General features: G+C 31.3%; 2 protein-coding genes across 2 annotated transcripts; one reads left to right on the plus strand and one right to left on the minus strand.

Moving 5' to 3' along the window:
* The first annotated feature begins 11,110 nt into the window (after positions 1 to 11,110).
* Positions 11,111 to 42,010, plus strand: LOC143067418 (uncharacterized). Its single transcript, XM_076240674.1, has 3 exons — positions 11,111 to 11,403; positions 39,310 to 39,388; positions 40,235 to 42,010. The coding sequence occupies exons 2-3, from the start codon at positions 39,339 to 39,341 to the stop codon at positions 40,932 to 40,934; spliced, it is 750 nt and encodes a 249-aa protein (XP_076096789.1). The 5' UTR covers positions 11,111 to 11,403; positions 39,310 to 39,338; the 3' UTR covers positions 40,935 to 42,010.
* A 7,442-nt stretch (positions 42,011 to 49,452) lies between these two features.
* Positions 49,453 to 57,521, minus strand: LOC143067419 (m-AAA protease-interacting protein 1, mitochondrial-like). Its single transcript, XM_076240675.1, has 5 exons — positions 57,175 to 57,521; positions 55,131 to 55,202; positions 51,285 to 51,411; positions 50,443 to 50,593; positions 49,453 to 49,615 (listed from the first exon to the last, which is right to left on the minus strand). Exons 1-5 carry the CDS (start codon positions 57,469 to 57,471, stop codon positions 49,516 to 49,518), a joined length of 747 nt encoding a protein of 248 aa, XP_076096790.1. The 5' UTR covers positions 57,472 to 57,521; the 3' UTR covers positions 49,453 to 49,515.
* Between the last annotated feature and the right edge of the window lie 2,762 nt (positions 57,522 to 60,283).

Genomic DNA, 60,283 nt, shown 5'->3' on the forward strand with positions numbered 1-60,283 from the left:
TCGGTTGTACACTATCTATTTCCTCTCATTTCTTCGGCAACACCGTCTAGCATTGTGCAACCGCCTCATTCCGACTTATGGGTTCGTGTTACTACTTATTACTTATTAAGTAATGACCAAGGACGACTAACCACACACACACATATACACGCACACATATAAACGCCCTCCCGACTGGTATCTTGATGTATTATTTTTGTATACACTCCCAGTGCATTATACATCCAATTCGTAATTTGTTCTATACATTGTGGATATCTGTAATTTGGTATATCTGTAACTTGTTCTATACTTTGTTGATATCTGTTAGTTGTCCTTTACATAATGGATATTTGTTATTTGTTCTATACATTATGACTATCTGTAAATTGTTCTTCACATTGTGGATATTTTTAATTTGCTCTATACATTGTGGATATATCTAAATTGTTATATACATTATGGACTATGCATTGCAGATATCTGTAAATAGTTCTCTATAAATTGGATACTGTAATTTGTTCTATAAATGATGGATATCTGTAATTTGTTGTATATTTAGTGGACATCTTTTATTTGTTTTATAACTTGTGGATATCTTTGATTTGTGTTGTTCATTGTGGGTATCTGTGAATTGTTCTATACATTATGGATAGGTATGATTTGTTCTATACATTGTGGACATCTGTAATTTGCTCTATACATTGTGAACATCTGTAATTTGTTCTATACATTTTGTATATCTATGATTTGTTCAATACATTTGGGGCATCTGTAATTTGTTCTATACATTGTGGACATCTATAAAATGTTCTATTAATTGGTACAGTCTATAAAGTATTAACTACCTTCTTAGAAATGTCTCTAGATAAATTATCACTACCTTAGATAGCCATGTGAACTTCCATTTAATTTGATTTCAAGTAAGAATTTGTAACAAACAAACTCAGTCATTTGACCTAGATATGCCGTTGTTAGTAATAGTTAGCTGGTTGAAATTTGTCTATCATGCAAGTAACATAGACATAACCTTTAATGGTGCAATCCACAGAAAACAAGACAAAACAACAAGCTAAAACGACTTATGTTTTGTTGATGTGATATGTGTTCCACAGTTGTTGTTTATTTAAAAAAAAATCCTCATTAAATCAATAGCGAAAATATTAGCTATGATCGAATGAAAAACGTTTAAGAAAGGCCAAACACTATTAAACCAACTTACAGTATGTAAAAGAGGGACGACGAAAGATACCAGAGGGAGAGTCAAACTTATAGATAGAAAATAAACTGACAACGCAATAGCTAAATATAAAAAGACAAACGGACAAATAATGGTACAGAAGACACAACATAGAAAACTAAAGACTAAGCAACACGAACCACACCAAAAAACGTGGGGGTGATCTCAGGTGCTCCGGTAGGGTAAGCAGATCCTGCTCCACATGTGGCACCCGTCGTGTTGCTAATGTTATTTGAAATCCGGAAGATAGTCTAATTCGGTAGGTCACATTCGTGAAAAGGGAAAGGTATTGTAGTTTCTACATAAGGAACATATCCGATATCATCTGTGAAACGGTAATTCCATAACGGTCAACCAAACTCGTGATGGCGTCCGTAAAATTTACGAAGGGATGATTGCAACTTCCCCACTTGGAACTCTTGGTTAAATAGCTTTCTTATGAGTAGCAATCCTCTATCAAGGAAATCATGATAGGAAATACCTGCCCAGGAAAATCGTATCAATTTGGAGATATATACTCCGTATGCAAGTCCTGCTAGCGTGTTGCTACATAGAAATTGAAGATTCACATTTGGGATGCTAAGATCATCTCTTACAATATCAATAAATAGAGGTAACACTTACTTACGTGTTTTTTATATTGTTATTTAAATATTACTGTTTTAATTTTTATCTTAATTATACTGTTGATGTGATTTAATTGAACCTGTACGAAAGTGAAAGCTCGATGTACTGAATATTGCTCCATGACATCAATTTTAGTTGGACATGAATGTTAAATAATAATAAAGAAAAAAAACCAACATATGAGTTTTTTTGTTTGTTTGTTTGAGATGAAATAACATATCCCAATTGTACTCCTTTATGACATAATAAATATTAACACGTTTTTGCACTTGAAAGTCTGACATCAAAATTGAACTGACCTTAAATGTGATTTAAGAAAAAGATTTGGAATACGCGAAATCAGTAATTTGACCTAGGTATCTCCTAAGAAATCAATTGTGTCTAAGATAACACTTCACAAATGTTAAAAAGCACTTGTCTTTTTTCTTCTTTCAACAGGGACAATGTCAGCTAATTTGATTGGATTGTATATTTATTTGATATTCTAGTACGCAGAAAACCTGTCGACTCCTGTTCCACAACATAAATAACCTATTACTGCAATGTCTCCATTAAATAAAATGAATTATGCATGATTTTATTTTTGTAAATCAAATTTATGGCTACAAACCTCTTATTTTCACAACACTGTGTGATAATGATTGCTCACCAGTTAAAGTTAAATGCTTTGTCGTGATTTATATAATGATCGGCTCAATTTGAAATCCATTTTTATCATACTTTTTTTATAAAACGTGTAAAATGAGTTGTTTATACATAGTACTACCATTGTCTTTATGATATATTATTTAAAAGTACAACCAACCTATTCAAACACCAGTTTTAGTAAACATTCATTCACTAAAATATATATTTTATATATCATAGGTACATGTAAATTATCTTATCTTAAAACTTGAAAGAATATGAAAGTTTGAAGTAGAAAAAGGACTTTCAGTGGCAAAGGATAAACCAGGCTCGTATAACATGAGAAGCAGGATTTGCTTTCCTCTCCGGAGCACTTGAGTGTTCCCTAGTTGTGTGTGTATGCTGAGTCTTTAATTTGCTATGGTATGTTATGTATAATGTTGTTTTTTTGCTCGCTTTCCATATTTTGCCTTGGCATTGTCAGGTTATTTTCGCCTTATGAGTTTGAATATCCCTTTGGCATCTTTCGTCTCTATTTTACTGATAACGACAATATATACATTGACAAATGCAACGTTGAAAATTACAGCAAAATCAATTTCTCTCAGGCAAAGACAGTTCCTGCTTAACTGGCAACTACCGTATCGTTTTACTCATTGCAAATCTCTATGATAAGTTGCAATTGGTCATATAACAATCGAGAAAAAAGGAAGACTTTGGCTACGGCAAATAAAATATACTAGTGGTTATTTGAGAAAAATACTCCCCAAATGGTCAGGTAAACCATGATGGCTGCCATAAAACCTACATAATTTCTTTAGGTTTAGATTTAGCCTTTTAAACACTTGGTTCAATATCTTCTCCGATTTCTATCAAGAAGTTATTACAGGAAACGCTATCCTTTGATTAATATATCAACTGATTTTATTCTCCATATGCAATTACTGCTGGAATGTTACTACACAAAAATGTTAAGTTAACAATTGGAAAATTGAAACCACCTTTTTTGTCGTCAAGACTACTTTTTTTACCGACCCTCCTTGTAAATTTAAAGATTCAAGTCGAGATGTACGGCAGACTCTTTAATATCGATGGTATCCCTTATGTAAAGTACAATGGGAAAGATGCGATCAACATAGTAATACAACTTTAAATATTCTGTGAGAGGACATCATCTATATTTTTGAACGTTAAGTAAAAGGCTAATTGCAAGCTTCTTTTCATATTTTTATGAGAAGAAACTGTATCAGGTCTACCTCTCAGGAATAAAGGAACAAGCCGACAATTGAGAGGAGTACGGTTGGTTCGCAAAGAAATGCAGATAGTTATCAAAGGTACCAGGATTATAATTTTGTACGCCAGACGCACGTTTCGTCTACATAAGACTCATCAGTGACGCTCATATCCAAATATTTATAAAGCCAAACAAGTACAAAGTTGAAGAGCATTGAGGATCCAAAATTCCAAAAAGTGGTAGAATGACATTTGGAAAATATTACCTCAAAATTTGATAAATATGCTGTCAATCATTATGTGTAGCATTTTGATTTTGTAAGTTTCATGAATAAAATTTGTTAATTTTTACAATTTGGTTTGCTTTTACCTAATACAAGATATATCCATCTACAATGACCATTATTTTGTTATTTAACAAACAAGGACTAATTCTGTCTTTTACGAATACTTGTTAAACGGTAGAAGTGTATAATGTGTATTTGTCTATTGCACGAAGATAGTGATTGTTAAAATTAAGACCGATGTCGAGTTCTTATAAATCCATCAAGAAGACAAATCAGGGTAATAAACAAAAACTGAGGAAATCACGGGATCTCCACCAGTAGCAAGACCGTTAGTGTCGATAGGGTAAGTGTCTCTATACACAATCACTCTGAATGCGACAATCGGTAAAAAGTACTTGTTATGATTCCGTGAATAATGTCATGATTTGAAAGAGGCACACATAATTACAAAAGACATTTACTTCGAACATATATTCTACATGCTAACGCTATTTCAATAGACATCATTACCGTTTTTTATGTTCCCGATGTGTGCACTACTACAAGGATATGACTGGGCTCGATTTGTGTATGCAAGGAAAATATGCTTTGACTGTCCCATTTTTTTAAAACTTATGTAAAATTTTTTGTTTACAAAAATGAAAAAAGGAAAGAGGACAATACTACTCATGTAAAGCAAAAAGATGTGAAATATTTGCCAATAGAGGTGGAGAGAAAAAGCAATATATACTAGAATAAATAAAGGCAACAGTAGTATACCACTGTTCAAAAGTCATTAATCGTGGAGAGAAAACAAACACGGGCTACAAACATAAACCGAAGAAAACACATCAACTGTTAGAGCAAAACAACGAAACAACAGAAACACTGAAGTGCAACAAAAACAAACGGCAATCCAGCTAAACAATATAAAGAATAAATGACGACATCGTATATGTGCTGTCCTAACCACCTCGGTTAAAAATGATTATTAAAAAAAATAGCAACTCAATATAGATTAGCACAAAGCAAAAAGGGATTTAATCCAGAAAATCAAAACAGAGTTACTTGTCTTAGAAAGTGTAATTAAAGAAATCAATATTTAGAAAATGCACTTAAAAAAATGTTGCTCATCACTTGTATGAACATTTTGCTAAATATTAAAAAAAAAGAAGAAGAGAAAAAAATCGAGCATAAGTATTTGTCAAACAATCAAGTTATATAACTAATTATGTCATTGACAATTTTCTGTAATAACTCAATCAGAAAACTGACATAGATAATTGAATGGATGATTGATTTTACGTCTATCATTTTGGTAGGTGTAAGGAAAAATTATCAACTTAACTGTTCTCAAATGAATACACTTTTGAGCCCAATTAAAGACGTTGACTATTGTGCATCTAGAAGTGCAAAAGATGTTGTAATGAAACGTTGAAATGTTTTTTCGTAAGTTCACGTCCACCTACATGTTTCTTAGGAAATTTGTTCAAAAACTGTGACCAAAAGATTAAGATCAAGCATGAATATCAGATTACAATGAAGTGTATAAAAGACACGCAAATTATAGTTGATGGTCATTTAATAAAAGAATGCAACATTTAACTGTTTATTATAAAACATGTCAATAAGAACTCCGTCGAAAAATACCCCAACATTATGCCAAAAAGATGTATTGGTTAGATAATACTGGTGATGATCGTATAATAGTCTGACCAATTAAGAAAATATGAACACTTTCGAGATTCATTCTAAAGAAATATGTATCAGAACCAGTACTTACTCTGAAATTCTATGACATTTTGATTTAAATTTAAGTTGAGTAATATACCTAACATTCTTGGAAAGAATTATGAAAATATCTGGAAATACAAAATTAACAAGCTTCTAAAGATGCTAATAGATAAACTCATCATAGAAACATAACATTAAAATGATGTCATTATGACGTCAAATTGATCCTCTTAGTTCTGACAATTTGTTTTCAAAAGTTTGATAGCATTTGTGTTATACAACATTTGAAACAAGGTCATCGACAAACATCATTTTGTTATGATGTTCGTTTTATTCATATACAACTTCGTATAACAACATTCAGGTACCAGTCTAATAATTTAAGACGAAAAACGATAAAGGATTAACAAGTTTTGAAACACCACATATAATACAAAAAAAATTGTGTGAGTGTATTTTCGCGCAATTAAACTGAATTATAGTTTATTAATACACCCTGTAATATCATAGGAAGGAAAGAAAGGTCGTTTAATATGGGGACGAAGTCCCCAGTAACAGTAGAAATATTAATAATAAAAAAATAAAAAAAAAAATCGGGAAACTTTGTGTAAAATATATATTTATCAGTCTAATATAAAATAGGAAGGAACACAATACCAATTTCATTTTTAATAATTCCTTGATATGAAAAACGTTACCTGATGATAGCGTTTCTTTGTTAACATTCCATATGACGTCATAAATTAAATAACGTAACAACTAAAATCTCTAACAACAGAACCAAATTCGGAAACGTTACGGTATTTCCGTTTCTTTTTTAAAACAAATATTTAAGTTACAAAAAAATAATTCATGCAGACTTCGTCCCATCATGTAACTAATATTACAGAACGAAATTTTGTTTGCACGGTTTAGAAATATGTTAGGATTCACACATCTCCTGAGGTATTTACTGTGTAAAGAAACATAACTCATTTTTACGGAAATGTTGTTAACCGTGACCGGAAATTTAGAAATGATCCTTGTAAACTTATCGCTCCTTTAAGTAAACTTATTCTTAAAGGTTACCAATTCAACACTGTAATAAGATCATTGAATATTGTTTTTATTGGTATAAATCTTGATTTTGTTATCAGTAAATTAAAAGCAAACTAAATATTACTAGTATGTTATATACATATACACATTCATGGATCTACAATCTGTCGATACCTGTAACTTGGCATTGCACAAGGTCGTGTTTTTCTCTGGCTGTTTATGACGTCTTTACACTTCATCCATTGGATGTTGGGTGTGTACGGATTGATAGTTTAGTCTTAGATCCATGATTTTTTTTATTAGTTGTTAGTGGCTTTGAACTTGCTATCAGATAACTGCGAGTACTCTCAGATCTGTTCCTACTGTTTTTTTGTTGGCGGGATGTATAAGTATCCGGCCACGTCTACTTGTATTTTTGTCCATCTGATGAGTTAAGCCTATTTCAACTGATTTTTATAGTTCGTTTTTATGTTGTACTGTTATACCACTGTCCCAGGTGACGGAAGGGTTGGGATCCCGCTAACATGTTTAACCCCGCCACATTATTTATGTATGTGCCTGTTCCGAGTCAGGGACCAGTAATTCAGTGGTTGTCGTTAGTTTATGTGTGACATATTTTTTTTTGTCCATTCTTTTATATAAATAAGTTTTCTCGTTTGAATTGTTTTACATTGTCATATCGGGGCCTTTTATAGCTGACTATGCGGTATGGGCTTTGCTCATTGTTGAAGGCCATGCGGTGACCTATAGTTGTTAATGTCTGTGTCATTTTGGTCTCTTGTGGACAGTTGTCTCATTGGCAATCATACCCCATCTTCTTTTATAAATAAAACATCGGAGGAATAAAATGAATTAGTCAACCTATAACAAACAAGTCTATGAAGTACACTTGCCTGATGGAAACAGAATCGGTTTTATTAAAATTAAAATACCAAAAATATCAGTTCCAACAAAACATTTGAATAAAACAGACAGAAATGTGTGTGACCGTGTTTGTTTGACATCGCAACAAAATTACCCATATCACATAGCAGTTATAGTTCCATCTTGTTATACATGTATCTTTAAGTATCCTTGTTTATACACCAAATAATCTCTTTTGTCTGAAACATCATAAGTATGGCATTTAGTTCAGTTGAAATGCAAATAATGTTCAGCTAACACTAGAATTTACTTAAAATCACAATTGATCAAAATTATTGAAGCTCATACAGCTCATATTTCAAATACGGTTCAAATACTTTAATCTTGTTTATACTAAAAAAGCAGAAAATAAATTCAGATTTTTTTTATCAAGGCTGCATCAATTTTCCTAATGCATATAAAGTCATTACAGATCAAGAGAGTGTTTTTTCTTCTTCTTTACTTTTCTCGGGTCTTAATACATTCATTTGAAGAAAAAATGTTATTCAATTCTTTGAAACTAAAACACACCATATGCATTGCTAATTATGTTTAATTTCTAAAACATTTCATTAAAAAATAGAATCAACAAATTGTTAATATGTGTACGTCGACAGCCATTTCCTTTGATATATGTATAAGTTTGCAGAACAAGAAATCAATTTTCACACGGTTTTCATCTTAAAACATCATGACTACTTTACATAATCATTTATTAATAATTAAGCTATTTTCATTCACATATGTAATATGACACATTGTTTTTAGCGTGATCTGATGAAAAAGTTCAGATTTGAACAGCATAAGTTTAAACATTAATGCAATTGCCTTTATTTAATCATATGACTGAAAACATTAACAACATTTGGAAGCAAGAATTTATTTAGCTTAAGTGGAATGAAAATTGTATTTTTCCCTATCTTAATTAAATTTAGCTATAGAAAAGTTAACATGAAAACAGGTTTTCAGCACAAACTGAACGTTAACTCTCATAATGAAATAACTCTTGTATTCATGTCATTGGTCTTATGTCATGCATGCATTTATTTTGACACTGTCGGCATTCCTGTTAAAGTTCCTGGAATACACTTCATCAGACGTTATGCAGTTGAGATATGCTTGAAATTGGATTAAAAAAGAAATAAAATATGATTTCGACATGAGTCTAAGGAGAATTAAATACTGAACAGCCACTGACGCTCTGTACGTTATATCGTTTGATATCAATGTAATACAAATGCACTATATTATCATGATAACTTTACGCGATCAACAACTGAAATCGTGTTCTCATTTTAAATTGGCATTAGCTACGAGATATGAAACAAAAATAGAATATGATTTTGTTTGGGACAGTAAAAGTGGAATAATGAAGTAGTGATTCGCTTTTTTAGCAGCCACTTAGGTTCAATATTGTGAAAATAAGGAAGGAAACATGTCTGATGAATTATTCACTCTCACCTCATTGACTCCGTAATCATGTTTATGTTTATTTTTATATCGGGTTTTGTGACCATCGGCAGTTTTAGGAAGTGATCTCGATAGTTAATTATTTGGAGTTAAGACTAAAATACACACAAAAATCTGATATGTATTATCGAGTACATGCATTGTAAACTGTCAATTTCAGAATTATTGTAATTTGGATATACGTTTTAGTATGTTATAAATCAAACATGAGAATTTGAATTAAATCGGGGTACAAGATCTTCACAGCTAATGAACTTTTAAAGAGTGAATTAATATTTTTTTTTTTTTTTTTGTTTTTTTTTTTTTGTTTTTTTTTTTTAACTAAATGCAATATACAGTCCAGTTTATAGTAATTTTTGGCGATTTCTTTCCACCATATCAAACTTGTTTTATATAATTGATTATAAACGTAAAACACATCCTATATACTAAATAAGACTCATCAGCGGAGCTCAAATCAAACTGTCTGAATACCAAATCAAAACGAAGTTGAAGAGCACTTTTACCAGAATATCGTGAAATCTTCTGCCAAATACGTCTTAAGCAATCAAGGCGAGGGTGGGGGTTGGGTGAGGGTCATGAACAGTATATTTACAAAAAAAATCAACGATACAATTGTATGTTAAAACAAAGAGCTAACTACTATACTAGTAATAGCCTCTCATGCGAAACGTTTACCAACGGAGGCACCAACCAAGTGGTTCAAACACTTCATCAAAGATACAAGTCTTTCAGTTTGGTACATAAAACGATCGCTTAGTCTACAAGATACTTATCAATGTCGCTCGAATCAAAACTGTTCGAAGGCGGAGGTAATGACGAATTCAAAGAAGCATTGGGAATCGCAAACTCAGAAAATACGGCACCGCAATCTTTACCCGGAGGTAGAAATAAGTGTTTCGAATATTAAAAGGTGATTACCAGTAAATGCATAGCAAAAAAAAAAAAAAAATATATTTCCTGTCCAGTGTTGATTACTGATCTTGTGATACCCTCGGGAACGAAACTTTTATCGGCTATTGTATCAACCCAGTTGTTGTAAAAACTCATCAAAGTTACCAGGCTTACGATTTGGTACACCACTTGCGCATTTCGTCTTCATTTGACTTATCAGGGTGGTGGTTCAATCAAAATAGTTGAAAAGCCTAAATAAAAATGATTACGAACAACATCCAATACCGAAAATTCAAAAAAGTTGTGAGAAATAAGGTTAATGTAATTTATTGAATTATCAGAGATACCACGCGTATGCTTATGCATTTTATCTTCACTAGACTCATCATCGCCGCTCTAAAACATTCTTCTGTAATTAACTAGTTTTTAAGGTTTGTCATCACATTCGGTCAAGTTTCGATTGTTTGATATATGATAACTTGACATGAATCATCAACGTATTTTAGTAGAAGTAGCACGTTGAATGTTACTTATAGCGCAAGAGTTATCAACTTTTACTTTGTGTTATCCCTGACTCATTTTAAACATAGCGTACTTTTTATCAGTGACAATTGACAACTTTTATCATTTGTTGTTAAAACCAAAGTGTTTGTTTGTTTTACACAAAAACGATATACGCCTTCTAACTATTGACTTTGAATACATATTATAGCAATATATATACGGAACAAACCTCACAATATCTAACAAAACTGTAAAAGAATTCATAACACTGTTGCAACCCCAGAAAATAACCCATAAAACACATTTTATCATCATATCAAAGTTTGACGCTAGCCTGTTATAACAAAGTCAATAGCAGACTTTGTATGCTCACCGCACATTACTACTTTTGAGGAAGTGGTTTATGCCAGCATGATCAATTGTACAGATAAATCCACAAGTCAACTGAACAATAAACATGTCGCTCACAACTATAATGAATGAAGAATCAAAAACTATTGGCCATCCTATTGGCAATTAATTATAGCAAAGAAATACAGTACAAATACCGTTGGGTGACGATAGCGTAATCTATTTCATCGTTAAGCATATGATATATATACAACGGAACAACCTAAAGTCGTCAACAGCAAAACATTAAGTTTATTTTATGTCATTAGAGAAGAATTGGTTCTGGAAAATCAGAAACATTTTTCATGTTAGATTAATAGTAAAATTTTTAATGTTCAAATATTAGTAACGGTACTTACTTTATTCACAGTGTTCGCAATAGAACGATTAATTAGCTGTTTATTACGTTACCGCATAATTAAGGATACTATATAAATTATCGCTAGCTGTAGTTACGTTCACTTAAAATCAAGGCAGTAAACAGACGGGAGGTATAAGGTAGGTTTACTTCACATCTTTATATTATTCAGTTTGGAAATATGTTTTGTGAATTATTGAATAATCAAGGATAAAATATAAATTGATATATACCAATAGCCTTAAAACAAATTAAACACAGAAGATCTACAAACTTAAAATTTTCATAAAGAGCTGAAAGGAAGTGGACATTACAATTTAATTTTATCATCAAAATTTCAACAAATGTTGGAAATACAATGTTTTCTATGCTCGTATATTGAAATTGCACATTATTGTATGGCCAATTTGTGAAAACCTACTGTTCTGTTATAAATTGGACATCTCCATGTGTAAGCGCTGAGGGTTTAACTTACCATCAAAAAAGAACTAAAATTAAATCGGCCGTTTTTGCGAAATATTTCTCTCATCATATCGTAATTTTTAAATGAAAGGCACATTTCTTAATCTATTTATGCTAAGACTTTTTTTCTTTATCACTTTTGATATATATTTTTTTTTATTAAACCATTTCAAGTCACTCCAGTTAGTGAATTATTCAAGAATGGTCAGTTTGGAAAGAAATAACAGCCATGTTTTTTTTTTATTATAAATAGAGAAAATCGTATCAAGCACTTCTGCATTTCTTTTTAAATGACTTTTTTCATTAAGCGATGTTCAAGAAATACATAGTAAAAACCATCAAAATCGATTATAATATTGAAATTGATAGTTTTCAACAATGTGGGTGCGTGCATGCACTCTATCATTTTAAAGGAAGCATTGAAATTCGAACTTTGATTGTATGAATTGTTGGTTTTATTATCTGCCCGTAGTTTGCACTAAGGTTACAACTCTGTATGGGCATGTGACGTGTTTGGCTGTTTTTTTACAGCATTCTTTTCTCATGTATAAATTATTATTACGTATTTATAATAGATATAGAAAGATGTGGTGTGAGTGCCAATGAGACAACTCTCCATCCAAATAACAATCTATAAAAGTAAACCATTATAGGTCAATGTACGGCCTTCAACACGGAGCCTTGGCTCACACCGAACAAAAAAGCTATAAAGGGCCCCAAAATTACTAGTGTAAAACCATTCAAACGGGAAAACAAACGGTCTAATATATATAAAAAACGAGAAACAAAAAATTACATAAACAAACGACAACTACTATATATCCTGATTCCTGACTTAGGACAGTTGCTACCATTTGCAGCGGGATTAAACGTTTTAATGGTACCAAACCTTCTCCCTTTTTCTGGAACAATAGCATACACCAACATAGAAAACCACACGATAAAATATCAATTGGAAGGCTAAACTCAATAAAAAAACGTAAATTAACACACTATGAACATATTTATCTGTTAATTTAATGCTTCTTAAAAAGATAGGTCAATACAATTCAGAAATTTTAGTTTAAATCATACTAGATAATTTGATATTTTAAAATTCTTGTATATATGATAGAAATACAGTTCTCTCTCACTTTAATATGGATCATAATTCAAAGATTACTCCGAAGCAATATCTATTTCATAAATTGAAATTGACATATTGAAGTACTCATATGATATAGTTCGGACAGTCATGCAAGGACAATTAAAGTCATATGAAACGAGTGACTGGTAATTTTTTTTTATCGAATTCTTGAAGCATTGCATGTATATATCATCAGTTAAGTCTCTGTGCACGATTTTATCATTTTTACGCATTGTTATATTGTAATCATGAGAAAAAAATGTATGTCGGTGTGTTATAATGTGAAAATATGGCGGCTAATTAATTGTCGTGTTTTGAAGCCGTAGTTATCACCTTAGTAAACAATCAACAAAGAAGCATGTACATTGAGCACGTGTATAAGATGTACACTAAGATAATAGTTTATTTCAATGACAAATCCATGCGTATTGCGATCACCGGATTTTTACGAGAAATGTCACTCTGAGTTCACTGCATACGTAAAACATATCGGCGAATCGTTTAATGGAAGCAAACAGTTAAAAAAAGTAAAAATTTGCACAATTTATAGAATTTTTTTCAGGAAAAAGTATCTGTACATAAATTTTATAATAAAATCTGCCATTTAGTTATAAAACATATGCATAATATATACATGATTTGAAATTTCATTTGACTTTAATTTTGTGAAAACCTTTCAAATATTGATATTTGATCTTTTTTAAATAATTGCTTTCATCCAATTATTACGTCCTTTTGATGAAATATAACACAATAGGTATCAACTGTAATGCACTAGATGCACTTTTCGAATGTATCTTTCTTGACACTCGAGACGCCGACATATTTAAAAGAAATACTGCAGGTATAATCAAATCCGGACAGTATCTGAATAAGGATTTTTTTTTTAAAATGTTTACCACTAAAGCCATTTGAGGGTATCATCAACTCAGTAGTAATTAATTCGTTACTAATATGATTTATAACAATCCTCTCTCAAATAAATTCCGTTTATAAATTTTGAAATTACAAAGAAAAAAAGGTTTCAACTCTCTCGGATACAGTTCACCGTGGACGAATTTGGCTTTTCAGTGCCTTTATGTCATAAAGCTCTCCAATTGTTTCCGTTCTTATACATCCTTGTCATCCAAATATTGGTGTTTTAGCGTTCCTGGTGGAGGTAAATACACAAAGCGATTCCAACTCAAGAACTTTATTACGCGGTGATTAAAATTTTTGTAATGAATTCAAGATATTGATGATGAATAAATGATTTCTGGAAAGTTGCAAAAATGTAAACAATAATCGGATAAGTCATTGGAACCATAAACCCGCACAAATCTAAAATAGCAGCAACACAGACGTGTACTTATAATTGCATCCATTTAGAAAGTAAGGAATTGTGGCAGGTGTTTAAAAAATAAAATAACAAAAATACTAAACTCCGAGGAAAATTCAAAACGGAAAGTCTCTAATCAGATGGCAAAATCAAAAGGATATCCTTAAAGTATCTAGTGTTTGGCTAAAACACCAAAGATGACCATAAATGCATGCAAACAGATAAAAACATATTTTATCTAAATAGCTTACTTTTTACGATTTTGTTTTTCATTTTGAGTTATTCCTATCTATATTCAGGTAAACGCAACACTTTTTTGTACAACACGTTATTTAGCCAAACTCATATTGACCCAAATTGTTGATATTCACCTTATTGAATGAGCTGTTGTTTAAACTATTTTTTCCCGATATTATTAGTAGTTATATCACAATATTTTGTAAACTATTGATATTAACGCGAGGTGCCAATGCTGTACTATGGCATCAACATTTTCATTTTTTTTTCATTCTTAACTAAGAAGAAACTTGTTTATAATCTGAATGTTTTGGCTTTTCATCTACTTTCCGCATAAATCCAAAGAGATACTTCTCGTACAACACTATACAGAAATTGATATGAATAATTGTTGGTTGGTGCTACTTTTCAATGGTTATTCGTTAGGTCTATTGTGATTTTTAAAAGGTCGCTTTTCCATCTTGTCAATGGAGATTTTCTTCAATAATATACAAAACACTCACACGTGTCACCTGTATATGCTTTCATTCTGAAGCGAACAAATAGCTTGAAAACGACTAATGTGACCAGTTGTCTCGATTCCTGACCTATCATACCTAATGCAGTATAAGGACTTCTATGTGAAATAAAACCAAAAAAAATGTTCACCAAGACAGAGAAAAAAATGAAAACAATATTTCTTTATTTCATGCATTTGAAGTCCGAACAAACAATGTTTAACTTTGGGGAAATAGGTTTAACAACTCATGAGAGTTGAGCATAGCTGAAAATAAATCAACTCTTGTTAAGAAAAAAATTTAAAACAATCATAATAAATTTACCACAGGCGCGTTTATTGTTATATCAAAAGAAAATATTCATTTCTTAAAAATGCTGAAAAATCTATCATTAACAAATTATTGCCATTGATACCAACGAAAAAACAATTATATTTCCAAAAAGTAACAATTGGAAACGAAATCTATGGAATGCACTTGTGATTTACTAATATCACTCAGAGCAATCTAAATGTGTTTATGTCCTTGAATTGTAATTTTACTAATATGTATAATTTGTAATCAATTTTTGTACAACACCTTATTATTATTATGCACATAGCAGTTCAATGCTTATCAATTTTTAATTGATCATCTTCGTTTAGCTTGCATCCAAAATAAAATACTTTGAAGTTTAACTAAACAACCATTCAGAAGTAGCTTTAATGTTTTCCTCTTGATTTTTTTATCAAGCAAAGAACAACAAAGAAAATACTATTAGTTCTGTCACTCTCCATAGAATACAAAGGATTGCATATAATTTCGAAAGAATTAAGCGAACGGAAAAATGACCATTGGAGGAAGGGAAAATGATTCACAATTAAATCTGTTGATTAAGACTGCCAGTCTGACACCAGCAGATTATTTCCTAATTTACTCTAGACGTAGAACTGAAGTATTACTCGCAAGGGAATGCTTTATTGCTACCACAAGACCAAATTTCCACTCTGAAGTCACATCCATAAACCTCCAAAGACAGATTATATTTTATTGAGTAGGTGCTCTACAACCCCCACTTTTATTACAATTGACTGGGGAACACAATGTACATAATTCAATTCTTCCAGGGGACAGCATGTTGACATGTATAACATTTGTCTTGTTATTCAGATGAATTTGATTACACAAACGTCTACGAAAACGAATTTGTTTCATTGCTGTATCATTAAATTGTTCCACTTAGTGCTTTTTATCACATTTGTTAGAGCTGTTTGAAACTTTTTGAAACATATATGCTGATCAGGGTAGAAAATTATTCAACACTTTGACTCAAATCTAGTAAGCTGAATTGGAGACTTTGCAATTTAACTCTCGCTTTATTGCACTGTTTTAAGAGTTAATTTGTATGACGGTTTTATTTTTACATTGTTTCAACAAGACTTCATGATACACCTTTTCGCAGATCTGAGTGTAGTAGGTCGGAAGTCTAGAAATTTGCACTAAATATAGGTTTTAACTGTCATTGCCGATTGAAAATACTTGTAACAAGTTAGAAATTTATTTGTATCAATGTTACTACCGTTAAATGTCGGTTTTATATATTTCTGACCTCCTTAGATATTGATATTAAGACGGATCAATTTCCATTTTTAAAGCATTTTTGTAATAATCACGAACGATTGTTTTCTTTAAAATGAAATTTATATAGAATAAGACACTCCTTACTTTTAATGTAGACGCAACATTAGTTTACCGATGTTCTAAACACATGAATTCATTAAGAGAACATGCAAACCATCGACTACAAAAAACACATGAATTCATTAAGAACATGCAAACCATCGACTACAAAAAAACACATGAATTCATTAAGAACATGCAAACCATCGACTACAAAAAACACATGAATTCATTAAGAACATGCAAACCATCGACTACAAAAAACACATGAATCCATTAAGAACATGCAAACCATCAACTACAAAAAAACACATGATTTCATTAAGAACATGCAAACCATCGACTACAAAAAAACACATGAATTCATTAAGAACATGCAAACCATCGACTACAAAAAACACATGAATCCATTAAGAGAACATGCAAACCATCGACTACAAAAAACACATGATTTCATTAAGAACATGCAAACCATCGACTACAAAAAAACACATGAATTCATTAAGAACATGCAAACCATCGACTACAAAAAAACACATGATTTCATTAAGAACATGCAAACCATCGACTACAAAAAAACACATGAATTCATTTAGAACATGCAAACCATCGACTACAAAAAACACATGAATTCATTTAGAACATGCAAACCATCGACCGACAACAAAAAACACAAAACAACAAGCAATAAACTCTCGCTTTAGATTAGTCTTTAAGCAAAATAGAACAGGTTTACTTTAATTTTATTAGACATAAGAAAGGAATAAAATATTGCGGTTCAAATAATTCATTGCTGACGAAATTACTATACAATTTGTTTTTACTTTTACTGTTTCAGAAGTGGATAAGTCTTTAAAACAAATCAAATTAAACCATTTGAATATTGAAGACTTACATTAGCGCTAATGCATGTAATTTTGTCTTATTGTATAGCTGATTTACTTTTAAGAAATTTAACTCGTCGATAATAAATAATTCATGAAATCATATTTCCCCATAATATTAAATTATATCGAATGAATCTACTTGTATTGTAACGGATATAGTATTTCTATTACATAAACTTATATACAGTGTCTAGGAACTTTGATATGATAAATTAAAACGTCAACGAATTCATATTTAAACATGTATTTTAAACTTGCATTCATAAATCAATATATACAAACATTCGCCCTCATCCTTAAACTAGGAACGTCCAAGGTAAAAGAGAAAAGCAGTAGAATAAAATGATTTATGTTGGTACAAGAGGATTAACAAAAAATGGTTGACTTTTTAGTACTTTATCGGAATGTGACATACAGTGTTATGTGTTCAAAAATATGATAGGTCATCAACCTTGTTGTCAGACTATATATTTTGACAGTTACACATTATGCCTTGATTATACAGAGAAAAAAGCATCTTAATGTGAATAGAAGACACATGAGATCAAAACAAACTGAAACAAAATATGAGGAGATAGCTCTTATTAACATTCGTCGAAAATGAAAATAATAATTGGGTCACAATATGTTTTTTTTTCCTGCTATACTTTATAATATTTCTGAGTTCCATCACACTATAAACGGGATGATTTCAACTTTCCAATTATCAATTTCCCATTTCTCAACAGTAACATACCCTCTGCTTCTTCGTATGGTACATATCTCAATTGATATGTTATGCTCGTGCATGTTCACACTATACGGACTTCATATACATGAGTGTGCTCCCTAAGCAGAAACTGCTCCAACAAATATATGAGGAGGACAGATTTTAAAAAATGACGCTCCGTAAACTTTACGGACATCATCATAAATTGGTTGATCCCTACGATGCGTCTTTGTTCAAACTAACTAAGGACATTTTTACAACGTGTTAGATTGTGGTTCGTCATTACGTCATCAGATCTTTTAATTACCGAACGTGACTTATTCCCGATTGTGACTGTTTTGCTGAGTGGGAATTCACATTGCTATAAGACGTGTCACGGTACTTTTCTACCGGATCTTTTCGAATTTTGTCAAATGTCTTAACGTTTGTAGTTGTGAATCTTTTTCTTCTCTATTGTATTCGTGTGTTATGGTAAAGATAATTAATCACCAAGTTCATTTATTAGATTTTAGTTTGGGTCAACTTAATTTATACGATATATTTGGTTTACAGTTTGATTTAGAAGAAACACCGACATAGCTAGACAAAACAATTAATTATCTTATTACTACCACACTTTGATGATAATTAGTATTTTATTTTCATTGTTATTAAAAAATGGTATCAGTATTACAAACCTAATCTTGAATTCTATCCTAATTCTATCCTTTTTTGGGGAAATCTTTAGAAATTCCAATGTGACGTCACTTTGTGCGTTAATCGCTTTGGCTAACTCGGCTGTGAATTTTTATATGCTAGTTTAGGTTGTTTTATGTATTCGTTTTTATTCTGTAGTTAGTCGTTTTATCATGTATATCTATTATATAGTCATGTATATCTATTATATAGTCATTTATAAAAATTTACTGTTTGCAAAAGTATGAATTATTCTTAATAATAAGGATGTTCTTATCCCAGGCAGAAAACCCTAGCTGTATTAATCTCAATTTTTTGGATGTTTTGGTCCTCAATGCTTTTCAACTTTGTACTTGTTTTGCCTTTCGAACTTTGTTCATCTGAGCGTCACTGGTTAATCTTCTGTGGGCGAATATAGTTGTCAAAGATACCATGATAATACGTAACGAAACTCGCGTCTGACGTATTAAATTTTAAACGTGATACCCTTTTTTATCTATTATTCGTGTGTTTCTCTGTTCTATATGTTTTCCCATTCAATTGTATTGTAGTCCTGTCATGTTATGTTGTCATGTAAATGTTATATTTAACATTGCCATAAAAGCGGGAGGTTTGGCATGCCACAAAAACCAGGTTCAACCCACCATTGTTTTCTTAAAATGTCCTGTACCAAGTCAGGAAAATGGCCATTGTTATAGTATTGTTCCTTTCTGTGTGTTTTACATTCTAATGTTGTGTTTCTGTAGTTTCGTAGGTCTCTTCTTATATTTAATGTGTTTCCTTCAGTTTTAGTTTGTAACCAGTATTAACAACGACATTAATGTGGCGGATGACATCAATTTACTGCTTTAAAACTAATTTGATTGTTTTTGACAAATATTCTATCAAACCTATGCTAGCATCCAAATGAATGTATCTATTTATTTTGAAATCTCTATGCAGTGTACTCGGCTCTAACAGAACAATTAATTGCTTTTTACGATTGACATATTTAACCAATTTAAAAACCACTCATTTAAGGGATTTCAAACATCCAATTGTTTGATATATTTCTTTATATGTTTTTCTTTTAAACGTCTTAAAACGAAAAACATCTAGTTGATAAAACTTTAAAAAAAAAAAAAAAAAAAAATTCAAGGCTATGTATTTGACATCGCATCTTATGAATATGGAAAAAACAAAATTTGAACCATTTATTTGAAAGTTCCTAGTTCTTAGACTTTAGCAATTGTAAATGTTATATTTGCATGATCTTTTATCATTTGGACATTCGGTAAGATCATAAGTATCATTGATAGAATAAAAGGTGAGCCCCACTGTCAACCAATATGTTTACCGAAGTCAAAACAGAGAACATAAAATCGTGACATTGGTAAGATCTATTGTGCCTATCATTAACTTTACAAAATAAGTTGTACCACTATGTCCGTTACAGGAAATTGATAAATGCATAAAAATCAATCTTCATCGCCACAGATACTTCAAATAATGTCTTCTTAAAGATTTATTTAGGTTCATTATTCCAAAAGTAAATCACTTATACAGTAAAATAAAGATACACTGAAGCGAATTCCCTCAAGGTCATTTGAATCAGGGGAAGTTGTAAAATTTTGGACCTATTAGTATAATGTTTATGAAGTTACTTGCTCATTTAGAGAAGTAAATAAGAGCATTAACGATCGAATGACATACATTTTACGATAATCTGATTTTTTTCTATCAGCTGTGTATCCAAAGTTTAATTTATTTATATACGTTTAATTCTTTTTTTAACTTTGTTCCGTTAAGTTTTCGCTTATTGCTTTACATTTTGTATTTGCACTTCATCAAAAGGCAGATAATACAATTGTTCTGTCTGAGTTTATACATCTTGCAGTTGAAGAATAATGCTTTGACGCCAAAATCGTGTACATAGTTGCTTTTATAATATTTGTTACGGTAAAACTCTGTTAACGCACTTGTTTACAACACAACAAAAGAATTTTCAATTTGAGAAAAAATACTTCTTTGTGGCCCATTTGAATTAAATGTGATTGTTTTAAACGAGTCATTTATCCAGAGTTAATTTTACAACAATCGTTGTCACTACAATGCACAGCAAGTGCAAACCGACATCTAATTGAGTTCATGCAAACCGAATAAATGACCAACTGGTGTTCTTTGTGACTCGATTAAACGGTTGATTTCTGTCTAATTTTAAGAACAGAATTACGAATGTATCATCGCTTTCTCGAGGAACATTAATCAATAATTTTATCGGTTGGCCTACAATAATAAACCATTATATTCAAACGTCCATGCTTTAAAGTTGATACGACCCACACGGATTGTATTCGTTTTGAGATCCTCAGACAACCTTTTTTTTCTCTTGGACGGAACATTCCAAACGAATGTACGAGTCTTGAGCATCGGTTAAATACATTATTATTGTCTTCTTTTTTTACACATTTTCAAGGAAAATAGATTACTACTTTTGTTATTACAATATTGATTGCTGTATCATAAGGATCAGGTTTTATTCTCATCTGATTTTGTCTAATGATTAGTTCGTGTCTATGCGTTTCCCTCAATTTTAGTTTGTAACCCGGATTTGTTTTTTTCTATCGATTTATGAGTTTTAAACAGCGGTTTACTACTGTTGCCTTTATTTGAACCAGTGTTTTGATTCCTTTTGAACTATATTTAAAATTGAAAGATCAAGCTGATGGTCTTTCTTTAAATTTCATAGGACGGAAAATTACTGATAGAATGTTTGTTTTCGGTATTTTCAACTATCTACAAATTTTGGTACCACTTTTTATTACATAATTTTTCCTGGACGAATACCACTGATATAATAGTTTATAGGATAGCATTGCATTGTAATATCAACTGTTTATTTTCATTTCATATAGGATAATTTTCTAGGAAATTTTAGTATAAGAGCTACATTTCGTAAAGCCGAAAATGTTTGGAGTTGTTCTTCACTTACAACTCTCTGCACCAACTAGTTATAGACGCGTCAACGTTATATAATTTTTCAAGTAGGATTCTAAAGTTGGTAGAAAGTGTTGTCTGCTTTTCTATCCATTTTTATGGGGAAGGAAAGAGGATTCCTGTAATCTTATTTTGATATTATCAATATATCTTAATTTTGATTGTTGGTTACTTCACGTTGCTTTATATACCGTTTATGCTTAACTATACTAATTGGTGGACTTCGGCTGTTATCTGCTCTTTGGCCGAATTGTTGTCTCTTTTACATATTCCCCTTTTCCATTTAAAATTTTATCTTGTACAAACGAAGTGCTCTGTTTCCTCTAAGCTACCGAGTTTTAGAGCTTTTCGATAACGAATAAGAAATACATTTTTGTGACATTTTCACCTGATTAAAAGTCTGCACTAGATTATCTATCAATCATAACAATGAACAAGTGAAGGATTTTTCTACCTAATTTTCATTTTTTAAATTTGATTAATTGAATAATTGCTGCTTGCGAGATATATCAGCTATATTGTCTCGCCATTGATGTTTTTGTCATTGATTTGTTTTGATAACATGTGAATGTACAGCGCCTTGGAGTATTTTTCATTTTTTTATATATAGGGTGCTTTATAAATTTTCATAAGTTTTATTAGTATTATTATTTCTCTTAAATATATTATCGCGACAAGGTGTGAATGAATCGTATTTTTATAAACCACATGTAATAGTTACTTAGAGAATTGAGTTGCTTATACATAAACAAACTTTAACTTGGAAGACGACTGACTTACTATCCTGGTACCTTTGATAACTATTTACAAATATATAATGATGGTATCATCTCAAACAAATAAGAACCACTGATTTGAAACCTTTGTTAGTGGACCATACGTCCCAGAGGGAATTATCAACTAAGAATTCGTCACTGCTTAGATTTTGACAAGATTTACCATGGTAACGGTTAATTCAGAAAAACGCTTCATACGCACGAAATAAAAAAGTTTTTTGATTTAGAAATGTAAATATTTTCCTTTTTGCTGTATTATTCGATAAACATTTTCTGTCAATTAAGGTACAAAAAGTGATTTCATTAGCAGAAATTATGAATGATTGAAATATTTGATTTTACGTCTCTTTATCATCTTTTACTTTCACTAGTTTCCATTTAAATTCCAATGTTTAAATCAAAACTAAAACATCTAACTGATCTATTCAGATATTAATGATTTATTAATTTTATGTTATACTAATTATTATTAAAAATATAATTTCTATACACTTTTTAAATAAAATGACAATTTCAATACTTAGACAAGCAAGAAAAACTACCACATTATGACAGTTATGTAACGCAAAAAAAATATGTCTTTCATAAGAAATATGAAAGATTGACAGTTTTTATTGATAATACATCTATGACGACGCGTTTGCTTTGTGACGCTATTAGTAAACACTTTGGCTTTTTATCATAGCAGTTAAGAGGAAATTGTTTAACAGTATACACATTAAAGCTATAGCATTTATACACTTTCCATGATTATTACTTGTTTATATGGATTCCTCATTTATTTTGACGGGAAAATTATTATGCAACACACTCTTATAGACATTCTGGTCTTTTCAACACTTAATAATAAAAACTGCTTAATGATAGGACTAACATAAAAGAGTCATTTCTGCGTCAAAAGTGCCCGTTTACAGTCTGTTTTAGAAACTTAAAATGAAGTTTCTTATTAGAAATGTATAGTCTAGTTACATAGACTATTATTCCCCATTTTTAATGACTTTAGAGTAAAAAGAATATTATTTATTATTGAAGTTAAAGACCCATTTATTCTAAAAAAAATATCTATCAATCATAACAATGAACAAGTGAAGGATTTTTCTACCTAATTTTCATTTTTTAAATTTGATTAATTGAATAATTGCTGCTTGCGAGATATATCAGCTATATTGTCTTGCCATTGAGGACGAACATTTAATTTTTTTTATCGCTTTTACTGAGATAATACAACAGTTGAATATTCATTACGTTACATCAGGCGTCGTTATAACTTTCCATATATAAGACTGATTTCCTGCGTATATTGCGGTCAATTTTCAATTAGTATTTTTACCCGGAAAACAGATAAAACATTATATAGTTGAAACCACAAAAGTTACATGTTTTTGTAGGACCCACAATCTTTTCGTCAAACATTACTTTGTCTCGTGAAAAATTTATACAGCAAAAAACTCCGAGTTTGAAACAAAAATGAAGCAACGAGATTCCTCTATGTGTATCTCAATTTGATCTTAACGATCAATTTACATTCTCAAAACGTCCACAATACTTTCCATCTATTGTGAAAGTCTCACGTCCAAGATGAATACATTGTTCTAGTTAAAACAATATGGATGGCAACTAAACATAATGTCATAACCAGATATATTTACTTTAAGACGTAATGTATTCTACAGGCGAAGGTTTAAGTAATAGCTTTGCCTCTGTTGAAATGAGGCTATTGACCTGCAAAAATAACACCATATATACCAAATACTAACTCTGCTGTACCATTGTATATAACGATATTTTACGTAGCTGTTTCAGTTTAAAGAGAACAAAAATATTCAATGCTATGTGGCAAGTGAAATCGCATGTTTTTTTAAATCAATGAACGTTTTAAAACGTGGAATTAAATGAAAAGTTCTATTATTAGAATCTAAATCTCAAAATTAACAATCTGCCGAATTTTACTGCATACAAGGACATTACACTTTGAACTAAATTTTCGAATATTTCAAAGATCACAGCATTATATTCAAACAACCACCTAATGTATGTATCACTGCTGATAGTGATTAGCTAGTTTCATCTTTTCCTACATTAAGTATCTATATACAACGCAATGTACGTAAATTTGTGTGACTGACTTCTTTTGTTATAAATTGAAAGAAAGAAAACTCGTTGAACAGAAATTTAATTTTGCCACTGATCCCAAATATTCAATTCTAAAACATAACATTATCTTCTTTAGGGATAGCTAGAAAAAAAATGTCGAATTCCAATCTTGAGCTGAGTAATATTTGATTGTCCTAAAATCTGTTTTTAAGGGATATTTAAAAAACGCAATGTCCGTATATATATTTATAAGTTATTTCCCTTGTTCAACTATATATGAATACATGTTGATTCACTGTAATGATCTTGACTTTCTGCAGTTACGTGCAGATGAGAATGTTTAATAGACGGAATTTTAAACAGAGGTCAATGAAATATTACAATGAAGAATTCTACCCACTGTCAAAAATTTGTAAATAATGACTTGCCGTTTATAATAAGGAAAAATCATCACATTACCAGGTGTCTTGACAAGTACCATTCAAACAATGTATGTTTTATGTTTTTGTCATTGATTTGTTTTGATAACATGTGAATGTACAGCGCCTTGGAGTATTTTTCATTTTTTTTATATATAGGGTGCTTTAGAAATTTTCATAAGTTTTATTAGTATTATTATTTCTCTTAAATATATTATCGCGACAAGGTGTGAATGAATCGTATTTTTATAAACCACATGTAATAGTTACATAGAGAATTGAGTTGCTTATACATAAACAAACTTTAACTTGGAAGACGACTGACTTACTATCCTGGTACCTTTGATAACTATTTACAAATATATAATGATGGTATCATCTCAAACAAATAAGAACCACTGATTTGAAACCTTTGTTAGTGGACCATACGTCCCAGAGGGAATTATCAACTAAGAATTCGTCACTGCTTAGATTTTGACAAGATTTACCATGGTAACGGTTAATTCAGAAAAACGCTTCATACGCACGAAATAAAAAAGTTTTTTGATTTAGAAATGTAAATATTTTCCTTTTTGCTGTATTATTCGATGAACATTTTCTGTCAATTAAGGTACAAAAAGTGATTACATTAGCAGAAATTATGAATGATTGAAATATTTGATTTTACGTCTCTTTATCATCTTTTACTTTCACTAGTTTCCATTTTAATTCCAATGTTTAAATCAAAACTAAAACATCTAACTGATCTATGCAGATATTAATGATTTATTAATTTTATGTTATACTAATTATTATTAAAAATATAATTTCTATACACTTTTTAAATAAATTGACAATTTCAATACTTAGACAAGCAAGAAAAACTACCACATTATGACAGTTATGTAACGCAATAAAAATATGTCTTTCATAAGAAATATGAAAGATTGACAGTTTTCATTGATAATACATCTATGACGACGCGTTTGCTTTGTGACGCTATTAGTAAACACTTTGGCTTTTTATCATAGCAGTTAAGAGGAAATTGTTTAACAGTATACACATTAAAGCTATAGCATTTATACACTTTCCATGATTATTACTTGTTTATATGGATTCCTCATTTATTTTGACGGGAAAATTATTATGCAACACACTCTTATAGACATTCTGGTCTTTTCAACACTTAATAATAAAAACTGCTTAATGATAGGACTAACATAAAAGAGTCATTTCTGCGTCAAAAGTGCCCGTTTACAGTCTGTTTTAGAAACTTAAAATGGAGTTTCTTATTAGAAATGTATAGTCTAGTTACATAGACTATTATTCCCCATTTTTAATGACTTTAGAGTAAAAAGAATATTATTTATTATTGAAGTTAAAGACCCATTTATTCTAAAAAAAAATATCCTTATTATCTCATTAATAACTTACAATGACTTCCTTTATTAGCAATGTTTTATAGAACGTACTTAAGTGTTCAATGTGACATTCGTTTTCCAACTTTCCAGGGACGATTAACAAAAAAGTGTGACCTAACTATATATTTTCATATGATACGTATCGCTGTTTTTCTTCCGATGATTATCGCCAAGAAGGTGCTTTGGATGCAAATGAATCATATTTTTAATAACTTCATGTAATAATTACATAAATTGTATTTTTAAATACACTCATGTAGATGATTCTATTAATAATGTAAGTTATAAGTTTTTATTTAGACGGATTAAATGTCATATGAACATACGGAAATATTAAAAAAAATGTATAACCAACATTAGGTATGGTCAAATTTGCTTGAGGGAGTTAGAGTTTTGGTGACGTTGCAAAATGAAACATTCATACCAAAATAAACCGACAAAATTGAATTCCATGTCGCAATCTATTTTTAGATAAGGCAACAGTTATACAACAAGTTAGATCCATGGGACAAAACAATGATTCACAAATATAATAGGAATTAAACGGAACTTCGAACTGCCAACGTATTATCTCAGGTCATCAATACCGCTTTTTATGTTATGGATTAACATTTTAGGCTTTCGCAGTATATATTTGTATTGCTTCGATATGTGTTCGAATTGAAAACAATTTAAAAATATTCTCACCCACGAGTATGATATAGCATCAATTAGACCACGAGTATGGTATAGCATCAATTAGAAGCTAGGAATCAAGCAGTAATCTCATCAGTTAATTTGCAAAGAACACCTAATTGAATTAAATCTGATAATTTGATGAAAGATATACCAGAGAGGTGTTAATTTCTTACGAATAAGACATATGATTCTGATCATCAATTTTCTTGACAGATTGATACTAGGGTGCTTTCGATGAAGGCAGTAAATCGACTTCGTTTCTTAATGACAATTTTGAGAATGAAAAGCCAGCTATGATTAAATGAACCTCAAACTCATTCATTTGCTCGTAACATCTTGTGGCTGATTTCATTAGAGTGATTCCAGTGTATTCATTACAAATTAGCTCCAAAATTCAGATTGCTTCTCTGTTTACATCATTAACTTCGTCATCAATACGGAGAATCTTCGTTTTCAAACGAGGCTAATATTGTCTGACCTATGCTGTTCGTATTTATATAAATGATTTGGAAGTTTTCATTAGATTGGCCCATGTGCCCCTATTACGGTAAAAAAAAAATGAGCAATAAAAGTAAATAACTAGTATGATGCCGCCGTAAAAAGCAAAACAATTCAATTAGCTTAAAGCGTTATGTCCTCGGTGAATGCCCTTAACGGTCAGCATCAATAAAACAGTACGTACTAGATTTGCAACGTTCGATGTCCATTTTTGTGATAACATTCACAAGCAACGCATAGATCAAAAGGTGGGAAACCCGCTCCTACGCTAGCTCAAAATGCATAAATTATAAAAAGCCTCATGATGAACTGATAATAAGAACTTACCTTTACCGAAAACTCAAAAAGAAGAAATTTAGGAAAACCTCTGACTTAACCATTATAAGGACCGCAAAGGACAACATGCGAGTTACCATTTGATAAACATTTACATGAACTCGAATAGCAAAATGTAGGAAGGCATTTTATTCAAATAAGAAAGCAGTTAAATCATTGGAATGAACTCAGATGCAATTCCCTTGTACATGGCATACAATTTCCTTTGCACACTATCGAGTACAGAAAAAGATAGTATCATTAAGGGGGCTCGCGAGTCTAAATCAAATTTTTTATTTAATATAGGATTTCGCTCTATTTTTCTATAAATGAACTTTATCTTATACTAAATAGAAAAATGAAATAAAAAAATGGGGTCACCGTTCATTTACGCTCACAATCTGCCTTCGAAAGAAGCATACATTTTTGTTAATGTCCTTTTTTTCTGTTGAACTAATAGGAGAAAAAGCGGTAATATCGAAATAAAAAAAGAACTAAATTACAGAAATCGCCTAAATTTTACAATTATTTAGTTTATGTACAGCTTATACAACGGTATATAGAAAATCTATGACATACAGTAACGCGACTGAAACCATCAATTTCGAAAATTTAAAGACATCCAAAACTAAATTACAGTACAACAGTCAACAGTGAGGTATAAGCTCAATCACTATAAAAACAAACAAACATGTTTCAAAGAAATACAAAAAGACATATAAACAAAGCTAATTATCAAAAATGAAAGACAAGAATACAAAAATTACCTTAGAACAATAACACTATGATAGGGTGTGTAATTACACTACAACGTCACATGTATCAAAGAAATACAAAAAGGCATACAGACAAAGCACTTTAGCGAATATGAAAGCCAAGGATACAAACATTTTCATTGAACAATAACACAATGATGGGATGTAAAAGTGCAGAGTCACGTCAAATGGATATCACAAAAAAACAAACTGATACGGTAATAACTGTCCTTTCCTGGATTTAGATATTTCGGTTTTAAACGGGAAACTCCACACTAAAATTTACTACAAAAGGGACGATTTTTCGTTCCCTATTGTTAATTTTCCATTTTTAGATGGTGATGTTCCTTTGGCACCATCTTATGGTGTTTATATTTCACAGCTCGTTCGCTATGCCCGTGTCTGTTGTGACGTTTTTGATTTTAACGAACGCAATCTTTGTATTACTGGTAAATTATTAAACCAGGGATATCGTTACTATAAATTACTTAAAACCTTTACTAAATTTTTCCATAGATATACAGATTTGCTTTTAAAGTTGGGTTGTACCTGTAGAAAACTTATTTCAAACGGGATAGCACATCCTCATGTTTACGGAAATGTTGTTAACCGTGCCCGGAAATTTAGAAATGATCCTTGTAAACTTATCGTTCCTTTAAATAAACTTATGCTAAAAGGTTACCATTCAACACTGTAATAAGATCATTGAATATTGTTTTTATTGGTATAAATATTGATTTTATTATTAGTAAATTAAAAGGAAACTAAATTTTACTAGTATGTTATATACGTATACACATTCATGTATCTACAATCTGTCGATACCTGTAGCTTGGCTTACCACAAGGTCATGTTTTTTTTCTGACCGTTTATGACGTCTTTACACTAAATATATTGGATATTGGATGTGTACGGATTGATAGTTTAGTCTCAGATGCATGATTTTTTTTATTTGTTGTTAGTGGCTTTGAACAAGCTGTCAGATAACTGCGAGTACTCTCAGATCTGTTCATTGTGTCTTTTTGTTGTCGGGATGTACAAGTACCCGGAAGCCTTTTTCAACTGATTTTTATAGTTCGTTCTGATGTTGTATTGTTATACCACTGTCCCAGGTTAGGGGGAGGGTTGGGATCCCGCTAACAGGTTTAACCCCACCACATCATTTATGTATGTGCCTTTCCCGAGTCAGGAGCCTGTAATTCAGTGGTTGTCGTTTGTTTATGTGTTACGTTTTTTCGTTCATTTTTTATGTAAATAAGGCGTTTTGAATTGTTTTACATTGTCATATCGGGGCCTTTTATAGGTGACTATGCGGTATGGGCTTTGTTCATTGTTGAAGGCCGTACGATAACCTATAGTTGTTAATGTCTGTGTCATTTTGGGCTCTTGTGGACAGTCTTCTTTTTTATATGAACAGTAAAAGTATGTTCATTAAGACAAATAAAAGAATACTATAACACGTTATTTAGATGATAAACAACGTCAGTACCCAGAATCTATACTTCAAGACCGTCGTGTATTACTACTGAAGTTGATACTGAATATGTTTAAACAGGTGGAAGTAATTAAGTGCACATTCTAATTACTCATCAGCCAAAGAAAACGAAAAACGGCATTGCAAAATAACGAAAAAAGACGAAACTACAAACAATTATCCCAAAATCTCTGCAACATTAATAATTAGTGATTTTAAACAAAAATCCAACCAAAAACTGATTAATTTTGGTGGCTTTGGAAGGGTAAACCGATCGTGTGTAACACGTGGTAGTCGTCATGTTCCTCATTTTAAATACGATATTGGTGATAAGTCTTATTCATTACATCTTAATCACTTAAGTGTAAAGTTATTTGATTAATTCAACAAGAGCTCTCAAATATCATTCAGCCATATATTATCCTGTTGTGAACTCTGGTTGTTTCTTTAATTTGGATTACTTTAATATGATATAACATTCATGGAAACTTATTCAAAATTAAAAAAAAATGTATTCCAAGTTCATGAACTATTTAATATACCGGTAATTAAGTCTATGTTTAGTTACCACATTTGTTTGTTTGTTACTTTTAACACTAATTTAATACTGACGAAGTTTCAAATCCAGAAGAGTCCTCCTTCTTTGAGTTGTTTATAACAACACCCAAAGGTAGACCTACTCTGGTGATCAAGCTAAACCTGGCGATAGTTAGCTTACATGACTCCCGATGTCTCAGTTGGTGTAACTGCTAACATGTTTTGGGGCATTTTTCTTACCTGCCTTTGTAACTACTGTTTCTTAATTCTCTCTGTTATTGTAAGTGCATTAATTACTCGCAATGCTCCTAAGCACTTGTCGCTAACAATAAGTCGGTTCTATTTTTATCTTTGATTTCGTTTCCTCTAGAAAATTCCTGTGATTACACTTCTAAAACAACCTTCTACTTCTCTAATCCTATTACTCCTCATATAATCATATGGAATCGCCATTATGTCTGCATGTTTTGCAACGTCTTTACAACCTACCTCAATCTCAAACATCACGTTATCTATCCAAAAAAGCTTCTGGTAATCCACTAATGGTCGCTGGATCTTTTACCATTATTCTGTCGTGCGCCTATTTTATCCACCATCGATGTTATGGTTCTCAGTACATTGTCATATCCTGCTTTTTATCTGCAACTTTGACTTTTGTTGCTGAACATGTGAGTAACACATATGAAAGAGTTGTAATTAAGGCTTTCATATTCATTCGCAGACCCAGAAGTTGTTAAAATCAGATTTCTTTGGTCTTTTTTTTTAAATCTTGAAGAAGTGTACGAAAATTACACCCCTTTTCTAGGAAGATTACAATTGAAACCTCTAAAATCGCACCGGGTATGTCAGTACAAACTAGTCATGATTGAAGAAATTTATATGAGTAATTTAGTTAACTACTTTATGTAAATAAACTGATTTTGTTTTCGTTAAACAATGATGATTTCATTTATATAAATCAAGATTCAAAGCAACGGATATGGAATAAATTGAATTTTAACAGTAGTATCATGTCTTCTATCAAATGTTTCTATTACTGTCTATCAAGCAATTTACAGTCAACATTTCCTTTGGAATACGAAGAAAGGTTTGAATGCAAATTAATATGAATAACAGACACGTTGTTTATATCAATCAGAAGAATACCTGACAGAGGGATCAAAGATGGATAATGTGAATGAGAGATCATCATTCGGTCTTAATTTAATATTTGAAATATGTATCCCTGCATAAAATTGTTTGTGATTAAACGTTCAACTTGCAGTCGGAAAGCAAGCCCTTAGAAACGACCGTTGTTGCTACTTTCTTAAGACAACAATGGGACTGATATTAAAACACGCCATTTTGAAATTGCGTTACTTTCGCGGAAAAAATAATTTGGCGCCAATTTGGATTTTTTTTTCTTTTGTCTGTTTTTAAATTGCCATTAAGGTCAGAAATAGATTTCCTTTGATTTTCTAAAGCATGGTTGTTCACGGTTCTTCTTACTAAAGAAAATAATACTTAAACATGTTTAATTGGCCGTCTTTTAACAATTACGTAATGCCGTTGATCGACGTTTATAAATTATGCAAAATTGTCTGTTAATAGTGTTACTGATGTTTCTTCTTTTTTCATAGATAAACAAAGATTATATATACTATATAAAAGATAACTAATACGTATCTCAAAGTTGAAAAAACCAAGTCTAATGGTCTATCACCCTTTAGGAATCCCCATTGGAACTAAATTCCTAACGAAAGACATTTTTTGACATTGTAGTTTTTTGGTCTTACACATCGATGTCAACTGGCATCTGAACACAATGTACACACATTTAGTGTGTTTGTTTGAAAAAAAACAATGGCGAGTTCAGCTGTGAATATTTCACTGGATTAAAAATTCTCTTTAAGTCGGTGAAATGTTTGACTTTTAACTAAAAACAAGGTAAGGAAATCTTATACTGTCTATGCACAACCTTAACTGCTTTAGATGACTGACACAAAACTAATTCATTGATTATAATAATATATTTTTTTTGTGATAAAGGAATCCTTCAAAAGTAGAAATGAAAAAAGTATTGAATTTGTCCTAAATTTGAACTTAGGCAGCCAACAACCATTTGATTTTCTGGTGTGTGTCTGTGTGTGTTTTTGTGTGTGTGAGGGGAAAGGGGGGTATTGGTTTTTTTTTTTTGGGGGGGGGGGGGGAAGTTCCAATTTTTGGATAAAAAAATAATTTGTTTTTGACCCTGAGAAAAAAATGTTTGTTTCACCCTCAGCTGCCATTAAATGAAATGCCAAAGTTGAAAGAGAAGAATTGTTGTCGACTTGTCGCCAAAAAATTGATAACATAATTGTTGACTTACCCCCCAGAAACTGCTCTGAAATACTTTTATATAAATATAAAAATGCATAGTTTTTTTTAATGCTGTTATTATTTTTTTCAAATAGAAGAAGAAAAATATTACTGAGTCTTTTTTGTTCTTATTTATTTTCAAGTACATGATTACAGAGACATATAATACATAATGTATTATATGTCTCTGATGATTAACACCATTTATTTATTGGTTTAGTATGTTTTTTTTATATATATATATAATTTGAGTCCATTCATTAGAACTATTATAACTTGCATGCATGAAATCAATGAAACAACATTTATTATTAGTTTGTTCATACAAGGATTGCAAACTAATTTCCTTTTATTTAAAATAATGAAGATTTTACATTCAGAATACTTTCATTATGATCTCTTTTCATTTAAATGAAAAAGGGAGGACCAGCTATCAGTAATGAAAAGGAAATCCTGTTTTTTTATCATTTTAATCCTGTCTTGATCCATTATTCATGAATATTTTGGCTACCCCTTGTATTAAATGAGTAGACATTTATTTCTGTGTTAAAATAATTTGGTAACAGCAATAAAAATACTTACAAAAACATAAATATTAAATTATCTCTTGGAATATTTAATTAATATTAAATCATAGTATTATCCCTATTATGGCACATAGGGACACATAGGGCCTATTTCACTGGGACTGAGTTCTGAAAAGTGATAAAATGTGTTTCTCTAATATTTTTGCACATGTTTACAGTATCAAAATATATTTAATAAAATTATTTTTATAATATCCACATGTAAATAACAGCAAATTGTGCTTGGTATAACAATAGTTTGTTGATGATAGTGTCAAACAAAGGGACGTAACTCGTGAATTACCGTCGGCCCCGCTTCGTCAGAAATATCGACACATTGAAGTTGAACATTTGCGTATCTTAGCATATCAAGTGGCACAAATTTGACATATTATAGTCCAAGTTATGTTACATAACATAATTTAAATTCAGCATAGCTTCCCGAGAAGTTAAGAAAGAAAATTACGATTTTAATTTTCTGTGACCAATTTTTTTCGTCAACACCTTGACTTTGAAGACACATTTAGAGATAAAAAAAAAGAGTTTAATCCATCATTGAGTTGAGTAATATATTTCTTATATACTCAAGAATACTCACTTAAAAGGAAATTAGTTGTAATTCATGCAAAAAACTACAAATTCCAAAAAGCGGGCTTCACTTTTTTTGGTAAAAAAAATGCCCATATATGATAATCACATGACGTCCATTGTTGCTTTAAGAAATGGGGTCAAACCGGGGTCAGCTTTCCGACTGCTTGTGATTAGCAAACATGCGACCAATATTTTCCTCCATAAGAAGAAGCAGACAGAACAAAAACATTAGCGATAGGAAAGTATGGTTAGGATGATTTGTCTTGTTTGTCTAAAGGTTCGATTCGAAGATCACAAAGTCAAATTTACATGTGAAACACTTATCACTTCCAATAATAGATTTTGTATAAGAATTATTTGTGGTTTATTTAGGAAAAATCAGGATTATTTAGAAAGAATATGAATTTTTAAAATCTGTAGACAATTTTAGAAATATCTAACTATAGTGATGTTTTATAACAGTAGGTCGTTGAGAGGTTCAGCCACAAGCCTTAATAGTAGTAAGGGAGCAAATCTATAAATATTGGTTTGTAAAACTTCGTTCTTTCTTTATAAATTGACATTTCTTTTTAAAATTAAAAGTAGAAAATTAAAGTACGTTTAATAGAAGGAAATTTAAAAAAATTACAAAGTTAATTTAATAAAACATCTTCTAATATATGTTGCCCTTTGTTATACCGGTTAACGGAGTCAATAACCAATGTCATCAAGATGACATAATTGACAATGTCACACATATTGACTTTTTGTCCAGATATAAACACATAAAGTATGATAGTAATCGTAATTATCGTATCAAAGCTTGAGAGATCTTCTATAGTTTATAGAAATCCATTCTGTGTGGACAGTTGGCTCATTGACAATCATATCACATCTAATTATTTCTATAATAAATGTATTATATAACTGTTTAAGGTGTTTTAGATTATCCATATGGTTGCATTTCTTGAAATCTTTTCATTAAAAACGTGGCAGCATGATGAAAAATCCTCATACAATTGCAACCATAACTTATAGGAATAATATCAAATGAATGACATATATTCAACTAATGTACCTGATCTCATCCAAAGTTTTTGATGGGATTCGTCTGGCTTAGTCTTTGTTTTTAAATGTTGTGTGTTATTTTATCTGTTTCATTGTCAGACAGTGTGTTTTTGAGTTTGTTTATCCCTTTGGCATCTTCCGCCTAGACTTTTTGTAATCTAAGTACACTCTTCTTTCGGAAAGAGAACCGAAACTTGAACTTACTTTTTATTTTGAATGTTCTTCAATTTAGTTTGCAGGTACCACATGAGTTTGGAATATGTATCAAATCCAGGAAACAAACACATTTACATGCAATAGTCATACTCTAAAATACTGAAACAATAATGACAAACAATCAAATACAATTTCGCTACATTTAACAATACAATTTCAATTTATTGGGTTTACAGGTTTTCCATCCATTTTCCAGGAACACATTTTTCAATTTTGATTATTGACTTGATAGATTTGACAGAGGCAATCGTGTTTGTCGTTTTCCTTTTTGAACATCGTGTTGTAGGTTCTTGTGATTCCTCTTTGGTATTTTCTGTCCATATCTGTAAAGCTTTCAGTTCTACACTGAAGTATATGAAAGAAATAAATAGAAAGTCACATATAACTTCAAAAATTTTGTTTTTGTATTTATCAAATATTAGATAAAGATTGTCCTGTTACATAAACATATAATTTCAAATTTAAATAAAAAAATCAGTAAATTCTTCGAGTTAGTGTACATTAAATAACAATTTATCAGGTGTCTGCTGATTTTATGTTGCAGACAAAACTTTATAATCTGTCTCTTTCAATCAAATACCATTTTATTTGTAATGTAATTGTTGTAGAATGTCACATAACATTGATTTTAACATCAGATTATAGTTCTTACGGACCAAGTATGAACATTTCTCTATATACATTTGTAACTGTGATCCATTCGTTGAGTCAGAATCTTGTAATTAGATAATCGTTAATCAAGTGATCAATAGATGGACTTGTCATTTTATAAGTCAGATGATAAACTTGACCATGTAATTCGATATATATTAAGTATGCTTCGAAGGACATCTAAAAATATACGTGGACCAGGATCTTGTCTATTGGACGATCTTTCACCATTTTACCATGAAACATAAAAATAATAAACAAAGAACACATAAAATGTGTGTATATGTGTGTGAAAAGGAGAACGATAACAGAAATTGAGTAATGATTTTTAAAGCATATCATAACGTTCGTGGCTCCCATTTTTTATTTTTTTTATATTCAAAGTGCAAAGTCAATTTGAAAGCGTTAATCACGGTAGACGCTAAAGGCGCAGATAATATTACATATGTTAACAATTAAAAACAAGTTTACGTAAGGACAGACACACCTTGAGGTTTGTGGTATATTAGAATAGTTCATGCAAATGTAATATGGAAATTAAAACAAATTAAGAAATCTTGGATGTTTCTACATACCCAACGAGTTTTAACTATAAAGACTACAGAAAACAACAGAAAATCGTCTGATATCTCAAGCAGATTATCTGTGACCGGAATTGCTTGATTGACACCCTTAACTAAGCTATATTTTATTCAAGTTCTCTGGTTTTCATCGCTTCCTACTAATAATAGAACTGTCGTCCTTAGGTTGCAAAGTTTCTTATAAAGACGTCCGATATTCAATAAAGTTATTTTTTTTTCTATAACGTGTGTAGCCATGGTCAATTGAATAGAAATGAAGTAATTGTTCGAAATTTCATGGTCGTCACCAGGAGTCAAATGAATACTGTTATATTAATAAAGAGAGCAGTGTTAACTGTTTAATAGCTTGAATTAAATATGAAATTATATTTTTATAGTTTGGGCCTTAAATTTTAATATAGCCTGCAATTTGTTGCAAAAAGGGGGCGAGTGTATACTCTCAAATTGCCTTCTTATACTTAGTAATATGTTTGTGATAGCTGAATTCATATTAATAAAATTACGTCATTAAAGCGTGAGTATAAGTTAACGTTACATTTTCATAAAATACATCAATTTGAGACGCTTACGACGTCACATTGACATTCAAAAAGGTCAATATAATAGAATTTAATGCGACTGTCATACAAGGAAGATGTTTAGCAAGCTTTAAAACCAGATTTTAATTTACTATTTTCTACATAAGAAAATGCCTGTACAAAGTCAATAATATGATAGGTGTTATCCATCAAACGGTTTTGAGCTTTTGATTTTGCCATTAGATTAGAGACTTTCCGTTTTTGATTTGTCCTCGGAGTTCAGTCTTTTTTTGTGATTTTACTTTTTGCTGCACTAAAGCACTGATGTGATCTAACTTACTTTATTATATCCCTAAATCAAACAATTGATAAATTTTGGAAAGGGATTTTTAAAAATATGACTATTTTCTGCAGGTATATTTATAGTTGATCAGATTTCCCTTTTCCTTTACGGAAAAGTGTTAACGGCTTCCTATCAACAAGTGATCATCATAGTTATAGTATACTTTTATGAACAGAATGAAGTGTGAATAACTTATTTATGTTCTTACTAGTGTGAATGTGTATTTAATACTCAACGGACTTGCTTAATATCAAAATATATGAATTACCGTTTCACCATTCCATTGATGGTGTACAACTGATGGCATTCTAGGATTGAAAAAGATTAACTAGTTTCAAATGTAACAATCTTGATTAAAACAACACTTTTGTTAGATTAAATTTGAACTATAAATAATAAAATGAATTAAGACTAGATTTAATCTCAATAATTTGTTGAATTTCGTCGCCATTCTTTGTTTGATATCGTCTTGTTATTTTATTCTCGGAAAGATAAGTGCCCTAAGAATATGATGATTACAAGTAAATATAGTTCAAGTTAAAGTTCCCAGGGTTCAGGCAATTTTCAATTTCTTCGATTAATTTAAAATTTAAAGTATAAATTGAAGTCGACTGTCTAGTCTCTGAAAAGATGTAAGCACCTTTCCTACAACTCTGAACATCTAGATTGTTGTAGCCATTTTGTTTACATCTTATATTCAGTTATTTTATACCTAAGATTCATATATCTTTCATTTTACTAAAGCTATAGCTATGTTGCTGTATTATTTTTATATCTTAGCTTCATATATATGTTTCATTGAACCAAAGCTATAACTTAGATATATCTATTTTTCCTCTGAAGTTTTAATTGACCATTATACCTCAAATTTGTATTTTTTACTTTCTGTTGTTCTTAATTTTAGTCTTTATAATCGATTAACGATATTTTAACATCGGTAAACTACCTTCGCCTTAATACCTTACATTTGTATGTCTACTTGTTTTTTACTTTAACTTAGAACTTGTTTACTTCCCTCTTTTCCCTGCCTGAGCTTTGTATTTGACTTTCCATTACCCATCAGCTTTGCGTCTTACCTTTTTTTTTAATTTTTTAATACAGTGTTCCACCCAAAAAGTGTTTATTTGATATTAATTCTTTATATATATATTCATATCCTTACATTTTTTATTTTTATACTTTTAATTTGTTACACCTGAGCTTTTCACTTTCATTTTTCTTTTTTCATGAAGTTTGCATTTTAAAATATTTTTTTTTTTATTATTTCACAGTTTTCTCTTTTATTTAAAAATAAATTTTTTTTTATACTATTACATTAATTTTGTATTCTGACCTAATTTATGGCCGAGTTGGAATGGGTACAGAAGGACTTTTTTCTGACAAAATTTTATTTTCATTTTTTTTTATTAAATGGTCGTCCCTGAAATTTTTAAACGCCACATTTAAACTGGCCTGTCTGTCTTATCTTTTAACATATCGTGCATAGAGCTTTCAATGCCATGGTAAAACTTTTTCATTTTAAGTGCCTGTGCTAGTAGCTTCCTTTCCAGCAGAATTTTACTTTGAAAGTTATCCTTTGATTTATTAATTATGTTCTCATATTTCAAAGGTCACCTTGTCAGTTTATCTCTAGTACTTTAACCAATGGATAAACCATTAACTTTGCATGGTAAATTAAAGTATATGTTATGGTTTATATTTCAGGTAAAACAAGTGCTGGTATAGAAAAACAGATGTCACAGTTTGACTTCATACAAATGGGTTACATTTCATTTTTTATTTTGTAAGTAACTGTTTTGTTCGTTTTTAAGAATAGTCGTGGATATGACAGATGATAATGCACGAATAAAAGATTTTCCTGCATATCATAAAACAAATAAAATAAATAAAGGACAAATTCGGCTGGATTTATATCACATAAGATAAAAATAAGTAAAAGTGGTATGATTGCTAATGATGAAACAATCAACCTGAGATAAATGACGTGAATGAAAGTAATCAGAGGTCACCGTACGTTCACAATGAACAAACTGCATGCTTATAATCAGCGCTATAAAAGGACCGGTCATAAAAAAATGTTTAACCATTTAAACGAGAAAAATAACGGTCTAATTTATAATCAAACAATTAACGAAAAATTGACAGACATGAAACAGCGATAACCACATATGTGTGACCACTCAATCTTACCCTAACTTTGGCAAGTGATATAACAGTACAACATTAGACCAAACTCAATTGATCGTAATGAAGTATCACTATTAGTTTCCAATAGACGTTTTACGACGTCCTTTTATGAACACTTTTACAAAAAAAAAAATGTAATATTACAAATGAAATAAAAAAATGTCAGTAATATGCAGAAATATTTAGCGCTGAATAATTTTTTATATTTCTAAAATGTGTGAAACTTTGAACAATGTTTTATGTACACTTTTAGAGGCCAACTTTTATATACATTCCATCAAAGGATGACCAGTTCCTGCTTGTTGTGTTATTCATGACGTAAAACTAATCGATGAAAATTCGGAAAAATTGATCATATTTTTTTTATCTTAACAAATATTTATCTCAGTAACAATGACACATGAATTAGATAATATAAGTGTTTTTTTCTTATTGTTTACAGATGTTTAGTACTAACTGCTTCCACAGAATCTAACAACGATGTGGGAGACGACAGTGAATTTATGGACGAAGATATCATAGATACAGGAGACTTAGATAAACGTTTATTTGAAAGACTAGCAAGTGGGCTTGTGGGAAAACGCCCATTTGATAGATTAGCTAGTGGACTCGTAGGGAAAAGGCCATTTGACAGATTAGCCAGTGGTTTAGTTGGAAAACGTCCATTTGACCGACTAGCAAGTGGTTTAGTTGGTAAAAGGCCATTCGATCGTTTAGCCAGTGGCTTAGTTGGAAAACGTCCATTCGATAGATTAGCAAGTGGTTTGGTTGGTAAAAGGCCGTTCGACCGTTTAGCTAGTGGTTTAGTTGGTAAAAGACCATTTGATCGTTTAGCAAGTGGTTTAGTTGGTAAAAGGCCATTCGACCGTTTAGCAAGTGGTTTAGTTGGAAAACGTCCATTTGATCGATTAGCAAGTGGTTTAGTTGGTAAAAGGCCGTTCGACCGTTTAGCAAGTGGTTTAGTCGGTAAACGTCCATTTGATCGACTAGCAAGTGGCCTAGTTGGCAAAAGACCTTTCGATCGTTTAGCTAGTGGACTTGTTGGTAAAAGGCCTTTCGACAGATTAGCCAGCGGTTTAGTAGGAAAACGATACATGGACCCATTAGCTTCTTCACTTGTTGGCAAGCGAGACAGTCAGTGAAAATACGATTAATGTAACAACTAGCCCGTTACTGGTTAAGTTAGTTGAATATATAAAATAAAAATTTTACAACGTTTAATACTTGGAAACAAAATTGAATTTGGTTTCTAAATGTAATCTTGAACGACATTTTCGAAAACAAAATTTATAAATTTTTTGTCTAAAACAAATACTTCAGAAGAGAAAATGTCGATTTATTGATTTGTGTAGGTACATGAGGATGAAATTATGTATGTTTTCTTCTGAAAAACGAAAGTTCATCCACCTTAAACGTATAAATATGCAAAAATGTTAAAATTTTGATAAACATAAAATAAAGTTTAAATACAGAAGTCTTATTCTTATATTCAATCAAATGAGATAACGAACGTTGTAATTACACTTCTTGTGTTTGGCATGCAATATCTCCGAATCGTGAAGGATTAAGCGCTCGAAAACATGTTTAACTATACCGCATTTCGTATTTTTATGTTCAATATTACGAATTTGTTATCCAGTGGTAAGTTTCAAATTAAACTGTTCGTTTTCTCTAGTCTTTGATAGCCTACTATATGGTATGGATTTGCTTGCTCCTTCTTGACGGGCGTACGGTGACCTGTAATTTTTCGTTCACTTTGTAATCTTTGTTAAAGGTTTATTTTCTCATTGTCAATTACATCAAAGATCTAGAAATCTAAGAATATAAGTTGAAACCACTCGACTATTCTATATCATCCAGTAATTTGTCTATTAGTAGTATTTAAGACGACATTACTACTGCTAATTTAACAAGTTTTACAATATAAACATATGTAATACATAAAGCTCAAGGCTCTTATAATACCGTTTGCCTTAACGCAATTACTCTTAAAACAATTCAAACTATTGATTGGTATTGTGAAACACATTTCTGTAAATGATAACAGAAGATGTTCCAACCTTCTCAGACTATAGTCGTCTGTTAAGGCAACGTTTGTGTCCTTGAAGTTTCAATAATCACAAAGCCTTAGTATAAAGACGTCACGTACTTTGATTGTGTTACATCTTGTTGACCAGTGAATATAATGTTTTTAAAGAATAAATCTCTGATAACATGTGTAGCACTGTCTGTTTGATATCTGTACCATAACATTTAAAAGCCCAATACATCAACCAAAGATGCTACAGAAAACCTCGAGTCAAAGTTATCTATTTTCTTATTACAATAATGCAAATAGTATAAAAATGGCAACCTTAGACTTCATCTATTTTTGTTGTAATCACAGGAGTCTCCTTACAAACAACAGTAACAAATATTACATACACTAAATGTAATTGATTTATTGCTTATAGCATTTTAAAATATGACCTTGATCACTTAACATGAAATAAAGTCGAACCCTGCCTGACGGACATGTCGACCTCGCAAGGATTCCATATGCCAAATAATTGTATCCGGTCTCTCATAATAAGTGAGAAATTCACATTAACTTAAGCAGTCGCGGGTCCATGAACATGAGGTCAATGTCAAGTTCGTAACATAAGGGGCATCTGTATACAAGGTATGAAGCATCCGGATGTCTAACCTTTGAAATAAAAGTCTTTATACAAATGATTAACACTGCTGCCTCCGGATTTTTGCAGGCAAAACAAAAGTTAATATAGTATTCCGTCAGTTGTAGCAAGTATCTGTATCCGATTAGGCAAATTAAACATTTCGGTAAAAACTAGGGGATCTCATCAACTCATGGTTACAATGGGAACATTTTAAGGGTCTTGATTGATATTGTAGAACACATTGCTGAAGTCTTATGTACATTTAATACCCAGGTTCGTGCAATTGTAACATTTCATATTTTCCTCAGTGGCAGATTGAAAATTTGTTCTTGTGTTGTGCTGTTTTATCTTTGTCCCAGGTAAGGAGATGGTTGAGAGCTCACAATTATGTTAAACCCAGCCACATCCTGTATTTGACTGTCAGAACATTGTAATCCATTGAAGTTCGTTAGTTGGTTTTTATTATATTGTTTTTTGTGTATTGTTTTGTGCATAAATCAGGCATTGGTTTTCGCTTTTGAATTGTTTTACATTTTGCTATGTCGAAGCCTTTTATAGTTTAGTCATGATTACGTATGGGTTTTGCTAATTGATAAAGGCCTTACAATTACATATATTAGTAATTGCTTGAATTACTTCATTTGGTGGATAGTTGTCTGTTTGGCAATCATGCCACATTTTATTTCATATTGAATGTTATTATTAGAATTGGGTTGTCTGTGAAAGGAAAGAAAAAACTAAATCCTTTGTCATAGATCCCACTTTTTAGAAGAGGGACGAAAGAAACCAGAGGGACAGTCAAACACATAAATCGAAAATAAACTGACAACACCATGACCAAAAATGAAAGGACAAACAGACAAACAATAGCACACATGACACAACATAGAAAACTAAAGAATAAGCAACACGAACCCCATCTAAAACTAGGGATGATCTTAGGTGCTCCGGAAGGGTAAGCAGATTCTGCTCCACATGTGGCACCCGCATTTCAAGAAAGTATCTAAATACAAAACGCATTTCAACTCTGTAGTATCTTTAATGACTAACTGAAATGAATATTATATATAAAAGAAAATACAAAGTAGTCAGGTTCACACAGACATATGGCTCACCTATCAGTAATTACAATGCTTATGTTGTAATTTAAATGAATACTTCTATAAAAAAAATTGTACGCCAGACTCATTAATGATGCTCGAATAAAAAAATGTTTTAACATGGCCAAATAAAATACGAAGTGGAATAACATTGAAGACCCAACATTTTGAAAGGTTTTGTCAAATTCAGCTAAGGTAATGATTATGTATTCCATGGGGTAGCACAGTGACAATGTAAACTTTTAAAAAGTTTCAAAGAAAATAGACCATGGTTGAGGGCATAGGGTTCAGTGAATATCCTACATATTAAAAGTGACATTTTCAATATACAGCTTCAACATACTATTACCTGTTCTCTTCATACTAACTTAATAACAAACGTTCACACATCACTGTCAACATAATGGCATTTTATGAGACTGTCATACACGTAAGAGGTTTAGCTAGCTATAAAACTAGGTTCAGTCCACCATTTTCTACATATGAAAATGCCTGTACCAATTTAGGAATATGACAGGTGTTATCATTTCGTTTGATGTGTGTGGGCTTTTGATATTTCCATTCGATTAGGAATTTTCTGTTTTTTTTTGGTGTTTTCACCTTTCACATGTGAACTGTGTAGAAGTTTTAATGTAAGTGGAACATTTTAAATGAGTAGCGAGATCAAAGGATCTCAATAGAAATGATATGTTTTATTGCTAACAGAATTGTCAGCCAGATACATCGGGGTTTCCCTAAATAAAGGCAACAGTAGCATACCGATGTTCGAAAGTCATAAATCGATTGAGAGAAAACAAATCCGGGTTACAAACTAAAACTGAGGTAAACACATCAACTATAAGACAATGCAAAACACACAGAAACGAACTATAAGATAACAACTGCCATTTTCCTGACTAGGTACCGGACATTTTAATAAAAAAAAAAATATTGTAGGTTGAACCTGGTTTTGCGTCTAGTCAAACCTCTCGCTTTTATGACAGTATTAAATATAACACTAAAATGATAACATTGCATGACAGGACTACAATACAAATAAATACAAGAACATTACGGACAGATAAATACACAAATAAACATTACGATAGAACATTTCGACATGCTAATTGTTATCAAATGTACCATTCTTGTAATTCAATACACCACGTAAAAGTGACGTCCCAGATATATTTCAAAATATTTTGATATTGTTCAAAATTAGGTTTGTAATTATGGTATTTGATGTATAATATAAAAATTACAATTTTATCAATATAGAATTGTGTTAGTAATTAGACAATTAATTGTATTATCTAGCTATGTCGGTATTTCTTAAGTTGACCCAAACTCAAATCTTATAAATAAACTGAGTCATAGAGTAAAACTGACATAATCTTAAGCTTTTACAAATTGATAACGCGCGGACACTACTCGTCGTTCTTCTTTCGAGGCGTGATCTATATCAATAAAGTTCTTGACATGGAATAATTGGAAATACTTCGACAGGGGTAACAGTGCCACAAAGACAAAAGTACTTTTAGCTCCTCGTTTTCAGTAGGGAAAACATCACATTTTGTGAAGAACCACGACAATACACCAAAGTTATTAGATATAATATTATCAAAATGATGGACTACAGGATAAACAACTTATTTGAGTTTGGTGGATTGACATTTCAACATACAGTTTTAATAAAACAGGTTCTACTTCACATGCGATGTCCTAATGGGGAAAAAAAACAAGAAAGTAATAAAACCCCATAACCGGCACATATGAATTTTCGTTACAATATCCTCTGATAGACATTTACAATAGATTTTTTCTGTTTTAATTCATTCCACTTCTTACAATCGATATAAAAGTCAGTTTTGGAAGCGGTTCAAATTTTCAAGCGTCATAGAGTAAATTATTTTATTATGTTATTGATTAAAACACAGTCTTCTCTGGTTCTATTTTTTTGGTTTTTTTTTTTTTTATTTCTTGCTTATTGTATTATTCTTCTACTTTGTTTACACAACCAGTTACAACTTTTAATCTAATCTTCTATTTGTACTATCCCTTCTTTTTATACTAAAGTCAAGTTCATTTCTTTTAATTTGTGACGTCTTCTTGGATTTGTACGTATTGTTTTTGTGATATTCTGTCTTTCAATGTTGACAGTGTTTCCATTAGTCACTGTCCAGAACTTGAGACAGCAGTAGTACAGATGCTCAAATATCACAAAACAAAAGAAAAGAAAATTCACCGAAAATCTGGGAAATTAACCTACACCATTCGAAACGAGTTAAGAACATCAAAGAGTCCCTTTTCATCCTTTAGTTTTGACATAAACATGACAAAAAAATTTCACAATATACAAAAACTTTTTTAAAGTATAATATATGTCCCCAGCTTGTCTCGATTTTCAACGAAACATCCTTCTAAAATTAGTAATACCATTCTTTCTTCAATAGTATATTGCCTACACAATAGTGATTATGTATACTAAATCAATACTTTCAATCAAATAAGACTTCAGAACCTAAAGCTTCGTCAATCCTTACAATTTTGCAAAATATCAAATTTTAACAGTACTATTCCCCATGCTATACTGCAAGTTTGACAGAATCTCATCGTCTATCGTAGATACAAGTTCTTATCTAGGTCACGAAAACTTTTTTTTGTGAAGAACCACCCTAAATGTTTGTTGGGTTTGGGGAATTAATATTACTGATGGAATGTTGCTACATAGAAATGGAAAGTTCACAATTTGGAAACTGAAATCATCTCAAAGTTTTGTTTTCAACCGATTCTGATTGTCAATTTCTATATATAAGTAAATATATAAGGAGGCTAAACTTGCCTCTGTTGTATCAAGTTGGGAAAGATGCGTTCAAAATTTGTCGGTAGATTTTGAATTATTGAGAGAGAGAGAGAGAGAGAGAGAGAGAGAGAGAGAGAGAGAGAGAGAGAGAAACATTACCTTTATAGTGGCAAGAAAAGTTAAAGGACACTTATTTTCTTTCGCCGTTAAAAGTTACCGAAGAACTCAGCCTTGTATGAATACAGGAATAGGACGACAAAAAGAGCGGCACGGGTGGTTCCCATGGGTATGCCGAGTGTTTGTTGAAAAGCATGTCCTCTAAACTTAACCAATATGTTGTCAATAAAGCATATCGATAATGTCAGTTTCAGAGAAAAATTTGAATCAGAATGATGTTTTGCCAAGTAGGTTTTATCCCTTCCAAAGACAAGATACTTGTATCTACTTTGGCCATTCTTTTTTTACAAGGCAAATCAAGACCAAATCTTACGAATTTTTTTTTTTTGGAAAAGGGGGGGGGGTGAATACTTGTGCAAGGTGTAGAAAAGTCAAATGTTTTATACTATTGCAAGGTGAAAAATTCTCAAAATTGTATTTACTCTAAAAGATCTTTGGATTTGTTTTAGTATCCAAATCTGATTCACGCCACCTCTAGAAAATGTAGTGTCACAATAACTTTGAAAAAATAATAGATAACAAAATTATCGAACTCCGAGGAAAATTCAAAACGAAGTCCCCAATTAAATGGCAAAACGAAATATCAAACGAATGGATATCAACGGTCTCATTCCTGACTTGGTACAGGCATTTCCCATGTAGAAAAATGGTGGTGTGAACCTGGTTTCAAGAATGTGGTCATTCTTATAAATTTCCTGTATACAAAACTTTGATTTTTTCGAAAAAAAAAAAGGATTTTCTTATACCTACCATAGATTACCTTAGCCGTATTTGGCACAACTTTTTGGAATTTTGAATCATCAATGCTCTTCGACGTTGTACTTGTTTAGCTTTATACACATTTTGATATGGGCGTCACTGATGAGTTTTATGTAGACGAAACGAGTGTCTGGCGTACTAAATTACAATCCTGGTACCTTTGATAACTATTTATAGCTAGATGAAGCCCGGCTTAGATTGCTGATAAAATTGATGTATATAATTTAGAAAGAGGTGTCGTGAGACATTTGGAAGACCCTGCAATATACCGTTGTTTGTAAGGAAAATCGTGTAGTTTAGGTATCCAATACATTAATGGGAGATCCAGTTCTTCATCTTTGGTTTAAATTCCAAAGGAACATAGAACAGACCCATGATTATCCATGATTTCCTCTTTAATGAGTGTCGTGGAGATATATGTTAAGTTTCCAAGTGAATTGTCAATACCTAATTCATTTATCAAGTAGGTAATGCAATTTGTTGTTTTTGTGTTTCAGGCGTGCACTATTTGTACAATTACATTCTAGAAATTTAAATATATGCAGTTTGCAATGGCGTAAGATGAACAACTCTCGCTTTCTGTTCAAAGTTGCTGTATGAAATCAATAAACATGTTTATTGCAAGCCTCAAAATTTACTTAAAAATAATATTACAAATAATCTATGAAAAATCATTCAAATGGACGTAAGCTTTAATAACATAGGCGACATCTCGGTATGTCATATTTAAAATTTAATTCAGTCATGAACTGTGCTGTAAAATGACCTTAAATATAGCCATATCTTTGATTATCTTTGTTATCAGTCGTAAAAATCGAGCTTAAGATTTACTGTAAAACTATATACCAATATTCCTTCCTCTCAATCTCAATAGCATATTTAAGCTTCTAGTAATTGAAACCCATTTGCTTAAATGTACAAATGACCCGACAATTGCAGCATTCTTTGTACCCGAGGATTTTTACAATATTTTGTAAATAAGCTCACTTATTATTTGCACCTTTATTATAGGTAGCCTAGATTTCGTTTGTGTTGTATCAAATATAATTCATCAATATTTTAAACAGGTAGCAGGCCTTCAATCTTATGTTTTGCTAATGGTAAAATTTACCGTTTCAAATTTGTCATATTACTATATAATAGTTATTAATGGGATCATCTAAAAAATGAAAAATAGTGTTGACCTTATAGAAATTCTTTGCAATGTAACAAACAGCCTTAAAAACAGTCAAAATTATGTATTGACTAGGTCGACAGTCAAATTTAAATGGTATATGAATGCATCAGAAATATCCAACATGCATAAAGTACCATTTCACCCACACAAGAATTCTGAGCTATTAAATTATTAATACTCTCACTATTTTTATCATCATAAAATGGTGCACTTTTTATTTGCATATTATCTAGTTGCTACAAACAAACACAAACAAAACACTTTTCACCTTCTTTGTCAATTAAATCAAACACAGTATTAGGTTGTGACCTTGCAAAAAATCTACTATGTTTACAAAAATTTCTTCACTCAATAAAAACCTATTTGTAAACCATGATCTCTCTCTCTCTCTCTCTCTTAAAATTATCCCCTGAAGAATATGAAGGTCTTTTTGTATAATTTGAATATGATGATAAACACACCTGATTTTTTAGGACATGACAAAAAAAATACTCTTTTCAACAAAATATCATGAAACACTTTGTATTTTTTTTTCTTGTTTTGTGGTTATATACTTTACATGTTTATTACTTTTAAACAGCCTGGACACTGCATGTTTCTAATTGTTTTCCTTCTTTAATTTTCATTTCTATCATGCATCTCTCTTTTTAATTTTGCTATCCTCATATAATACCTTTAACCTGAACAAACCTTTATCCTAGTTCGTTAAATAAAAGATAAGTGATTGTCTTCATGCATATTGCTTTTTTCTTGCTTTATTCAGTCACTGTATTTTTTTTTAATGTATAAGCTTCTCCTTCTTAAATGTGATATATGGGGATTTTAAGGTTGCTGCTATCATTAAATTTCTGTTACTTTTTTAAAAGAGTTATCAAAAGTACCAGGATTACAATTTAGTACGCCAGACGCGCCTTTCGTCTACATAAGACTCATCAGTGATGCTCATAGTGAAATTGTTTAAATGTATTTTCAGTATTTATTACATGTTGTTGTCAAGTGAATATTTAACACATAAAATTTTTTAATATTTTATAAACAAAGATACATTTCATTTAGAAAAACATTCATATTTCAGTTTTCTTCTTCCTCTTCATTTCTAAATATAGAAAAATGGTTCACTCCATTGATAATCCAGTCACTCTCTGAACCCTTTGTGCACTCTTTGATAAATCTGCAAAGAGAAAGAAAAGATATATAAAAAATTAAATTTGGCACATGTGAAAAATAACATTTATCAATGAAATACAGAAATTATAAAATAGTTTTTTTAAATTTAAATTATTCTTCTGAAGTTATTTCTTGATCTTAAAGAAAATTCAGACAAGTTTCATGTCATTTCATGAAGGTTAGACAAATCAATTGATGTCAAAAGCATTTATTCCAATACTGTATGTAAATGTAAACTACAAAAACACTTAGTCCATCTATCAGTAAAATGCTACAAATTGAAAAAAAAAATCTTTCGAAATTTTCCTTCAAATATTAACTCTTAATCATAAATGGCTTCTGAAAAGGTCATTTAAAGCAGGCTTGACAAAATTATTGATGTCTAACAATGGCAAAAGTTAATGTGCCCTCCACTACAGTAGGGGAATAAAATAATATCCCCTATTGTATCTTACTACAAGAAAACTGTGGAAGAAGGGAGACAGCCTACATTCTGTTGGCCTCAACATTTAGTTCCAGTCTGTGGTTAAATTGACTTTTTAGACATAAAAAACTTTTTATAACTTGGATAGAATTTTATGAAATTTAAAAGACAGCATGTATCAGAGCAAAATATTTTTGTTGATTAAAAAAAAAATCTGTGTCGTAAAGACCTGACAAAAGACAAGACAAAAATGGGATGTAACATCTCAGAAGATCTGTAAGTATGTAAAATACAAGTTCCTTTCTATTAGTAAATCCTTAATGTGTCTGACAAAGCACACAGTCAAACAGGCACAAATGTGAAAGCTGTTTAGGTGAACTTATTGCTTCAACTGTTCACTTGTTTACCTGTAATTAGCATTGACAACTTTCTTTGTTATTTCCAAGGCAGCTTTAATTATATCCTCTGCTGTCTTGATTTCATGAGTGGTTTCTTGGAGTGATTTATCATCAGGTGAATTATAATGAAGCACAACAGTTATTTCAACAAATACATTCCCTGTATGGCAAAAAAGAAAATATGTGAATAACAAAAAATTAGATCATGCCTTGTAAAACAATACCTTTAAGTACAAACACAGACACTTCTTCTTTACATTTTTGTAGTGACTGTTGTATTGTTTGTTTGTACATTTATCTGTGCTGGAAGTTCTAAGATTGTTTGTGCTGTATTTCTGTTACATATTGATGTCATTTTAGTGATATTTTTTATAATTGTCATACAAGCAGGAGGTTTGGCTGGCCATAAAACCAAATTTAACCCACCATTTTTATTAAATGTCATGTACGAAGTCAGGAAAGTGACATTTGTTATCAAATCCTTCATTTTTATGTATGTTGCCTTCGCTTTTCTTTTTGTTGTTTTGCCTCAGGATTTGTTTTCTCTCAATCTATTTATAACTTGTGAACAGCGGTATGCCTTTATTTATTCATGATCAACAGGTGACATCAATATAAAAATAAAGATATGTCAAAACATCTGCAATGTAATGATTGACACACACATAACCAAATGGTAAAAATACAGTCTTCAACAATAGACAGATGTTCTATAAATACATCAAACTAAACAATCCTGAATTTTTTTTTTAATTTTTTTTTTTAAATTAGTACATTGTATTTTGTGCTTGGTTTCTGTAACTGCAAGCATGCTATGTTCATGTAAAAACAATATATCTGTTGATACATACCTGAGTTTCCAAACATCATACCAATTTGATGGACAAACATTTTAATAATATGGTCTTCCATTATTTTCAAGTCTCTGTGTTGCTTGTCACTTAAGCGATTGTAATTCCTCTTTATTTCTTCAACAGACTACAAGCAAAATTTATAATGTGAACATCAGAATAAAATCATAAGCAAAGCAAAAAACTATTTTTTATATTTGTTCTTCACTTACACAGGTCGAGACCACTACCTTATATGGAAATGTATAAATTAGCATACTTATGTTCTCGCACATGTAAATGTTTATTTACATGTGACGCAAATTATTTTTACCTAGGTTTTTGACCAACCCACTAAATGAGTCACAATGCATGATGGACTACTACGTGTTTACAATCAACCAAGAACACGTGTTATTTACTGAAATACAACACATTTTTTCGTGCAATGCGGGATTCACAATTTCGCTTAGTTTTTCATTTTGTGTATCCTCATTTATAGTTCGTGATATAAAGTATTACTTCCATGCTCAGATTAACGAAGAGTTGTTTCTATGCGAAGAAAAAAGGGTTTGAATTACCCGATATATAGTCATTAACATGTTTGATGATGGCACAGATATTTCATGTATTTGTCCACCACACAGCAACGAAACAACAGCGAAAAAACACAATTACCCACAAAGCAAACTTACTAGTGTAAAGTAAGCCGTCGATAACAGCCGGTGCTGATATTCACGAGTACAGCAATTTTCGTATAGATAATTAAAGGCAAATGTGTGATCCTTGAATTTTGTGTTCGTAAAAAAGGCGAAGAAATATTTACATACATGGCAGTGTTAACAAAATCTATAAGTATTTATTTTTGTCACATTTCAGTATATTGGACTTCCAAACTGTTCCCTTTGTGTTGAATGTAGTGAAGTCAGCAACTGTAGTTTCATTTTGTTCGTTTTTTAACGGGCTCGGACATTTGCCAAACTGAATAAAATCATTACAGCTGATTTCTTATACCTGCAAAGTAAAACTTTGGTTGGCTTGCTTGCTTTGTTTGTATAGTTGTTTATACAAGCTTTGAAAATAAGATTGACATCTTTAAACAATATATATATAGGCATAGTTTAACTTGTATATTTTATATTTTGTACAATATACAAACAAAGCAAGCAAGCTAACCAAAGTTTTGCTCTACATGCATTAGGAAATAAGCTGTAATGATGTAATCCATATGTATGTGCGACAAGGTGGAAAATTTGATATGTTTTGTGAAAATTGCAGCGTTGGATCTATAATATAAAGAAGATGTGGTATGATTGCCAATGATACAGCTGTCCACAAGAAACCAAAATGACACAGAAATTAACATTTATAGATCACCGTGCGGCCTTCAACAATGAACAAAGCCCATATCGCATAGTCAGCTATAAAAGGCCCCGATATGACAATGTAAAACAATTCAAACGAGAAGACTAACGGCCTTAATTATATAAAAAAAATGAACGAAAAACAAATATGAAACAAATAAACAAACGACAACCACTGAAATACAGGCTCCTACACAATATATGTTTTGTTATGGAATAGATTTCTTCTCCTTTTATACATTGAATTGGGCGGATTTTTTTTTTTTTTTTTTTTTTTTTTTTTTTATTGTTTTACACAAGTAATGTTTGGGTCATTTATAGCTTACTTTTCAGCATTGAACCTATGACTGCTTACTTTACTAAATTATGTCTTTGTTGAAAAGATGTCTCATTTGGCACTCATACCTCATCTTCTTATTTATATATACAAAGCACGTTTTAGAAAAAAAATTATAGGTAATATGGCACCTACTATGATCCAGAGACTTTTAATATTGGAGATATTTTATATATGTCAACAGGACAGCAGCCGAACGATAACAAACCTCTGAGGCATATTTTGTGATAAAATTAGCAACAAACGGATATTATCGATGGATGAAACTATAAAAAAATGTATTGAGCTATATACCGTACCCGCTCAGTGGCGGATCCAGGGGGCGGGGGTTCCGGGGGATGGACCCCCTTTTTTTTGGACGACCAGTGCATTTGGATGGGGACATGTAGTTTGAACCCCCTCCCCTTTTGTCCAGTGTTAGGACCCCCCTTTTTAAAATGGCTGGATCCACCCCTGCCTCTTTCATAACACTTGTTTTTAGCATACGGAAGATTATGATGTTCCTACTTTTAGTTCAGGTCCTGATAAAAAAATTTACACATTCAGTACAGAAAGAAGAGTTTCGTTGAAAGTATTCGTGTTTTTTCTAGGCAGAAATGATTTTGGAATGACATTATACCTGTTTAAAAGAGCTCAAATGATTTTCTTATTGGACAGTGGTCACTTCATTGGATATTTCACTGTTTCATGTTGTGAAATTAATGCAGGTTCAATTCATAACAATGCACAAAACCGGTTCAACTACTAATGCAAGGCAACAACAAGAAAGTCGAATCGTGAAGCCAGTAAACAAATTTTTTTTAATCTGAGCATGCAAATTTAAGATTACGTTATATATTTTACATTAAATATATTTGCAGAATAAAAACCTTGGTAATTAGATTCCTAGACAATATATTAGTTGACTGTTTTTCCACGTGTTTTAAGTAGTAGTTTACTCGTAGTAGCCCACAATGCATTGTAGTTCATTGAGTCGATTGGTCAGTTTTTCAAGGCCATATTGGCCTTGTGTTTTGGAAATTACTATGCAAATATATTCTGACGTCAGAAAATCTAGAGTTCTCGACCTGTTACACAATCAAAGCAAACTCAAGTTACAGTACAAAAACAAATTTACTTTAATCAGCAATTAAAGTCTCATAACTTTAGAATAACATATCTAAAAATTTAATAAATCAAAAGGTAACTTCCTAAAATTATTAATCCCTGCAATAATGTAAAGTTTGTATGAAATCAATCCAGCAGAACTGGAGTAAGTGCACAGTCATTTGAAAAAAACTGCCTTAAATCTAACAGTAAAAGTTTCAATGATTAAAGGTTTCTTTTTATGCCTAATGCATGCATACCTACAAAAGATCTGACATTCACCTTCACAGTCGCTGTAAGACAATAAAAGGGCAATACAATAAGCTTGATTATAATCATTATCATTCTTTCATAATATTTGGTCTAAATTGACAGTGTTATTTAACCTAATTAGCACGTTTGTAATAAATCTACATCAGTATGTTAAGAAAAGGGATACATTTCTTAATTGGAATACCATTAATGTATATATTGTGACTTAAATGTGATACATGATAAAATTAACATGCTTCTGTGGGTGGTGTTGAATTATGTTCATATGAAAACCTGATGTGCAATTTTAAGTATACAAAATGACTTGGACAGTCCAAAAAATGAGAGGGATTCAGTTGACCTACATGCAATGACATGTACAGTAACTAAAATGTGTAAATGAAATGATGGAAAAAAAATCGATGGATATATAGTATAGTTTGTCAGGTTATCAAAATGAATCAAGCATATAAGACGATACATTTTAATTAATCATGATCAGATCGCCCTCTTTTTGGCTTTTGGTTTTTCACCCACATTTTGGCTTTGAGCTAAAGAAAAAATGAACTAGAAATGAAATAAGATTTCCATACTTCACTTATTACTGAAAATTAAGTTCAAAATTGGTAAGTTTCTGTTGTTGATACAGTATAAATCACTATCACTTTTATTTGACTTTGCACCGTTTTGTGCACAGACCTGTTAACAATAGTATCAATGCTTGTTAGATTTGTTAAATACCCTAAATTATCTCCTGCATTAGTATCAATGAAATCCCAAACATGTTATGAATACAGTACAATTATTCTATAGAGTTATCTAACTTACATCAGGATCAACTAACTCTTCTAAATCTTCAAACTGTCCCCTTGATATAAGACTAGACACATGAGTGATAGCCTAAAATTAAAATAATAAACAAGTGTCTTGTAACATGTCTTATGATCAAATGATATATATATGTTATTATCCCACCTTGGGTAAAATAGTGACAATATGACTGGTTTATCCCTGTCACTTGTTGACTTCCTATGAATCTGTAAGGGGTTAGTAGATTTAAGGGCATACGATACAGTTTTGATCCTGTATTTACAGTTTGATGAAAATTTCCATATAGGCTAGTTTTTGCCTGCTTAAATCAAATATGTAATAAAAAATATACCTTCATGTGCTACTTTTTGAGTTAAATGAGGTCGAAATTTTGTATATTTGCTCAAAATTCGGATTTGTGGCCGTATTTTCTCTTTCGAAAGAAAGCCATAACTTTTTTGTTTTAAAAGATAAACACAAATGTTTTTTGTTAGATAATTTTTAATTTTTGTATTTTATAAGTATCCTAAAAAAATATGCATTTTTTATTCAGAAATAACTCATATTTATCAAATGGTCATGAATTAAGAAAAAAATCGTATTTTTTTGCTGTATATTTATCAAAATAAAAAAAATTCCTCTATTTACAGTTTTATAAAATTTGGTCCACATAATCTCCCTGCAAAATGAAACAAAATGTCGTTTTAAAAAATAGGGGTCCATGCACTCGTTTTCAAATTAAATCAGTTTGAATGATAAAAAATAGTGGAAAACTGCATCTTTTCCCGATATGTCATAGTTTGACGTCGCGAAAATAACATTTTACGTTAGCAACGTCATTACCTCCACTGTAACTGTATCGTATGCCCTTAATAGGGGTATCATAACATCATGTCTACTATTATTGTTATTGCTTTTCAATGTTTTTTTAAAACATTTTATGAATATCCAGAATGTAAGGACTTAGATCTATGTCCCTTGATGTCATGACAATAAAATTTGTTGCCCTTTGTCAAGCCTCAAATCTGTGTCTGCTCCTCAGTTCTGTGTTCTGTGACGTCATAACACTCAAATCTTTAAACCTATCTTCAAATCCACTTCCTTTTTAAATGTAGACTTTCAGTAATGTGAAAGGATAAAGGACAGGCAATGTCTGATGTGGCTTGATTATAAAGCAGGGTAAAAACACTCAGCCCTACCCTAAGTGTAATCTTGGACTGTTAAATATAAACAAACAAACAAAATAACACGATGAAAAAATAAGTTGAAAAGGGTTTGACTCATCAGATCTGCACAAAACACACAATTCAACTAACAAAAATAAACCTGCACCACTAGTAGCACCTGTAATGTTGCTCATGTAACATGTGTAAATACCAATCTGGGTCTTTTCCACAAAAAACAAAGTTCACGCCCATTCTCGTTCGCCTCTTTTACTTTCGCACCCTACATCTTCGCACCCAAAGTCCATTCTCACCCTACACTTTTGCACCCTATTTATTGGTTTTGTGTTTAATAATTTTGTAATCTAATAGAGTATATTGCCTATAAACATTTTTTTTTCATTGTTTCAAAATAAGGTGAGATTCTAACAACATTTTTTATTGTGTTGAATAAATCGTTATCATGCCAGTATTGTCATGTTTTTGTAAAAGGTATTGCTATTACATATAATTTTTTGTTTTCATTGTTTCAATATAAAGTGTGATCACACTGAGGGGCCAAGCTGTTAAAAACAATTACTTTCATGCTATTCAGTTAAAATCTTTAAACTTTTACTCAAACTGAGCTAAATGTATGCAGTATTAACATATCACCAAGTTAATTAATCAATTAGGATTATCTAATATTCAACTGGAATTTGATTTAAAATTGGGTGCGAACGCGTAGGGTGCAAACTGACATCAGGGGTGAACGTGTGAATGTAAAGGGTGCAAAAGTGTATTGGACATGAACATACCTGATACCTGTAAATACAAACACATTGATATATATATATCTGGATAGGTTCAATTAAATTAGCAAGTTACATAATAATTTAAAACGGATTATATAAACTTACTTGTGTTGCTCCTGCTAGGAATTCTGACTGTGAAAACGATGCATCATAGTAGTTCCTTATTAAAAATTCAAAATATTTATTTTTCAGCCATAATATAAAATTAGGTTGAACTATTTTTGGCAATTTCATTAATTTTAAAGGTCGTTCATTGGACATCAATAGAGGTTTGTTCGTAGAAAATGCACGAAATTTCTCTGATATGTGTGAAGGACATTTTTTAAATGAAGAGCAGATTGGAATTACTGATTTGTAAGACGGCTTTGTCAACAGCAGCCGCAATGGCAATGTTAGTTTCATTTTGTAACTTCGGCCAAGTTCAAGGAGACATTTTCGGAAGAGGAGAGAAACTAGTGAAAGTATTCCATCTTCTTCTTTTGATTATTCCCTCCATTATCTGGAGTACCACTACTTTTGTGTCATAGTACGGAATATCAACTGTCCTGTAAAATTAAAGTAAAAAAGGGTTTATACACAACTGATGCGCACACACTTGGTTCCCATTACTAATACCAACAATGACCAGTGCCAAATTATGAAAACTTAGGTCTTAGCATTCTGTCTATAAAACACATTTCCTACTTTAACACGAAGCATCATATAGTCACCCCAGACAGGAACATATATATATATATTGACTGTGTTCCCAGCCCCAAAACACCAACAAGGTTACCAAAAAGGTTACCAAAAAGGTTACCAAATACTAGTAACTAAGAAATAGCTATTTTATAAAATTATTATATTACCCTACCAGCACAAGAAAAATCAAAGTACTGAGGTACTGAACATCGGATGACCGCAAGTTCTACTGGATAGTGACGTCGATAGTCACAGGCACTTGTCTAGGGAAAATTATATCTCTATACCTGAAAGTTATGTTAATAAGGTATATAGATATACATATTTTTTCTGAGACAAGTTCTAGTGTGGATGATAAATAAATGACGTGGAATTCAACGCATTCTAATGAAAGTCTAGTGCAAGTGCTTGGGTGGACATTCTTCTTTAAATGTTTATTTTTCTTATAGGTTTGATTTGAGTAGGCATTCAAATTTTTTCACATTTTCGGTATTCATGATTTGTTACTCACTGTATATATTTCTCACGACAAACATTTTTCATATTTATTTTTATTAAGTTCTTAAATTGGCACTAGCTGTCAAATTCATGTTCAACGATTTGATGACTCATATTCGCATATTTGATTTATAACATACTAAAACGTTAATTAAAATTTGAAACCCGATATTATCGCTATTTAACGAAATTTTCCTTTAATCTTTCAGTTGACTGACTGATAATTTCCTTTCTCAGCACAAAAGACTGATGAAATGAAAAATTCTCGCTAGAAACTAAAGAGGCGCGTTTTATTGTCAGTGAAATTAACAACGTCGTCATATAGGTAAAATAGCGATAAACAGATTATCATTGGTCGAGCATGCCGATGAGAGCGGACGTGAAAATTTTTGCAGAGACAATCCTTCAACATCTTTGAAATTGTTTTGTCAAATTGATTTCATGGATAAATATTATTATCCTTACATCGTATATTTTATGATTTGGATTATATTTTTTTTGTTGAGAAAGGTTTCTGCAGATATTTTCAGGTTTGTTTGAGACATGTAGTCAGATGGGATCCATTAGTAGTTTCCATGTGGGAAACTATCAGACCAATCTATTTGATGTCTGAGGGTTTTAGCTGTTCCCCTAATGGATCGGTAGTTTCTTTCCGAGATCCTTTATCATAGGATTTTCGGCTTTCCTCTACCAGGAATACAGCTGGGCATTTAGCGGTATCGGTTTGGATTCCAAGTATGTCCTCTCCGGTTTCCCGTTCGTTGTCTAGGCATTTGTGCGGCATCCGGGGTGACCTTATCCTTTATTTTGTATATAATGTTTTTTCATATTATGCATTTTTTGTATTTTTGAGGATGAGCGAGTCAGGTGAGTGGGTGTGTTCGTATGCTTTATTAAATTGTACTTATTGTTTTGGGGAAGGTTAACTTTCTGGTAGTAAGACCCGTCACGGCCAGGCTGGGAAACTGGATAGGCAAATGCTCACATTAAATCTGTATCGATACAGTGTGTTAAATGTCTTCCTTTCTACACCATAACCCATGGTGGTGCTCCTACTAAAGGAGGGAGATACAGAACATACATACATTGGTCATCTCAACTCGATTGCTTTTTTTTCATTTTCGCCGTACCGGCTCAAGTGATAAAATCAATCTCGTTGAGATAAGAAACGATAATCTATAAAAATATATCAGAATTTCGTGTGTATTTTAGTTTAGACGTCATCTAATTAATTTTCGAGATGACCACCAGAGATTATCGATTCTCATATAACCCGATATAAACATAAAAACGTGCAATTGGATATTTCTGTTTGATCTCATGTTATAGGACTTATAGGTTAAATAAAAAGTTAATTATCGTTTTTACCTTTTCAATCGAATCCGTCAACAAATGGTTCACCTCAGTTTGTTCACTTTCATTGTTGACACTCTTTTCCTTTCAATGGATGACCACGATTTATACATGACCATACATGCGTAACCTTTAGCTTTTGGGTTAAATTGAAGGTCACATGAATATGTATTCAATTATGTTGACTGAATTATTCACTTGCAAGTGTATAAATTTTAATTCATCAGCAATGTTTCTATGCTTATTTTGACAAAATGGAACCAATTTGGTTGCTAAAACTAATTATTATTTCATCATTTCACATATATTAATGATCATTAATGATTGAACCAAACAAAATCATATTCTCTTTTTTTCATACTAGTATATCTCATAGCTAGTGCCCCTTTAATAATGTGCGCATGGGTATTCATTGAAGAAATGAGTTTATAAATAACAACAGCGATTAGGAATGTTATGTTGTACTCGATAGTATTCGCGTACTTATACGAAATACATTCGGTAAGGTTATCAGTCAAAAGCGTAAGGGATGTGTGCAGAAATTTCTGCGGCAACATAACACCGGTATGATCTCTCAAGGTCACATCCAATCTCAAAAAAAGATATACGAGAGAACACTAGATACTATAGGAGAATATTTAAAGAGTTCGTGACGATTTCAAGATACGCTTATCCTACAAGA

Source organism: Mytilus galloprovincialis, chromosome 3, assembly GCF_965363235.1.
Source record: "Mytilus galloprovincialis chromosome 3, xbMytGall1.hap1.1, whole genome shotgun sequence".
NCBI classification, from domain to species: domain Eukaryota; kingdom Metazoa; phylum Mollusca; class Bivalvia; order Mytilida; family Mytilidae; genus Mytilus; species Mytilus galloprovincialis.

Bases quoted from the DNA above. Each gene is read 5' to 3' on its own strand.
- LOC143067418 (XM_076240674.1), top strand. From the start codon at position 39,339: ATGTCACAGTTTGACTTCATACAAATGGGTTACATTTCATTTTTTATT. The intron at 39,389-40,234 runs GTAAGTAACTGT...TATTGTTTACAG, and splicing joins TACATTTCATTTTTTATTTT to ATGTTTAGTACTAACTGCTT.
- LOC143067419 (XM_076240675.1), bottom strand. From the start codon at position 57,471: ATGAAACTAACATTGCCATTGCGGCTGCTGTTGACAAAGCCGTCTTAC. The intron at 55,203-57,174 runs GTAAGTTTATAT...TTTTAATTTTAG, and splicing joins TCCTAGCAGGAGCAACACAA to GCTATCACTCATGTGTCTAG. The intron at 50,594-51,284 runs GTATGTATCAAC...TTTGCCATACAG, and splicing joins TATGATGTTTGGAAACTCAG to GGAATGTATTTGTTGAAATA.